General features: G+C 46.2%; 1 protein-coding gene across 1 annotated transcript; it reads left to right on the forward strand.

Moving 5' to 3' along the window:
* Nucleotides 1–20,693: 20,693 nt before the first annotated feature.
* PRDM8 (PR/SET domain 8) lies at nt 20,694–33,146 on the forward strand. The gene is made up of 4 exons (XM_028744411.2): nt 20,694–21,086; nt 24,231–24,451; nt 26,315–26,546; nt 28,299–33,146. Exons 2-4 carry the CDS (start codon nt 24,233–24,235, stop codon nt 29,789–29,791), a joined length of 1,944 nt encoding a protein of 647 aa, XP_028600244.2. The 5' UTR covers nt 20,694–21,086; nt 24,231–24,232; the 3' UTR covers nt 29,792–33,146.
* Nucleotides 33,147–62,091: the final 28,945 nt, after the last annotated feature.

The raw sequence follows: 62,091 nt of genomic DNA on the forward strand, positions 1-62,091 counted from the left end.
GGAGCCGCGGCAAAGGTGTAAAAGAGCCACATGTGGCTCCGGAGCCGCGGGTTGCAGACCCCTGGTCTAGAACATAGGAAGCTGCCTTATACAGAGTCAGACTATTGGCCCATCTAGCTCAGTATTGTCTACACAGGCTGGCAGCAGTTCTCTGGGATTTCAGGCAAGTGTCTCTCCGAAACCTAGCAGGAGATGCCAGGGATTGAACTTGGGCCATTCTGCATGCAAAGCAGATGCTCTCCCAGTGTGTGTGTGTGTGTGTGTGTGTGTGTGTGAGAGAGAGAGAGAGAGAGAGAGAGAGAGAGAGAGTACATCCATCTTCCCTAAATGGAGCTCCTGAAGCTAGTTCACTAGTTTTTCATCCCCCACCCCCCAAATCCTCCAGTAAACATTAATCAAAATGGATAGTGAATACAAAATATGTCCTTTGCTATATCTGCTTCTTAATCCCAAGAGTAATTCTGAAAAGCAGCATTATACAATGCCTCCATTAATCCCTTACACGAGCAAATGCCTTTTTCTGACCTACTACATTTATGTTAGCAGGTCTTTAAAGTCTGCCCAGTTGTTAGGGAAATGTCCATATGCAAAATAAGAAGGGGGAGGGGAAGCAAAGGAGGACCATTAACATAATCTGATGCTCTGTGTTTTCTACCAAAACCCCTTTCCCTCTTATGGAAATGGATAGCTCAACACTTAATCCTGTATAATTACACTAGAGCGAAATTGAGAGTATGGCTTGCATTGTCTTTGGGAGGGTGTCTTTGTGTGCCTTGGGTTGTTGGGTATTGTCAGGGCTGCCTCAGGTCCCAGCTCACAAGAGACCAACGCCTAGTCCAGTTTATATACAAAGATCTTTATTGAAGTGCATTGAACGCTCCACAGCCGAGGCGCGCAGCCCCACGTCTGTTACGCTTAGACCGCTGAAGTCCCCTCTGAGTCAGTCCCTCCTCTGCACCAGTTTAAGAGGGCTGTGCTGCTCCACCTCTTCCTTTCTTTCCTTTTCCGCAGGGTCTTCCTGCCCCCTGGGGTTTCGCCCCTCCTGGATTCCCCTGACGCGGAATCCCCAGACAGCTCTTCCCCCCTCCTGCGTGCTTTGGGACCTGGCTCCTCCCCCGGGCTCCCTGTACTTCCGCGCGCCTCCACATTTGAACTTGGCGCGCATTCGCAGCCTCTAACTTTCCTCTTGACAGTTACACTACTCCCTGCACTACTCCCCTCCCCTTCCGGGAGGATGTCTTGCTCCAATCTCCCCTCCCTCTCTGCTTTCGGACCTGTTTCTCCTGTCACTCTGGAATCTCCACCCCCTTCACTGCGCTCTGGCGGAGAAGCCGGTCCCGACTCCCAGCTCCCACTCTGGGTTCCCCCGCTGGTCCCCTGCTCCTGACGAGTCCCCCCTGTGACTCCCCTTGGCCTGACCACAGGCGCCCCCTTCTGGGAATCCTCCGATTCACTTGAAAGACTCATGGAATCCCTCAAGTCATTGTCATCCTCTTCCTCGCTGCCCTGGGATTCTTCCCCCTCGCTCTCCGTCTCCTCCCTCACCTGTGCCTCTGTCCCTGAACCCCTGACAGGTATGGTGGTCATGGAAAGTTTGTGTCAGCCTGGTGCCCTCAAGAGGTGCCGGACAACACTTGTCTTGGCTCAAACTGATGGGAGTTGTAGTCCAACGGACTTTTGGAGGGACCCAGATTGGCAGAGGCTGCTTTGGAGTGAAAGTAGGGTGGCCTCTGGGTTTTGAATAGTGGTGGAGAGGAAGGAATATGAAATCATTGGGCTTCTTTGCAAGGGGATCTGGACATACAAACTGAGTGGGCACCCAAGAGATTTTCACCAAGTTGGCTTCATGCAAGCGAGCCAACTCACATGGCTAACTCAGGACGGACAAGAGAAAATACAAATGCACACAACAAATATTGATTAGTAATAGTTTACTTATTAATTAGTAATGATTAACGCTAGAACTCATGGGCATCCAATGAACCAGAATGTCTCTTCCAACTCTATTATTCTAATAAGCCCATCCACAAACTCTCCTAAAAATAAACCAGATTTCCCCGGTTTGCATATATTATCTTTATATATTGTTTTAGCCTGAGCATCTGACACGAAGTGTTAACGGTACTTTCACCAGCTGCTCATCACTTTGTGGTTAGGAGCAAGCAAACTGGCATCCACAAGTGACTACAGGATATCCTCAGGATGCCATCTCACGTGGTTCAAGTTTTGGTTCTGGTGTGTAAGCACAGGAAAGCGCAGCCTGCTCATCATGCTGAATTCTTCCAGGCCGAGAATCTGTTCCCAACCCAGCAGCTCTCATTCCATTCCAAGACTGGTCCTTTCCCAGCAGATACCCAGGGTCCCAGCTAGGATGGGGTGGGATCTGGGAGTACCTCTATCTCCAAATAGCCCTCTGGTAGCCCTCATTCAACCCTTGCCTCTTGTTAACTTCAATTGATTGATTCACGTAGAGCAGGCATGTCCAACTCTATACAGACTGTGATCTACTCCCAGTATAATCAAACTGGCAGTGATTTACCCATTGTCATTGCCCATAGTTGTTGAGCTTTTTTTAGGGGGCAGTGACCAGAGTTATTGCACCTTTTTTAGGGGAAAAGACCAGAGTTGTTGAGCCTTTTTTAGGAAGAGAAACGTTTTGTAGGGAGAGAAAACGGAAAAATGCAGGCACACCAGTGGAGGAAATGGGGCAGAGCATTGGGGCATGTCAAGATCACTCAGGAAGTAGTGGGCAAACTCTTTCTTTACTCCCATGATCGACCTGGAGAACCCTGGAGATCTTCCAGGAGATCACGATCGACCGGTTGGACATTGCTGTCATAGACCATAGGTAGCCAATGTGATGACCTCCAGATCTTGTTGACCTTTGACTCCTATTAGACACAGCGTGACCAGTGTCCAGGGATGGTGGGATGCCATGCTGGTTACCCTTGATGTAGAGCATCCCTTCCTTCAGGATGTGCTGCTCTTTCTTTTAACCTCACCTTTTAGAACAGACTTCCACCTCCCATGTGCTTTCTCTCTATCTTCCTATATACATAAAAATGTAAGGCTGTCGCTGTGCAGCCCCCATTGGAGGATTTTAGTACTGCACCACAGTGCTGGATTTACATGGACTCAGGGTGGGATAGGGGAGCAAAAGAGAAGAGCAGCTGCACAACACCAGTGACCATGACCTGGGAGTGAGGAGGGAGAAAGGTGGTGGTTTAAACTAATGGTAGAATCTGGGAGATAGAGGGAACTGAGAGTTATGATTGTTATTAAATAAATATACCACTTACAGGCACAAAATTGGCTTCCAAGTGGTTTACAAGTATAAAATCAAGTCTAAAATATCCACATGTCATAAAGGTGTACAATGAAACAACTCCATCGCAACATTAAAAACATCCGCAATTGAAACGTGATGAAGCAAGCCTGTTAAAAAGCATAAGAATGAAAACAGCTAAAAGAACAACTAAAACAATTAGATCAGAAAGTTCAGGTTCAGGAGAATGCTTGTCTGAAGAGGTATGAAAAAGCCCTTCAATTGAATTTGCTCATGCACTGCCTGACTTTAGCTCTGTGGTCCAGCCAGTCAAAACTTCCTGTTCCTCCTGGCCTGGAGCATCCTTCCTCTTGCATGTGACCACAGGTGGGCGTGACCTTACCTGCCCAGGTAACAAAAGGATGAGTCACACAGCACGCCCTCCCTTTTTTCCTCTTTCTCCTTTTGCCTGCTTCCAGCTAGGACTGCTCTGTTGGCTTTTAGCCAACAGTAGCACTTGGATTGCCCCCCATATTTGTAACTTTAAGTTTTTAAGCCTGCCTTCAGGATTGATACTGTGTACTGCCTGAATGTGAATAAACTTACTTTTTGTTGACTATGAATAAGATTGTGGTGTCTTTATTCTTTTAAGAAGGATTCAGGGGAACTTACCAGGAATGTAATGAGGCAGATTGAATTGCCTAATAGTAATGGGACGCTGTGGTCCAAACCACTGAGCCTTGGGCTTGCCAATCAAAAGGTTGGTGGTTCGAATCCCCGCTACGGGGTGAGCTCCCATTGCGCAGTCCCTGCTCCTGCCAACCTAGCAGTTCAAAAGCACTCCAAAAAGTGCAAGTAGGTACCGCTCCGGAGGGAAGGTAAACGACATTTCTGTGCACTGCTCTGGTGTCGGTGCTCTGTTGTGCCAGAAGCGGCTTAGTCATGTTGACCACATGACCCGGAAAAACTGTCTGCGGAGTGGACAAGCGCCAGCTCCCTCGGCCTGTAAAGCAAGATGAGCATCGCAACCCCAGAGTCATTCACAACTGAACTGTCAGGGTTCCCTTTACCCCTTACCTTTAAGAGGTTGTAACGAGCATGCAACCAGCTTTCTGCTGTGTTTAAGAAGGGAAATGCACTCTGCTAAGTGAACAAACTTGCCAGCGCAAGTTAGGAAGGATATTAATAAACAATATATCCTCTCCTGCCACCCTCAACATTCTCACAGCCATATTTATATGGCCCATTTTTAATGGCAGTTTTGAACAATGGGAGAGGTTTGAGTACAGAAGCTCTAGGGCAGTGGTTCTCAAAGGGGGTGATGCCCCTCACTGGTGTGGCAGGACAGCATGGCAACTATGGTGGGAAGGTTTAAGAACAATCAAGGAAACATTTAAACATTTCAGTGTAGTATGGATATACAACCAGAAACAGTATCCATGCCTCTCTTCAAGAGCATTGGCTGTTCTTCTACAGTTCTCCATGACATTGTTGTGAAGAGGGATTTTCAACTCTGACAAACCTGAAAGATCAGAAAAGAGAAAGGCTAATATTTGTGTTGATGTGGAGATGAGAGGTCTTTTGTGGGTCAAATTAGACCTAACATAAATGAGATTACCCAGCAAAAACAATTCTGGGAATGATTCGTGTTCTTATGTAGCTGCATCATTTTATACTTCTGGGATGTCTCGTGATCATATTATAAAGTAGTTGTGTTCTGTGTTATAAATCAAGCACTGCTACATGTTGTCCCCCCTCCCAATATATTTCTTATACAGTCATACCTTGGGTTACAGCTGCTTCAGGTTGCGTTTTTTCGGGTTGCGGACTGCTGAAACCCGGAAGTACCAGAACGGGTTACTTCTGGGTTTCGGCGGTCACACATGTGCAGAAGTGCTAAATTGAGCTTTGCGCATGCGCAGAAGTGCCGAATCACAACCCGCGTGTGCGCAGATGCGCCGTGGCGGGTTGTGAACATGCATCCTGCACGGATCACATTCGCAACCCAAGCGTCCACTGTACATAAAAAAAATCTGGTGTGGCACATGTAAATTATTATTCTGAAAGTGTGGCCCAATGAAAAAAAGTTTGAGAACTACTGGGGGGGGGGGTTATAATGTAAGGGAAATGGCAAGTGGAGCAAGCAGGGGTCCAGCCCTTAATGTATACATACATACATTCAAGACCTTTGCATTCCAGTTTGTGCATCTCACAAAGTAGACTATTGCTTGATGAACTTCATTGCCACACAAGACATGTATTAGTCTCCCAGGTAGCATCAAGCTCTTGGTTTCTTTCTTCTTCTGTTTCATATCCTCTTGGAACTTGTGTAAATTTTGGATGACAGAGATTGGGGTGGAGAGAATGGGAGCCCCACTCCAAACCAGACAAGGGGCACTTAGTGACAAAAAAAAAAAAAAAGGAAGGAAGGAGGGAGGGAGAGAAATTACTGGCTGCCGCTTGAATGGAGCTCGCACTGGGCTGACGAATGTGAAACATTTTGCCACTCTCCTCTGTTTTGCTTCAACCTCTTTATCTTGCGATTGAAAACCAATTAAAGGTTTCTATAAATCTGTTAGCCCCCCCTTTCACGCGGGGACCTCTGATGCGCGCTCCCCTTGCCCTTTCGATGCCTCGTCCCTTTTTGTTTTTTTGTTTTACAATTGTTGTATCAATATAATGCTTCCTTTCTTCCTCTGTCTCTATAGATACAGATTTACAAGGAAATCTAAAGGGCTTCCACCGCTATTCAGAGCTTCCTCGTTTGTGTGTGTCCCCCCTCCCAGCCCCAAACACAGTAGTGTCCTTTCTCTCTGGGCTCCTTTCCCCCTCCTGCTTTGGGAGCTGCTGTTACGGTAGAAGCAGATGGCTCCTGATTGGGTGAGCTTTGTGGCTTTAATACTGAATACTTTATGGAAAAGGACTTTATCATGCTTCGTTGGGCAGAGGAACAAAGAGACAAGATTTACGACTGGAGAAAATAAATCCTTCTCCTCTTTTTTTAAGGAAAAGAAGTTTCAAGCAAGCGCCTTCCACTTTTCCCTAGCAAGGCCACATCTCAAATCCTCTTCCTTCTGTCCTCCTCTCCCTTGCTCCTTCCTTCACCACCTTCCCCTTCTCTTTCTAACATGGGGAGGGAAAGGTCTGGACATTTTTAGGGCTTGCCAACAAGCTTCCTCTACTTGCAGCTGTCTGGGCCCTCCGGGCTGCTGTGGGGAGGCCATGCCAGCAACATAAGCTGCTCTGTCATGGTGAAAAGCAAGGGAAAACTACAGAATTTTGGGGTTTGAGTTTAGAGGAGTGGACGGGGGGAGAAGACCAAATGGAGGCAGGAAAGTGGTTTGTAAAATGATGCGTAGTACATACCCTCCAACATTTCTCCCATGAAAAGAGGGTCATTTCTGTTCCATAATAACAGTAATTTTATTATTTATACTCTACCCATCTGGATGAGTTGAGCCAGCCACTCAGGGCAGCTTCCAAGATATATAAAAACATAATAAAACATTAAACTTATAAAAAAAACCCCTTCCCTATACAGGGTTCCCTTGAGATGTCTTCTAAAGGTTATATAGTTACTTATCTCCTTGGCTCAAAAATTGCATAACTCCATACCCTCCGATGAAAATAGGGATGTCCTAAGGAAAAGTGCCTGTTGTCTTTGCCCTGCCAAGAAAAACGGAGTTTTCTTGGCAGGGATACTGATACTTGGCCGGTTCCTGCTCCAGGTGGATCACGTTTGGTCAAAACTCTCCACTATGACCTGTCCATCTTGGGTGGCCCTGCACGGCATAGCTCATAGCTTCTCTGAGTTATTCAAGCCCCTTTGCCATGGCAAGCCAGTGATCCATGATGTATGGAAGTGAGAGCTGGACCATAAAGAAGGCTGATTGCCGAAGAATCGATGCTTTTGAATGATGGCGCTGGAGGAGACTCTTCAGAGTCCCATGGACTGCAAGAAGATCAAACCTCTCCATTCTGAAGGATATCAGCCCTGAGTGCTCACTGGAAGGACAGATCCTGAAGCTGAGGCTCCAAGACTTTGGCCACCTCATGAGAAGAGAAGACTCCCTGGAAAAGATCCTGATGCAGGGAAAGATGGAGGGCACAAGGAGAAGGGGACGACAGAGGACGAGATGGGTGGACAGTGTTCTTGAAGCTACCAGCATGAGTTTGACCAAAATGCAGGAGGCAGTGGAAGACAGGAGTGCCTGGCGTGCTCTGGTCCATGGGGTCACGAAGAGTGGGAAACAACTAAACGACTAAACAACAACAAGGAAAAGTGGGGCTTTCCAGGATCAAATCAGAAACTGGGACCGCTTCTGTAAATCTGGGACTGTCTCTGGGAAATGTGGACCCTTGGAATGTCTGATAGTATGGTATAGGTTTTTTCGTACATTATAGTTTATATACCACTTTTGGAGCCCTAAGACTTCCAAAGCAGTGAATAGCATGTACTGCAAAAGAAATATGCTGGCGATGGTGGTTAAGATTTAGTAGTGGCTTCACTCACAAATGCTACCCAAAGCAACTTACTGAGTATACAAAAATAAAACTAAATTCAAGCAGTAAAAACCTAAATATATACAGTAGAAATGTAATATGTACAACACACCAATCAAAACAATGGGCTGTGTCCAACCAGCTAAGTGTTATTCAAAGCAGAAATCAATGGACCTAGGTTAGACATGTCCTATAGAACTTATGAAGCTACCATATCCTGATTCAGCTCTGTGGGAATGTTCAGGGAGGCAGGAGAGGATATATTGTTTAATAATATCCTTCCTAACTTGTGCTAGCAAGTTCTATAACTTAGCAGAGTTTTAACATCCCCCTCTTAAATGCACAGCGGTTTGCTTGTTGCAAGCTAGTTTTAGCCTTTCAATATAAGATTCCTGGTATTTCCCTTTTGTCCCTCTTTAAAAAGAATAGACACGACAATCTTATTTAAAGTCAGTAAAAAGAAGTTTACTCACAGTATCATCAGTTCACAATTGAATCCCTGAAGGCAGACTTAGGTTACAAAAGTATATACATGTGGAATCTATCTCATAAGGGAGATAGTTCCTCTGTCGCTTGTTGGCTGATAGCCAACAGGGCATCTCTTAGCTGAAGAGCTGTTGCTTCTTCGACGAAATCAAGATGGAGAAGGGGAGGTGTGCTGCCTTGCCTTGCTGCTTTTGTTACCTGGGCAGGTAAGGTCACACCCACCGCTGGTCACTTGTAGAGGAAGTTTGTCCCAGCCCAGGAGGAAACAGGAAGTTTATCTACTGGCTGGTGCAAACATCCCTCTTTATGTCCACTCTAGGAATGTTGTACTTGACTGCTATGTGTTTCACATTCCACAAGCTCATTGGTCCATTTAGCTCAATACTGTCTTGACGTTTTTATCCCCAAAAATCTTTTTGATTGAGTTTCCACTGAAATGAGGCTGCATTTTAATGTTTTAATGTTGTATTTTAATCTTGTTTTTTAAGCTGTATTTCAATCAATTGTTTTTATATTTGGTGTTAGCCATCCTGAGCCCAGTCTTGGCTGGGGAGGGCGGGGTATAAATAAAAAATTTATTATTATTATTATTATTATTATTATTATTATTATTATTATTATTACCCTGCCTATCTGGCTGGGTTGCCCCAGTTAATCTGATGAGCTTCCAACACAATAGAAAAACACATCAAGCATTGAAAACTTCCTGACACAAGGCCCTCTGCCTGCTTTCCTGTATCTTCACTTCTCGCAGTGTAGGAACCACCAGAAGGCCCTCAGAGCTGGACCTTAGCATCTGGGCTGAATGATGGGGGTGGAGACGCTCCTTCAGATATACAGAGCCAAAATGGAAAACACAAGAATTACCAACGGTAGAAGAATGGCAGATGAAGATGATGGATTACATGGAGCTGGCGGACCTCACCGGGAGAATCCGCGACCAGAAAGAAGAGGACTACCAAGAAGATTGGAAGAAATTTAAAGACTATTTGAATAAATATTCTAACATTAAAGATATGTAACCACTTGAAAGAACCAACTAGGCCTAGGACAAAATTAGATTTATATGTATAATTAAGAAAATGCACAATAAGAAAGGTAAAGATAGTGGAATATAACTGTAATATTGTTTTATGAAATAATGATATTGGAAACTGATACATTCAATTTAAGAGGAAATTCAGATGAAGGAGATTGTTGTTGTTGTTGTTGTTGTTGTTTAGTTGTTTAGTCGTGTCCAACTCTTCGTGACCCCATGGACCAGAGCACGCCAGGTACTTCTGTCCTCCACTGCCTCCCGCAGTTTGATCAAATTCATGCTGGTATTGGAGCCTCAGCTTCAGGATCTGTCCTTCCAGTGAGCACTCAGGGCTGATTTCCTTAAGAATGGATACGTATGATCTTCTTGCAGTCCATGGGACTCTCAAGAGTCTCCTCCAGCACCATAATTCAAAAATGAAGGAGATTAGAGGAAGTCAACTAAAATGTTTATGAAAATGGATCTTAATTAATTGATTGATTCTTTTTTTCTGTTTAGGTATGTCAAGACTGTTATTCTTTTTTCTTTTTTTCTATACTGTTGTTATGTTGTTGTATATTCTTTTTTGTTTGTTTGTTTTCTTTTTTCTTTTTTTCTTTTTTCTATACTGTTGTTATGTTGTTGTGTTGTTGTATATTTTTTTTGTTTGTTTGTTATGTTTATTGAAAACTAATAAATATTATTGTAAAAAAAACAAAAACAGATATACAGAGCCAAGGCCTTTGAGGGCTTTAAACATCAGCACAAACACCCGGCATCTCCAGGTAAGTCTGGGCCCGTCAATAAGGCAATGACCCATCTAGTCCAGAAACCTGTTTTTACATTGGCCAGTCTGCAAGCAGGACCCAGGTACCAGAACACTTTCCCCTCCTGCACTTCCAGCAGCTGATACTCAGAAGCAGCATCACTGCCTCCGGCAGTGGAGAGAGAGCTTTTATTATTATTATTCCTGCGTTGCTGGGGGTTGGACTAGATGACCCTTGGTGTACCAACTCTACGATTCTGTGATTCTATAGCCATCATAGCCAGTAGCCATTGATAACCACATCTGCCATGGATTTTTCCAACCCTCCTTGGAAGCCATCCAAGCGGGTGGCAGAGACTTTCATAGTCTAGCTTTGTGCTGTGCAGAGAACCACTTTAGTAGTTCTCTCTCTGCAATCCCAGGAAGCCTCTGTCAGTCAGTATAGTGGGCTATCCTGATCTAGATAGGCCAAGGGTCTGTCTCGGTATGCTTCCTATATTCCTCTATCCCTCTGCACAGAAGTATTTGTTCTGGCAGTCCTGGTGCGCCTGTGCGCGCGTCATCAGCCAGCCACACACATCCCACCCATTCCCAGCGCGTGCCGAGAGGTTGGATTAAATGCTCAGGGCAATTAGCTCCGGCCATAATGAGCCAGTGCTGGTTCCAGCAGCTCCCCGGCCATCCACGTGGCCCCGGCTCGCTCTCCCTCCCCCGGGACTGCGTTTCCTTTCTGCTCTCTCCAGCAAATCAGCTCTTCTCCACGCAGAAAGAGGGGCGCGCAGAGAGCACCCCCCAAGGGATGGAGATCAGCTCCAGGCTGCGCCATCCTTTCCCCCCTCTCCTGCTGAACTCCAGGACCAGCCGGATCCGGCCCCTCCCTCCTCCGAAGCGTTGCTAATGGCGCTTCCCCGGGAAGCGTCGCCTCTCCCACAATCCGGAACAAAGTTCCCATTAAGGAATTCGCCTCGCTCTGGGCTCTCCCTGGTCGAGGGTGGGGGCAGGGATGGGCGCCTAGCCAAACAGCTGCTAGGGCGGAAATGCCAGCATTCAGGCCATCCCCGGTGGCAGAGGGGTTTGAATGAATCAGGGGCTGGGTGCTGCCAGCTTTCAGAGACCCCTCTTTCCATGTGCAGCAAGGGAGGCGGCGGTGTCTCTGAGCATGTGCAGGGTACTTTTCTCCCGCTGCGCTGCATACCAAATACCTGATTTTAGGCACACGCCAGCCTGCCTAACTATAAACAACTTTTATGCAACTATATAAAAACAACATTTATCCAGGGAAGAAGTAGCCAAAGGCCTTTACATACAAAGCCTTAAGAGTGCTTCCATTGTAGAATCATGGAATTTCAGAAGAGTCGGACACGACTAAATGACGAAACAACAACAAAGAGCTGGAAGAGTTGATCCCTAGAATCATCTAGTCCAGCCCCCAGCAATTCAGGAATCTCATCTAAAGCATCCATGACAGATAGCCATCCAACCCCTGCTTAAAAACCTCCAAGAAAGGGGAGTCCACAACCTCCTTTCATAAGTTACTCCTCATAAAATGTTACATGGGGGAGGGGGGAATATACGAGAGAGAGACATTGCACACACTTTTGTAAATCAAGAAAATCTTTATTAATAAAAAGAAAAAAACTGAGGGAAGGATCTGGTGCTCCTGGGGGCAAATGAGATGAACCATGAACTTCCCTTTTGCAGTTATCTCCCTAAATATCCTCTAGTGCCTTTTTTGCTTATCTTAACTGCTATTTAGTGTTAAGTCTTTGCTTATTGTAAGTCTTTACAATGGTACCTCGGTTCTGGAGGTCTGTTCTTAACCTGAAACTGTTCTTAACCTGAAGTACCACTTTAGCTAATGGGGCCTCCTGCTGCCGCTGCGCCGCCGGAGCATGATTTCTGTTCTCATCCTGAAGCAAAGTTCTTAACCCGAGGTACTATTTCTGGGTTAGCAGAGTCTGTGCGTATGTAACCTGAAGCGTATGTTACCCGAGGTACCACTGTATGTTGTAGAGCTTATTAGACTCTATTTTGTATTATCATTATGTCTTACTGCTAATAACTGTCAGTCAATAAACCATTTTCTTATTCAAAAAACAAAACAAAAAAGTTATTCCATCATGGCAACTCTTTTCCCAGTTGCGTACCAGCTTTCCTTAAAGACCAGGGGTGGAGAATGCTTTTCAGCCCCTAGGGCCACATTCCATTCTTGGCCCCCCCTGTGCGAGTGGGGTCCAAGGCAGAAGAGGCTTGAACAACAACTGTACAATTTTAGCTGGGCTCATTTCTACATACACTGACCCCTCTCCATAGGAGCCAACTCCTAGGAGGTGAGGTCCCTTTTGCCACCCCAATAAAATATTGGAGGGGGGCCTGGTTCTCCCAAAGTGAATGGGCCTACAGCAGGGGCCAGGAATCTCTGGTCCTGGGAGACAAATGCAGGCCCAAAGGCCTCTCTGTCTGATCATCAATGCTCTCCCCAGGCTACAGTCCTCATGGGTCTTTCTTTGCACCCCAAAGAAAATGTCCTTGAACTGTGATGATGCTCTTTGCTTGTCTGGATGGAGGATAGGAGAGGGACAGGGGTGCCAACTTGAATAAAATATTGAGGAGGCCCAGGTAAATCCTGCCCTGAATAATAAACCGCAAGACAAGGTGCATGCATGTTGGATGTGAAACACAAGAGCAGTCAAGTACAACATTCCTAGAGTGAACATGTTTACACATGGGGAGGAATGTTTGTCCAGCCATCAGGTAAACTTCCTGTTTCCTTCTGGGCTGGGACAGACTTCCTCTGCATGTGACTAGAGATGGGTGTGGCCTCACCTGTACAGGTAATGGCAAAAGCACAGGGCAGGGCAGCCACCTCTCTCTCTATGGCTCTTTCATTAAAAAAGCAACATCTGCTTAGTCAAAGATGCTCTCTTGGCCTCCAGCCAAGAGAGGACAAAGGGACTGTCTCCTTATGAGATACTAGTTTCCAGGTGTATGTTACTTTTCTAAGCTAAGTCTGCCTTCTGGGATCCGATTGTGAACAGAATGTGAGTAAACTCTTTTATACTTTTATAGAAGACTATGTCGTGCTGTACTTTTGTACTGTTTTATTGTTGTTAGCCGCCCTGAGCCCGGCTTCAGCTGGGGAGGGTGGGATATAAATAAAATTTATTATTATTATTATTATTATTATTATTATTATTATTATTATTATTATCTTTTATGAGGGAATGAGGGGGAAATACCAGAACAGTTCGAAGCTACCAGCATGAGTTTGACCAAACTGCGGGAGGCAGTGGGAGACAGGAGTGCTCTGGTCCATGGGGTCACGAAGAGTCGGACACGACTAAACAACAACAACAACTGGAGACCACAGGAGGGGAGAGGGCTTGTGTGGTCAGATCTTGCTTGAGGCATCTGGGTGACCACTGTGAGAACAGGATGCTGGACCAGATAGGACTTGGTTATGATCCAGCAGGCCCTTCTTATGTTCTTATCTCAGCGTCTCCTCCCTCAACCCACCTGGCTGTCTGTACTGCTGAGTGCTCATTTGGCCTTCTTTCACCCTAGCCTCCTTTCCTGCTATTCCCCACACTGCACACCTCAACCCCCTGGCATGGCTGCACAGGAGCTCTCCATGGTCCTGCCTCCATAACCTTACTGGTGCTTTCCAATCTCCATGTGCTTCAAGGTCAACGCTGAAACAGCTGTTCCGACAGAAGCTTAGGACCAATTCAAGGCCAACCCTACATTAGGCAGAGGGAAGAAGCTGCTTCAGGTGGCAAACTCAGGAGTGGCCATGCTGTGTGGTGTTGGAGGACAGAACTGTGTGTGCCATGCAGCCTGCCCTGTGCCCCTTAAGCTAGCCTGCTGCCAATGACATTGCCCCATTGCCAATGTTGGAGTAAGATTCAAATGCCCATCCAATCAGCTTTTGAAGATAGCATTGTGGGTAGCCCCACATATAGCACATTGCAGCAATCTAACTGGGAGGTTACGAGAGCATGAAACACCAGACTATTTCTGTCCAGAAGCAGCCACAGCTGATGAACTAGAGATAGCTGGTAAAAAGCACCCCATGGGCCTCTAGCAACAATGCTGGATCTACAGGCACCCCAAGAAGTGAGCCTGTGCTCTGATGGAAATTGCAACCCGATCCAGAATAGGTTGAAGACCATCTCTCTGGGATCAACAACCAAATACCCACATCATCTCCACCTTGTTTGGCTTCATCATCAGTTTATTGGCCCTCATCTGAACTGGCCCATTACTGAACCAAGACACCAGTTCAGACTTCCACAGCCTCACCTGATGCAGAAGGCACAGAAGGAAAGAATCTGATGGTGATAAACTCCAAATCCCCAGATGACTGGATAAGTCATCTAACATCCTGTTTCCCTCAGCAACCAAATGTGTGCCTCTGAGAAGCTCACAAGTGGGATATGAAGTCCACACTCCACCTTTGTTGGTCCCTATGAGCCTGAGATATACTGCCCTTGCACATGGAGGTTCTGTTACACACCATGCCTAATAACCAAGTTTGTCTAATACTTTAAAACTTCACTTAAGCCAGTAGCCAACACCACAACTCCTAACAGTGAATTCCATGGTGTGAGTTAGTTATGTGACTGGTGAATAAACACTTCCTTGCATCAGCCCCAAATCTCAGAACAATTTAATATAATTGGGTGGTCCCAAGTTTCTAGTGGTCATCTATCCCATTTTTATCCCACCCTTCTTGCAAGGAGATCAGGGCAATATGCATTGTTTTCCTTTCCTACCTCCCTCCTCCCCCCCCCCCATCCTCAGAACAACCCTCTGAGGTAGGTCTGGCTGAGACAGAGCTCCTGATTGGCTCACCCAGTCAGCAGCCTGGCTGATGTAAGATTTGAACACAGAACTCCACGTTTGTCCTCTGACACTCCATCCAGTATAGGATACTTTTTCTCTGGTACATGGTGATACAGATCTATGTCCCCACCAAAAAATCTGGTTTCTTGTCGTTCATTGATTTCAATAAGAGGGAGTCAGCTTGATCTGCAGCTTTGCTTAAAAGGCAAGACTCACCTAAGCGTGTCTATTACCGACCTGTTGCTACTTTTAATCGCCTGCTTAATCCTCCCGTTGAAAGTCACGTAGGGTTTGCCAGTGCTAAACTTTGACTGAATCACTCACCTGTAGAAATGAAACGATTAGCCTCTCGAGGCAGCCAGAGAAAAAAATGTGTCTTTTTCTGCCCGCTTCTGAGACTAAACGCAATGGATAGAAATAGTCTCAGCAGTACAGTGGTGCTTAGGGATTTGGGGTGCCAACGCTCTCCAAAGCAGTTGCGTCTAAAATCTGGGCGGATGTAATTGCTATGGAGAAGCTCCCGCATCGCTCTCCTCCAGCAAGATTTACCTGTGCGTAATATTTATTTTCCGGACTTTTCTCACAGTCACAACAGCCCTCTGAGGGAGCTTAGGCTAAGGGAGAGTGACTGTACTAATGTTATCCAGTGAACTGGGTGAGTGGGGATTTGTACCTAGGTAACTACACACCATGTGAATTCATTGGGTGCGAGTAACAAATCTCGCATCATTAAACATACCAGGAAAATAAAGGCAGGAGTTATTTGGAGCGCGCGCGCGCGCGCGCGCGCGTGTGTGTGTGTGTGTGTAAACAGACATGAACATACCTTTCTCTTAACAAAATTAAAAGACAATGGGTTTTGTGCATTTAATGAGATAAATGCTGATAGCATATTATGGGGTCCTTAATCCTAATGCAGGGAGGGAATCGCATTTATAGGGAAAGATGAGTGGTTTTTGAAATCCTTCCAGAATTCCCTGAGTGCAGACTAAATTAAAACAGCAGTAGTATTTTACAGCACAACCGTAACCATGTCTACTCTGAAGTCCTACGGAATGCAACGAGGCTTACTCCCAAGTAACTGGGGTTAGGAATGTATGTTTTAATGCTGTAAATCGCTTTGATATTTTTTTTGTTTTGAACAAGTAGCATTTAGGCACATTCCCCCAGGAAGTTCTTTAGTTCTCTTCCCCACCCTCAATGAGGCTTGCGCAAGAGAACTTCCACGAGGCTTGTCCCTTTGCTGTCTTGCAGAGAATACACCAAGACCTCCGATGAAAGAAAAGGGAAAGTGAGAACTTAGTGACTGTTCTCCCCCACCCCAGAAAGTCACCGCCCCTTTTAAGGATGCGTGCGTAAAGCTGAACTGTTTGTTGCCAAGGATCCTGGCTAGGTCCTGGCCTTCACCCATCACCCCTGCTCAAAGGTCACCCTCCATCTGTGCTGCAGCAGGCCCGCTTGGCCAACCCAATGCCTTCCAGATGTTTTAGACTACACCTCCCGCGTCAACGTCGGGGAAGGGACGCGCCAATGGCAGCCCCGCCAGCCAGCTTGCGGTCGCCTGTATAGAGACTAGCTGCTTGGGGAAGTCTCCTCCGGCTTTCATCCATTCTGCTGCTGCAGAACTCGAATCTAGATTCCAGAATCTCTTCTTCCCAATCCCATCACCTCTCCCTCTTTCGTCATCCCCGTCTAACGCCAGAGATTCCAGCCTGCCCCTGTTGAGATGGAGGTCTCTGCTGGGAGTCCGCCCTTTCCGCCCCATCTTTCTTTCCACCGGGAAAGTCTCGCTAGCCTTGAAGGGGGAGGTCTGAAGGAAAGCTCTGTGACAGAGCAACTGCTTTCCATGAAGAAGATCTCAGGTTCAACCCCCCCCCCCGAATCTCCAAATGTGGGAACGCGACTCCTGTCTACACCCCTGCAGAGCTGTTACTAGTCCATTAGACAATTCTGAACTAGCTGGACCAATGGTCTGACTCAGTATAACATGCCCAACCAACATGATTGCAGCATATAATACACTCATACAGTTGTGGGTCCTATTGTAGGTTGTACAGGCCATATAGGGACCCACGTTGCACACTGTACTGCCTCGGTATAGGGCAGCTTCCTGTGGTGCTAGGAGAGAGAGAGAGACAGGAGAGATGCTCAACAGGTGAAGCTTCTCCCAGCATATCTGACCATCAGAAGAGCCTGTTGGATCAGGCCGGTGCCGGATTTACGTATAAACTAAGCAAGCTATAGCGTAGGGCGCCACTCTTTTGCCCCCCCCCCCCATTTCACTATTAATATACTTCTTCTTAATTGTATTTCAGTTCCACAATTACTTTGATAAAATACATATTTTGTTATGTGCAAATGGCTCTAGATACCTATGAGGTCCATAAATGACCATATAGCATATATTCAACACACAAAAAACAGGGACAATTTGTTGTTGACAAAGGACAGATGGACATATAAAGGGCCCCATTACCTTCAGTAGCTTAGGGCCCCATCAAACCTAAATCCGGCCATGGATCAGGCCAGTAATGGTCCACCATCCAGCTCTCAAAGTGGCAAAACCTCAGGCAAGACCGGAGCACCAGAGCACTTCTGGGTTCCTGTGGTTTCCAGCAACTGGCGTTCAGAAGCATTCTTGCCTCCAAAGGTGGAGACAGAGAGCATAGCCCTTGTGGCCATTCATAGCCTTCTCCCACATGGATTTGCCTTGCTTTGCTAAAGCGGTTAATTCCCGCCTGCCAGCAGGCTGCCAAGGTGCCCAGAATAAATAATGACTGTTCAAGTCGACATGCCCAGCGCTGTCTCACAGAGAGGACTCCAGCGTCTTAGATTCATTCCTCTTACATGGAAGTTCCGCAAGGCGTGGAACTGATAAAGGAAGCGCCTCGCCCAAGAGGACTTCAGAGTCTCAGAACTTCTGTAAGTTGCAATCCTATGCATGCTAACCCAGGAGAAAGCCCCATTGATTCAAAGGGATTTACTCCTGAGTAGTAACTACGTCTACTCAGAAGTATGTCCTGTTGAGTTCAATGGCGTTTACTGCGGGGTGTGTGTGTTAGGATTGGAGTTAAGCTCCATTCTTCTTTGGGAATAATTCCTACTGCACGCGGTGGGACTTACTCCCGAGGAAACATGCCTAGGTTCGATCTATAGCTTTCCGTTCAGCTCCATGCGTGTTTTCAAAGAGTCGGCGTCCTCGTAGCCTAATAAGGCGAGTGCTGAGCGGCTGGTCAACTTTATTTCGGACAGAGACGTTTTGCAAAGTTTTGCGAAGACACCTTGGAGGACGCGGGGAGATGCCCTTGGCCCGGAAGGAGCCGCAGAGGCCTTGAAGAGGACCACCAGGTTCTTTAGACGTCCTGGGGGTCCTCCATGCTTCGACAGAGAAAAGCTAAATATTGTAAACTGTAAGTATTGTAATGAAAGGGGGGGTGAATATAAAGTATGCAATTAAACCCCGAAGGTAGTGTCGATTCGCGGTGAAATCCCAAGGATCCCTAAAAAGATAAGAGAGCTAATTTTAGAAAGGGGAGTGGATAAAGTATTCAGGGGACCTTAACCAGTGCAAAGTGCATCAGCAGATAAAATGAAACCAACTTTAAAATGCTGTGTATTCAAAATGGGAGTGATTATTTATACGGTAATCATTTAATGAATTTAAGGTAGGGGGTTATGTAGTATTAATTGTAGTATTAAATGTGCTGCTCCATCTGGTTCCATTGTTGCCACGAGCTTCAGCTACACTTGCAGAGAGAGCCAGTGCGTGTCTGCTCAGAAGTAAATCCCAGTGGACGCAATGGTGCAGACGTCTCACGTTAACCTAAACACATTTGCTTGGAAGCGAGTTCCATCGCTGGGACGCAGGAAGCTGTTTTATATCGAGTCAGTCCATTGACCCTCCTGGATTAGTACTGTCTACACGGGCTGGCAGTGGCTCTCCGGGGTTTCAGACAGGAGAAACTCCCAGTCCTGCCTGGGGAGGCCGGGGATCGAACCTGGGACGTTTTGCGCGCGGAGGCGGATGCTCTAGCACCGACCTTCCCGGTGGATTTGAATGGAAATCAATTTCAAGTCATTGGCCCCGGTTTAGAGAAAGTTAATTACCCATAAGGTTCCAGTCCTGTGCACATTTGCAGTACTTGGAAATAAACCCTTTTGAATACAATACGGGGCTCAGGTGCATAGGATGGGTCAGTGCGTCTGGCTGTTTACCAGAAGGTTGGTGGTTGGAGCCCACCGACACGGTTCTTGGATTGCGGGGGGTTGGACTAGATGACCCTCGGGGACCCTTCCAACTCTACAATTCTATGAATTCAGCAGTCATAACTTTCAGTGGGCCCAGCTTTCTCAGGGCCGGAGTTCAAGGACTCCAGGACCAGAATCTGCAAGGGGACACGCAATGTCTGCATGCTTTATAACATGGCGAGGGTTGCAGAAGCAATGGACGCGTTGCAGAAGCGACCGTGCAATGGGAAAGCAATAGACGGCGCAGGTCAGGTGAGTAGTAGAGAACATGCTGCGAGCGCCGGAGGCCTCCAGTTCCACAGCTGGCACCTCCAGTTAAAAAGGATAACTGGGAAAAGACTCAGGCCGCTCCAGATATCTGCTGACAGTCAGAACAGAGACCCAAAACAGATCAGAGATAGAGCTTTTGGTGTGAAGGGGCTTCATGAGTCAAGAGGCCCCATGAGAACATGCTTCGAGGACCACACAGAGAAGAAACATGTGCGCCCCTCAATTCATGACAGCTCCCGCCCATTTGAGTCCCGTTTTCGTAGTAGACCAACCCTTCTTTCCCAGGAGTAATTCTATCGTATAGAGAGAGATTTGTCCCAGCTCAGCTGTGTGGGTGATGATAGCAGACAGTACAAACTCTCTGTGTGCGATTCAAACAGAATATATTTGCTCGTGTTAAACAGCATTGCTTTCTATATTTTCTCAGCTAATGCAAATCAAGAGCAAAGCCTCTGCTCCTTGCTTCGCTTCCCTTTCCCTTGGAAATCGCAATAACGCTGCAATCCCGTAAGTTCGAGGGTGAGCCGCCTCCTCGAACTTACTTCGGATCAAGCGGATTTGAGAATGAGGCTGTGCAGCGCGAAAGGCAGATTCCACCGAGAAAGTCTCCTGCGCAAATGTTTACAGGGAGTTTTAAGAGAGAAGGGCATTAAAAAAATCAAAAGAATTTTCACTGAACACCTATGGAGAAATGAATGGTTGCAATAGGCCATTTCTACCAGGAAGGAGTCCTCAGAAGTCCACAGAAATGAATCCGGAGTTTCCCAAGAGCAGGGCAGGACACAGCTCTTGGGTGACTCCTATTCATTTACATGGCAGGGACTCCCGCGTGATCCTGGCCAAAGTCAGCCTCCTCTTAGATCCCCCCCAATTCCAACGGAGCGGTTTACGCACCTCCAGTGACCTCATTCATTTCTCTCCCATTGTCCTCAATGGGGTTCCTCTCTGCCTGGGATCGCGCCCTCTCCCCCCCTCCTTTTCCTTTGGCGCGCTTATTTTTACGCACACCCTACAAGCAGGGCTCCGCAGGACCTGCTTTTGAGGCGTGGGGAGCGAGGGAGCCAAAGCTCGGAGGCGAGCGGAGGGCGAGGGCTGAAGAGAGAGGGGGAAGACCTCTCCAAAATGTGCTCGGCGTGAGTAAGCGGGTGGGGGGAGAGAGAGAGAGAGAAGAAAGCAGGCGAGGCTGGCGGCGAGAGGAGCAGCCGCTGGCGGAGCCCAGGAAAGAGTTAAAAGGGAAGGGAGGTGGGGCTGTCACGCGTCATTGGGCAGATTATGTGCAGCAAACAAAAACGGTGTGTCTGGGTGCCAGTCAGTCACTGCATCGGGTCCATCTGCACAAGTCTCTCTGCCTGCCTCCCTCTCCCTTCCTCCTCCTCCTCCTCCGAGCTCTTTTTTTTTTCTTCCACCAAGCCCACCAGAGACACGGACCGCTCCCAGCATCTTCTTCCCCACTGCCATGGAAAATATACACTGATACAATAGATCTGGGTGCTTCTCCCTTTCCCCCTCACCCCACTTCTCCCCAAAAAAAAAAGAACAAGGGGATCTCTCAACTCGTCATTTTTTCCTCTTTTTTTGCCACTTTGTGCTGGGGATTATCAATTTTTGGTTTTGTTTTTTCGCTTTTGCTTTTCAATCCCCTTCCCCCTTCTGCCTTTAGGATTATAATCCTGACCTTATTCCTGGTAAGTAAAGATGCATGCGTCCTATTACAGCGCGGGGAAAAAATGTTTTGGGGTTATTTCTTCCCTCTCTTTCCCCACCGTCCGTCCCCCGACAAAAAAACAACCCACCCCTTCTCTCTCTTCCCCTTCCTCCTTTCGGTTTTATTTCATGGCACCAAAAGGGGGGGAAAGGTGGTGGATGAAAGGAAGATGCCACGCCAGGCGGATCAATACAAAGGGTAGAGTTATAGGATGTGTTTGGGTTATTATTTTGGTGGACAAGGCAGGCGGGCAATGACTAGAAGTCGCGGTTGCGTGTGTCCTTTTTTTGTTCTGTTTTGTTTTAGCAAACATCCCTTCCTTTCCCCCCCGCAACCCACCCAAAAAAGAAAGAAAGATCGGAGCGCAGAGAGAGGCAGCAACAGAGGGGATGAATTTGGTGGCTGCAGATACGGTCCTTTTTGAGGTTGTGAGTTCGTAGATTTCAGAGAGACAGAATGGGTTGATTACAGTTTCTTTCTTTCTTTCTTTCTTTCTTTCTTTCTTTCTTTCTTTCTTTCTTTCTTTCCTTGAGTTGCGTCCACCGGCTTCTTTTCCCCTCCAGGATGGCTCTCTCGTATTGTTAGACCGAATTGCATTTTAATGACCGTGTCCCCGCTGCTGCGCGTTGTAACGCGACGACCTCCAGCACAATTATTTAAAAAGGGATCCTGTAGAAAAAAGGGAAGCGTGTGTGTGTGTGTGTGTGTGTGTGTGTGTGTGTGTGTAGGATACATATAATTATTCACACACACATACACACATACTGGCGTGAGGGGGTGCAGATTATCTCAGCTAAATGAAAAGCAGGCGAAAATAAATACACAAGTCTATTCCGCAGATGGATTTGTTTCTTCTCTCAGTGCTTGATTTTTGGTTTTAAACTGGGGCGGGGTGGGAGGACGCCACCCAGAAACTATGACCTTTCAGCCGGGTAATTAATGGATGAACTTGGCACCAGCCGAGAGAAACTTCCCCCCACACCCCCCATCGCCTTCGGAAGACTGTAAATGTGGGGTGGAGGAGCGGGTAGTAACAGTTACATTGGAGCCCAGAAAGGATGGAGTATATTATTATTATTATTATTATTAATTAAAAATCCAGTTGATTTGCCTGTTTGATCACAAATAACGAGAGGGCAACAAGCAAGCCACCATGATGATATTGTTATGCAATCACCCATTTTCGGTAAATTATGGGGAATATGCTGTTTCCTTCTTCCTCCGCCACTCCGAGCCAGTTTGCAAAGCAGCCGGGAGAACAGTTCCTGGTTACACTGGTCATGAAGGGAAGAATCAAAGACTTGATCCCTGTAAAATAAAAAAGTAAATTAAAGGTTTCGCGTGCAGTCCGAGTTGTGGGGGGGGGGGAGTTTTCTTTTAAGCGCAGGGCCATCCCCGCTCGCCTTCCTAATAATGCACATAGGCCCCCTGTGAATGGGGCGACCCCATTCTCCGCCTGGTGGCCACGATCCGGGGGAGGGGGGGTAGTCTCCTGCGCACGCCCCGCCGAAGTGAACGCCACCTCTCAGTCCTTGCCGCCGCGGGCCTCGCGCAGGAGAGCTTCAGGTGTAGCGCTCCCTGGAACAGCTTCTTTAAAACGGATCTATTTCCTACTATCCAAGTTTCCTTTTAACCCCGGGCAGATTTGGGGACAGCCCTACATTATTCATTTTCTATCCGATATCTTTTTCTTAAAAAAAAAAGACAAGAAACTTATTTTATTTTTAAGGTTAAATTGGAAGCGGTTGTCGTTGCTATTCGCATTGGCCACAAATGCGTCCCCGCTTACCAGTTCCTAAGCCCCGCTGGCGTCGGGCTTGGACGCGTCCCCGTGTACGACAAGGGAGCTGGGATTCGCCCGCCTCCCATAAATAAGCGTGCCGAGGTAAGAAATAATTACCTCTGCTCGCTGCTTTTAATTAAAGTCTCCGAGGGAAAGTGCGGGATTATGGTAATGAGCAGACATACGTTCCCTCTTGTAGACTCCGGCGAAAGGTTAGCTGACATCAAATCAGCGACACTGACAAGGCACTCCAAATCCATTTGCCACGCCGGCCCGTCACCAGCCTCGCGCGGGGCGGGGAAAGGGAGCCCGGACCTTCCCAGGGGCTGCTAGGGCGAAGGAGGCCCAAACGGACCTCTGCACTATTCTGGGACGCGAGCTTTCGAGGCGGGCGGAGGGGGGGGAGGGGACGCGGGGACGAGGCCCTCCTGCTGCGAAGTTCCAAGAAATGCGTGCTGAATCAAAAGGAAGGGAGCTGAGAAGCGTCCGGGGAGTTTTGCCGCTGACTTTCAGTGGCAAAAGGCCGGGTGTGGATTTTATCTACATAACACAGGGCTGAAAGAGCTGCGTTAGATAGCGAGCCTGCGCTTCTGTCTGTCTGTCTGTCTGTCTGTCTTTGCCTGTGCTTCATTCTGTCTCGATAAGACATCTCCATTCAGTCGCTAGGATCCCTCGCGTTTTGGTTTTCCCCTTTCCTTCTTTACTTTGCATCACCTAACCATTTCCTTCGCGTGAAATGATATACCGACCCTGTTTTACTTCACCTTTCAGCCGACGCTTCTTTTGAAAGACGGGAACGTTACTTTCAAGTGACAGAGTTTAGTATAGGGCTTCAAATAAGTTCTCTTTGGGATTATTGTTATTAATGCTGCTGCTTTGACATTGTTTATCCGGTCAAAGTTATGCTCTTTTAAGTCCTACTGATTTGAGTGAGAGAAGCCCAGTTGCATCACCCATTACTAGGAAAAAGTAAATCTTATTCTGTCCAGCGAGGCTTCCTTCCGAGTAAGCTTCCACAGGATCGCAGGTTTAAGCATACGATTAAATGAAATACATGGGACTTCAGAGGACATATCTGGGTGAATTACGTGTTGTTGTTGTTCATACGATGCAATTCAATATGAAGTTCCTAACTGCGCCTTCCTTCCAAACGAGAGTGTTATTGTGTATGCGCGTCTAGATCTTTTGTCTCTTGGACATATTAGCTTAGGACAGACTTCCTTCCAGATAGTACCATCCTTCGGGAATGTCCCTCGGAGCCACCGAGGGCGCCCCTACCAGTTGACTGAGCTCTTTTTCCTTCCTTCTTTCCTCCCTTCCTTCCTATCCCCCCGTTTCCAGTGATGGAGGACAGCGGGATGCACAGAGGGATATGGGATGGAGACGCCAAAGCGGTCCAGCAGTGTCTGACGGACATTTTCACCAGCGTTTACACCACTTGTGACATCCCGGAAAACGCCATCTTCGGCCCTTGCGTGCTCAGCCATACCTCGCTCTACGACAGCATCGCTTTCGTCGCGCTCAAGTCCACCGACAAGAGGACCGTGCCCTATATATTCAGGGTAAGGGGGTGGTGAGGGGAGGATTGCTCTCTTGCCGACGCGAAAAGCACCGAGATCCACCAGCCCGCTAACCTTGGCTTTAAGGCAGCAGCTAGTCCTCCAGTCCAGAACATTATCTCCAAGTCAGGGGAATTAATAGGATCGCGAATCAGCATCCCTTTATAATCCTAATGCACATTAATTCGGAAGTAAATCAAATTGCATCTAAGGGAGGTGGGGTTTATTCTGAACATCCCAATCCTACATTTCTTATGTGGAAGTTTAATTGAAACGAACGAGTTACTTCGGAGCTACTGTGCTTAAGGACACCGGGGTCAAGGTGGCTTAAAACTGATGCGAAGCCAAACCGATAGGCTTTGCTTCGAATAAAATCTTTAGGATCCAGGCTGCCAATCAACTTAATCCAAGGATTGTGTCTTCATTGGGCTGCGGATCGAGAACTGTATGCTTTCCCCCCGCTTAGGGACACAGAAGCGATTTTTTTAAAATAATAATAATAATATTAATATTAAATCATTTTAGCAAATGCCCGGGTGTGAATTTGAAATATTGTAAGGAATGGAGGATTCGGAGTGAACATTTCACCTGTTTAAACAGGACGTTTCCTTCCAACCCAAAACACCTTTCAGCTCTTGCGAGGGGGGTGGGGTGGGGAGAATAAGGGAGGGGAATGAGGGGAAAGACAGGGTCGAATCCTGCTGGCGTTTGCTCCGTGCGCCACCTGCCATGGAATAGTTCAAAGGAAAGGATCCGTAGGATTATTAAATCCCGAGGGACTTTGGTCTCCCTGTCAGCTGCTCCTTCATGCGCGCACACAATTCATCGGGAAAATTAGGTGAAGACCAGTCGCATCCAGCCTCTAAATTAATCCAAAGTGCCTGGATTTCATTCAAGCCTATTTTAGGCTGCGACCTTAGGCGGGGGGTTCCTTCTTAGTGCGCTTCATGCAGGAATAAATGGGGACCAGAAGTGCAAATGGTATTGACTTCGTGATTATAGAGAGTTCCCATTCATTTCAGGGACGATTTCTGAGTGATCTGTTTAGGGTGTGCGTATGCGTGTGAACTGGACAAATGTCCGAGCTGTGCTTGGCGAATACAGTGCGCGTTTCTCCTCATAATCGCTTTACCCTTAATGCCCAGACTTAAGCTCATTCAACAACTTTTTGGTTTTTTTTAAAAGAGTATAGACTAGGAGGAACTGATTCGCATCCGCATCTGCACTGCTATGCCAATGATGATTTAGCAGGCGTTGAGGGGAGCCGCCCCGTTTTAAATCAATATACTTGTTAATGAGTCGAGATGGTTGTAAGCGATCCTTTTGAATACCTGTCTTTCAGGCTGCTTCACCGCAGCGCGTTTATGAGCGCAGAGAGGAATCATCAGGGCTTTGATTTCGCCTGCGAAACGCAGTTAAATGCAGTATCATTTTCATCTTATTAGCTCGATTTATTCACCACCACCCCACCTCAACCGATCTCAGGGCACATCCGCCTCCTGAGCCCACGAAATAGGTCTAATAATGAACCAAAGTTGTCACATTACTTTTTTCCTCCATGCCTAGACGTCACGTAGTTTACCTGAGTTTTTTATGTATAGGGACGTCGCCAGTGTGCTCAGGATTGCAGCCTAAGACTGAAACTCAGAGGGTCGTGCGCAGGTTTGGGCCGAAGCAGAACTCCCGTTCGCTGAAAGGCGGCAGGATTGGACCTTTTGGTTTTTAAGTCCATCACTCTGGAAAAGCTGGGGCTGCCGATCCAAGCGCTTTCTTCATGGGGGGAGGGACACCTCTGCGTCTGGATTTGAGGAGGCTGGTGGGCGGAGAGTGTGCTGTTTTAATCGCGTCGCCGTTCCTCCCTTCCAGGTAGACACCTCGGCAGCCAACGGCTCCTCGGAAGGCTTAATGTGGCTGCGGCTGGTCCAGTCTGCCAGAGACAAAGAGGAGCAAAACCTCGAAGCCTACATAAAAAATGGACAATTGTTTTACCGCTCCCTCCGACGGATTGCCAAAGACGAGGAATTATTGGTTTGGTACGGGAAGGAGCTGACCGAGTTACTGCTGCTGAGCACCGCCAGGACGCACAGCAAAATGAATGGTAGGTCAAGGCTTGTTCCTGTGGGGTCTGTCGGGGGACGGGGAACGAGGGACGGGGGTTAATGGTTCTAGGTTTGCCTAGAACAGAGGACAGGGAGAAACCCCAAAACCAGCCACAAAATGGGGCCGAGCCAACTTAGCAGGGGCAAATAAAGGTTAGTTCCTTGCACTCTATCGCGTCCAACTTTGCACCATTTGGAAACACCAGATTAGCTGGAAGACTGTTAATACCCTTAAATTCCCACAGCATTAAAAAGGATAAAGGGAACTAGGGAGGGGGGGCAACCCCCCCCTAAAGCTTCCTCAAACTTTGGGTGCTGAAAGGTTTTAGCAATATTATCCACAACTCTGAAGAGAGAAAGGGAAACCTGATGTTTCTTTCCCTTCTGCTGTTCATTATAGTTACACTGGCCTCTCCTTCCCCGTCTCCTTGGAAATGCAGTTTGTAAGCTCCTCGGGACAGGGCCTTCCTGTTGGTTGGACATTCCAAACACACTGTCTGAGAGGAAGTCCCATTTAGCACAGTGGAACTGAGTAGACAGTGGCTTCAATATTCTTTCATGTGCCACTGTGCCTTGATACTGCTGGATTAACAACAGCCAGTTAGGGGAAAAAGTTGATCCTGGTGAAGGACTAGCTGCCTGCATGTTGCTGGAAATCTTGCAATGCTGGAGCAGGCAAGCCTTGATGTGTCCTGCAAGACAGTACATACCTCCTTCCCTAAGGAAGCCGACTCAGGATCCCTTCACACAGATGGGTTGTGTTGGAAGCCCTGTGGCTTGAAGTATTTGATTCTGAGCATGTCCTGTATAAATACGAAAACATCTGTAGACCTCGGAAATTCCTGCAAAAAATGTAGGTCAAAAGGATGAAGCCATCTCTCTATTAATTAATAGTAATAATAGTCCAGGTCTATTCCTGTTTGTTGGGTGGAACTAATGCCCCAAATAGGAATGCTCACCATCTCAGGAACTCATTCAATCTACATTCCTACTCAGATGGACACTTGTGTTACTCAACTGATCTCTTGATGGATTGAGATAAGTAATAAACCAGGCTGTTGGGGTTTTGGCACTGTAGAACTTAAAAGAGGTTCTATTAGTCAGCCAATGCTAGCCCTTGCACTGTTCTTAAAAACAACTCCTAAAGACTGGTTGGCCTCCTAAATTGCCTTAATTTAGTGCGACGCAGCAATTGGCTTGGCAATAGAAAATAGTGTCCAGTCCCTGCAAGAGCAAGCCACAACCTTGCAGGGTGGGGCTTTGTGAGAGTAAAAAAGGCTCTGAGCTCCTTGAAGTTCAAGGTAGCTTGCATTTTCACATATGGAAGTAGCTGTGTTATAGCCAATGATTTTTATTTTTTTAGTTGAACAATTGACCATGGGCATTTTGTAGACTTCAAGGTCTATAAAATCCTTCGCAAGAGATTATCATGGCAAATGTTGTAGAGTCTTAAACATAACTCAGAAGACCCTCTGAGTCTGTTTCCACAGATGCTAGGTTTTCTGTGGATGCAAAAAGTTTCCTGCAAGGCACTGCTATCTCTGAGAGGTTATAATTCTAGGAGGATCCTAAAGGTGTGTGGATCCTAAACGGAGGTTTTAGATCAGTCGCTTGGTGGGGTCGCCCTTAGGTGAAAGTGAGCGTTGCGCGCTATCTCCCTGCAAGGGACTATTTGGCGAGTGGACTTGCTGGAGCAGATGACTAACGGACTCTTTTCCTGTACGTCTGTGTTGCTTCCTCCGTCGCTCCAGAGTCGCCCCCTTATACCTGCATCGAGTGCAGCCAGCGCTTCCAGTTCGAGTTCCCGTATGTGGCGCACCTGCGCTTTCGCTGCCCCAAGCGACTGCACGGCGCAGACAGCAGCCCGGCCGACGACTCCAGCACCAAGGACAGCAACACCAAGGAGCAGGAGGGCGCCTTGGGGCCGGGAGCAACCAAGTTCCACAGCAAGCCCACCGGGGGCGCCACGCCTCAGCACCCGCCGCCCCAGCACCATCGCCACCACTACCACGGCGCTCAGGACAGCAACGGCAACGCGGGCGTGACCAAGCCTTCCACGGACTTCCACAACTTGGCGCGCGAGCTGGAGAACTCGCGGCACAACAGCAGCTCCCCCAGCAGCCGGGAGCAGCTGGAGGGCAGCCCGGACGCCAGCCAGAGCCACGGCAGCAGAGCCAAGAGGAAATACCCGGCCGGGGAGCAGCTGGCGGAGGAGAGAGGAGCGGCGGCGGCAGCGGCTAGGGGGCGCTTGGAGAGGCCGGTGCCTTCTTCGCCGAAGGAGGAGCTCGTGTGCACCCCGCAGCAGCAATACCGGCCGGCGGGGAGCTATTTCGGCCTGGAGGAGAGCAGCCGTCTGTTCGGCCCACCCAGCCCGGAGACTGGAGAAGCCAAGCGGAGCGCCTTCGTGGAAGTGAAGAAGGCCTCCCGAGGGCTGGAAGCAGGCGACGAGGAGAAAGAGCGAGGCTCCCCGGGCAGCGCGCAAGCGGGCGGCGCGGCGGACAAGGCGCCCGGGCACCTGCTGGGCGCGCGCTCCGGAGCCAGCGCCTTCTCCACAGTGCCCTCCTCGCAGCCTTCCAGCGTGGGCAGCCCCGAGGAGAGGAAGAGCGCGTTCTCGCAGCCCGCGAGATCCACTTTCTCCACTTCGTCGGCCTCTTCGTCGGCCCACGTTACGCAGCTGGTGCTGGGCCAGAAGCTGAGCGCGCTGGTGGAAGCCGGCTGTCACGCGGGCGCGGAAGGAAGCGCACGCCTTTACGCGCCGGACCCGCTGGCGGTCAAGCTGCAGGGCGCGCCCGGGGAACTGAACGGCGGCGGCGGCGGAGCAGGAGGGGCAGCCGGGGCTGGAGGAGCAGGAGGAGTTGGGGTCACCGCAGGAGGGGGCGGGCTTCCCAAGCAAAGCCCCTTCCTCTACGCCACCACCTTTTGGCCCAAGAGCTCGGCGGCGGCCGTGGCGGCGGCAGCGGCGGCAGCTGGTCCCCTCCAGCTGCAGCTGCCCTCGGCCCTCACGCTGCTGCCGCCGTCCTTCACTTCGCTGTGCCTGCCGGCGCAGAACTGGTGCGCCAAGTGCAACGCCTCCTTCCGCATGACCTCCGACTTGGTTTACCACATGCGCTCCCACCACAAAAAGGAGTACGCGCTCGAGCCGTTGGTCAAGAGGCGGCGCGAGGAGAAGCTCAAGTGCCCCATATGCAACGAGTCCTTCCGGGAGCGCCACCACCTCTCCAGGCACATGACTTCGCACAACTGAGGCTGACCTGGCTCTGCGTGCCGAAACCCCAAGCGCAGCGCAACTTTCAGGGCCTCCTTCCCAACCCACTGCCACTCCTCTTCCTCCTCCTCCAAGGAATTCTGGGAATTGTAGGGTCTGGGAAATCTCTCTCTCTGGTGGAGAGTTTCCCGGAACTGGGACAAGCGTTCAACTTCCCAGAATTCTTTTGGGTATGCTGTGAAGGCGAAACCGGTCTCAAGCTGGTCTGCATTTGTAGTGTCCAGGTTTCCAAAGAAAGGGGGAGCGCAATGCGGCATATCCATGTGCACACACACCTATAGGCCTGCATCCCTGGGGTGAGAGACACACTCACGGGCACTTAAAATGTAAAGTAGCATCGCAGCATCAGCAAGGAGAGGAGCAGGGTGATGGAGGCTACGGATCAGGCATCCCAGAATAGTTCTGGAGTAGCCTCCTTGATTCCCACCAGAGCTTCAAGGAAGGCTTTAAAAGGCCCTTAAAATGGAAGTAACTGCAGAGTCTTTGATTTTTTACATGATACCTCCAGAATATTCCACAAAGCATTTCATTCTGGCATAGCTTCATCAACTTCTGATGAATTCACATTCACAACTTGCCTAACCTTACTTCATACCACTTTTTCTGATTTCTTTATTTTGGGGAGCAGTCACAAGATTTCAGATATTATTGTCATCATCATTACTGCTACTACTATTGCTGTTTTGAGTGACTGGGTTGTAACCAGAGGCAATAAACCATTTTCACTGGAATAGCTTTGACTCCAAGTTAAGCTGTTGTGGGATGGGTCTTAAGCATGCCAGAGCCCTAAAATAATCTAATTAATTTTGGAATGTGACCTTCAAACCTAGGGGGACTTAGGACTACATGTGTGCAATCCTATGGAAGTCCCACTGAACTCTGGGAGCCCTTCTTAAACATGCATAGGATGTGACTGTAAAGTAGAATGGTTTTAGAGCAGGGACTGAACACCTTGGGCCTGTGGCCTGAATGCAGCCCCCTAGGCCTCTCTCTGGCCCTCAGGCCCTTCTCTGCAAACCACACCTCCTCACTTGCCCTGCTGTGAATGTTCCTTGAGAACTTTTGCCTGGCTGGGATATGCCATTGAATGGTGATGGTGCTTCTTGTCCACTTACACGGAGAGAGATGTGATGTAGCTTAGCATACAAAGGTGAGCTGCTGTATCTGTTGCTCTGCTCACTATTGCCTCTGGTCCCACACACTTTTGCCTCTCCCCACTCTGGCAATATGGCGTGCCAAAAGCTGGAAGCCTGCCGTGCCAGGATGTGGCTTTAAGGAGGAAAAGGGTTTCCCAACCCTGAGTTGAGAGTGAGCTGTGTGGCTGCTGTGTTCTTTGAAGGCATTCTTAGATAAGAACCGGCAGCACTATGAGCATCTCAACCCTCTCTTGGAGCTGACGGAAATGGAAATGTAATGGAAGATGTAAGCCAAGCTGGACGGGACGTGGGTGGCACTGTGGTCTAAACCATAGAGCCTAGGGCTTGCTGATCAGAAGGTCGGCGGTTCAAATCCCCGCGATGGGGTGAGCTCCCGTTGCTTGGTCCCTGCTCCTGCCAACCTAGCAGTTTGAAAGCACATCAAAGTACAAGTAGATAAATAGGTACCGCTCCAGCAGGAAGGTAAACGGCATTTCTGTGCAGTGCTCTGGTTCACCAGACGCGGCTTAGTCATGCTGGCCACATGACCCGGAAGCTGTACGCCGGCTCCCTTGGCCAGTAAAGTGAGATGAGCGCCGCAACCCCAGAGTCATCCGCGACTGGACTTAACGGTCAGGGGTTCCTTTACCTTTAAGCCAAACTGAGGCATGCATGGCACCTCTCCTTCTCCAGTACAAAACTGGGCATGAATTTTATCACCATATTGACTGGTGTTATGTGGGGTGAGTCCCAAATGCCTGCTTCTGTTCTGATAGCAGTGAAGGTGAACAAAGTGCCAACTGGTCCTCCTAAACAAATAGTTTAGGAGCGGATGATGGAAACAATGGGATATTTCATACAATACAGGTAGAAATGAGAACAGGTTGCAGACCCAGCCAAGAAAATCTGAAGCAAAGAGTCACCTAAGAACCCTTCATTTATTTATCCTTTTTTAAAGGATAGAATAGCTGCAGAACCTTGGAAGTTTTTTTTCCACTTCAAAAAGAAAGGGAGAGCACTCTTGCTAAATCTGAAATAAAATAAAATGGGGAGGAACAGGACGTCGCCTTGATCTCCTTGGAGGAAGGGCAGGATATAATAAATTAAATAAAAGCACTTTCTCATTAGTAATCCCATGGCCATTCCAACAGCTGGAGCATTGCACCACAGCAGCACCAGAAGTTGAACAGTCACAGCTTCTTCTTCTTTTGGCTTATATTTTTTTTGGCCTCCTGTTGCTCTGCACATTTTCATGGTCTCTGCATTACTGCTATTTTATTGGAGTCCCTTGCAAATTTAAGCCTGAAATCTTGTGCATGCTTACTCAGAAGAAAGTCCCATTGGGATGAACTGGGCTTGCCTCAGAGTACACACCTTGGTTTGCTTGTGCATTTAGGGTTATTACGGTCACTCTGTCTCTGCATATAGAGAGCCTTTCTGCTACTCTTGGGCACCGAGGCCAAACACAAATGAAGCAAAACACCCCAAATCACTGTTGAAAATCTTATGCCTGTGCATAATATGTTTACCTTGCATAATTTTTTTTATTAAAAAAATAAAATAAAAGGTGGTGGGTGGGTTTCTTTGTTTTTCCCCTCTCCTTTTGTTTCAAATGCACGCATTTTCACTTTCCAAAAAAAGTAAATAACTTTTAATAGTACATTTTTAAAATGTCATATATTGCAACATATTGATGCATTTGTCATACGTTTCTACTTAAATTATTAAGCACTTATGGTTTAGCTGTAATAATAACTATATGTAAGGGTAAAAATTTTATTTTAGATATAAAGCAAAATTTAAAAAAAAAATACTGAAAGAGGATGCAAAGCTTTTCTTCTTTATTTGATGACAGTCTCTCTCTCTTTTTCTCTCTCCCTCTCTCTCTCTCTGCAAAAATAATAGTAATAAAATCCATACTTGAATTCGTTTTATGTTTCCAATGGGAAGAGTGCATGTTCCACATTAAAAAGATTATGGACTTTGATGCAGAATGTCATCAATTCTGTAAATACGGGATTTCCTTTTAATACAAAGTGTAATTTTGTGCCAGTGAAATGAAGTCTGAATAACTAGTTATGTGTTTCTTTTCTTGAACAACAACCACAACAACAACAACAAAGATTTATTAAACTTTATAGTTTATCTGGGTATGTTGGATGCTTTGACAATAAATGACTTTATTTTCTTCAAAAGCACTTGGATGTGATGAAGGACTTTTTAAGAAAAGGTGGGTGGGAGTGCGGAGGGTCGAATGCTACAAATTCTTTGCAGAGCAGAGGTTGTGAAGAAATATAACTTCAAGTTCAGAATACCAAACAGTCAGGCAGAAGTGGAAATCGCGGTGTGGAGTTTTTCTTTCTTCCCCAAATTCTTGAAGGAAATCTGATCTATAAAGTGGAAGGAGAAGCCCATTTCCGGGGTGTTGCGATGGGCCAGTCAGAGTTTGCAATATTTCTGCTTCCCTGCGGATTCCTCCTCCCCAAACATCAGCGTCCCAGCGGATCTCTGAAGGCAAACGCAAAGCGCAATCTTCGAAGCGACAAGCCACAGAACCGCTGCAGAGTATGGCATTTGATTACTTTAGCTTCGCATTTCTCTAGCTGATGCGCTTGGCACATCCTTGCACAAGCTATTGGCGACTGCACGCGCGCTGACTTCCAGGTCAGCATGCAGAGACTAGGACTGCAATTCCACACGGAAGGCAGATCCCATTCAACCCAGTGGGACTTTTAAATAAGCACGCATAGGATCAGGCTGCGTTCCTAGGTGGTGGAAACACTTCCTGTTGATTAAAACCAGAAGCGGAACTAAGGTCCAAACCACGCGGTAGACAGGGAGGTCTGTGACTGGGTCTTCTCGGCTTTCTGCTGTTACTTTAACGCAGCCGCGATGGGACTTTTGCCTAGAGCTTTTAGATTGCCCTAGTTTGGCTCCTTGCTGCATACTAAGGTACTAGAGGGTAACAGCGCAATCCTAACTGTCTACTATTGAATTCAATGGCGTTAGGAATGCTGAGACCTACTGAAGTCAGTGGGCATTTCATTGGGGTACCTTAGGATCACCTTGCGTGGCCGAAGTCCTATGCATGCTTCCTTGAGAGTAACGGCTCCTGTACGTGTCTACCCAAAAGTAAGCCCCACTGAGTTCAATGGAACTTGCTACTAGGTGTGTATATATGTAGGATTTGTCGCTGGGCACTGTAGGACCTGAAGTCTGATCCTATGCTAAGAAGTAGGCAACTTATTCCTAGGAGAGACTGCATAAGGTTGCAGTCTTTCCAAGCCAGCTTGCATTTGGCTCTGGCTGCCGGGACACATGGCTTCAGAGGGCTAGAGTGCTACAATTCTGGCATTTGGTTGGCAACCCGATCTAAAAATACATTATGTTTGGAATTAGTCCCGTTGGCTTCAAAGCAAGGTTGTATTTTGGGAGTTTAGAAATCTTTGTCACACGACCTTAACTAGGAAGCAATTGCCTCCGGTTGAAACCCTGTGGCACTTCGTCCAAGAAAGTAAGCTTAATAATGATAGCATTATTCTCTGCTATAAAGATCTGCATGGAGGGATCCTATTAAATTCAGAAACACTTAACTAGTTGAAATCCGTATTGGAGCCTTTATCTGAAATAGCCGCAGTGAGGTTACCACATAGCTACGGAATATCACCTATTGTTGCTTGTGTTTTCAGACGTTGCCTTAAACACGCGTGCCCAAGCCATTTATCTCATCCTATGCGAAGTGTAAATGCTGTGAGGTGTAGCCTAAGCCTGTTCATTCGCAAGTAAGTCCACTCATTTGCACCAACAGCTGCAACCCTATTTTTACTTACTGGGGAATAAACTCCATAGAACTCAATGGAACACTTCGCAGTAAACGCGCAAAGCATCAGACCGCGATTGCGAATCTAAGCACACTGACTTCGGAACAAGCCTCCATTCAGCTCCGAGGGACCTGCTTCCCAGTAAACCCAATAAGCAGGAGGTTTATTATATATTTGTTTATTATATTTATTGTTTATATGTGTGTGCTTGGTGCAAAGAGGCATTGTGAGTTCAGTCTTTGTGTCTGCTGTACAGTATATGTGTAATCAACTGTCAACCCCCAAATCATATCGGTTTGTGTTGGGAATCAATACCGTCCTTCCAAAGCGGCACATACTAATCCCGATTCACAGGTCCAAGCGCTAGTTTGTAAACCGGATTCGTTCTATTAAGCAAGGCAGGAAATGTCAAAACGCCACCCCCGGCACCCAATACGCTAGACTGCGCGCATTGATTCCATTTCATAAACGTCTAAATCTTATGTATATACAGTATATTTTAAAAGCAAGCACAACGTATGCTTTTAAAATACACTAATTTTTAACATATCTAAGAGCGGGGCTTTGACTTTTGCCATCAATTCTTGACTGTCACTTCGACACCTGAAATTGCGCCCCCGGAATGAGCCACGGGTACTGCAAGCTAGGGCGGAAAAAAGAGGCGCAAAGCCCGTATTTATTTGGATCCCAGCGGGGCTGAGGGATGGGTAAATGGGCACTGCATCGCCAGTTAGAGAAGTAATATAAAAGCAAAAGAAAAGGAAAAAAAGAACTGGGGTGGGAGACCAAAGTAAACCTTACACCGAGTCACACCGTTGCTTCATCTAGCTCAGGGACTGAACCTCGTACCTTTGAGCTTCGTGCTTTCACCCACAGAATCCTGCACTGAATGTGGATCCTGGTGCAAAACTGAAAAAATTAATCAGTCCAGTTAGCAATAGGAAACGGTAGGTTCCTTCTGGTGACGGTTTTAGGCTGCATACAAACTATATACCTTTAGAGCACAACTCGAAGCAAACTCTTCCCCACCGAGAATTCTGGTCATTGTAGTTTACCCCTCGCGGAGTTACAACCCTTAATAAATTACAGTAATTTCTGTAATTTATGAATTGGGTTGTAACTCTGCGGCTTGACAGTGCAATCCCAGAATCTCTACTTAGAAGTTAGTCTCCTTGAGCTCAATGGGGCATGGACCCCGGTAACTGGATCTAGGTTCTTACACCAATTTGGGAGCAAGCCTCGTTGAGTTCGGAGGGTTTCACGGATGGATATTTACTCAGGAGTAGGTACGAAGGGATGCAATGAGACTTTCTTTCTAAGGGAATGTGCGTTGGGCTGCAGTCAGGCGGTTCAATCCTACTCGTGTTTACTTGGAAGTAACTGTCCCACGGTGTACAGTGCGATTGAAAAGGAAGCGTGATTAAGACAGTCCTCGAAGAAACGTGCGCAATGCGGGTTGCGTGACTTGCAGCTCCGTAGAAAGCTCAGAGTCCTTAGACTTTAAGTTCAAAGTATTAGAAAACGTTAATGGGAAAATCCAAATGGCTAAAGGGCTTGTGGATTTATGCGTTGTGTGGATCGGACGCCTTCTCAGTAGTGCAATGATTCCCTGGACGATTTTTAAAGTCCTGACTTGTTTTTGCATGAATTGGAGTCATCTGGTTCTTCAACTCCATTTATTGAACTTTATTTCCCCCAATACAAACCGGAACAAGGTGGAGATGCGGGAGGAAGGCCCTCATCCATCTAGCATCAAAGAAAGGGGGGAGGAAGAAGCACGTGCTCCAAAGAGGATTCCAGCGCCCAGGAACCTTCAGTTCGAAGGTTCCATTTGGGGTGTTCGCGACGTTCCATTTGGAACCTTGGCAGCAGGGTTCGAACGTCCCGCGTCGCTCTTTGCCCTCCCTCCCTTTTCGAATGAATGAGATGAATCGCAACAGTGCAAGGCTGCGAGCCGGCGCTTGCAACGACGGTGCCTTTTCAGGCAGGCAGCTGCGGGATTCGAGTCTACAACGCACCTCCGTCGAGCCCTGTTCGTTTTGCCAACCCGGTTGAAGCTAATGGAAGAAGTTGCATTGATGGCAACTCCAGTTACCAGTCAATACTCCATATAAAGAGCAAGTGAGGGAGTATCTTCACAAAAACATTCCCAGCGCGCGCATACACTACACACATGAAAACAGGTCACGTTTAAAGTTCTCTCTTCTTCTGGATTTCTTCCTTTGCTTCTCACGTAAATGCATTGGAATTTCTGCATTTCTGAAAGGAACATACTGTATTCTCGTGATTAGGCTCTGCATGCCTAGCACAATCCAGACGCCTGTCATGGCTAGGGCTACAGAACCGAAGCAGCAGCTGTGAAATCTTGACATCCCGGAGGAAGGGGAGGTGCACAAAGCATTATCCCCCTTCCGCCAATTTCCCATCCTTCTCCCTGCTTCAGACAGAAGTTCCCGTCCTCCAAAAATTACTAGTATAGAAGGGGTTTGCACCCGAGGAAGGGAGTGCCAACTGCAGCCAGCTTTCCCATTCACCTCTATCGAGCGAAGGTGTAAGCGGAGGTGGAGGGGCAACCTGTAGCTTTCCAGATGTTGCTGAACTAAAGCTCCCTCCCTCCCTCCGTGCCCCTGGCCAAGCTGGCTGGGGGATGATGGGAGTTGTAGTTCAGCAAGCCAGCGTAGTGCTGTGGTTAGAGAGGGTCAGACTAGGACCAGGGTTCCAATCCCTACTGGGCCATGAAGTACACTGGGTGACCTGGGAGGGGGCAGTCATCACCAGTGTGGTGTAGTGATTCAGAGCGATGGACTTGTAATCTGGGGAACCGGGTTCGCTTCCCCGCTCCTCCACATTCAACTGCTGGGTGACCTTGGGCTAGTCACACTTCTCTGAAGTCTCTCAGCCTAACGCACCTCACAGAGTGTCTGTTGTGGGGGAGGAAGGGAAAGGAGAATGTTAGCCGCTTTGAGACTCCTTAGGGTAGTGATAAAGCGGGATATCAAATCCAAACTCCTCCTCCTCCTCTTCTTTTTCTTCTTCTTCTAGTCTAACCTACTTCACAGGGTTATTGTGGAGCTTATATGGGGGGGGGGGGGTTTGAACCATGTATGCCGCCTTGAGGTCCATGAACAAAAAAAGGTGATATATAAATGCAATAAAATAAGGAAAGAAACCAGTGGAGAAGGGCACCCCGTTGGCTTCGCTGCTTAAATTTTACTGAGAAGAAAAGGCTCCTCCCTCCAATGATATGCGCAGGAGAAGGAAAGACAGCAATAATTTCGGCCTAGGGCGGTAAAAAGCTGAATACACATGAACCCAAATACAAGGGGAGTGAAAATAAGGTGTTTGGGGGTTTATTGTTAAAGAGCACTTGGCAGTCTTGGCTGAACTTGGAAATCAAATCGAAGCTGGTCGTCTACCAACGGTGCTGAAACTGTATTCTCATGTATGCTCATGTTAAGGGACTTGAACCCATTTCGACAATAAGAATTGTATTTATGCTTGTTTTTTGACAGACCAGTTCACAAGTCCCTTAAACATGAGCTATGAAGATCGCAGCCTTTTTACAGGTCACACGGTCTATAAAACCGCCAGAGAAGGCAGCAGCGCATCCCTCAAACAAATACTTCTTCACCTTTTCCCCACAGGAGGCTGATGCCTCTTTCCAGCTCCTCCTTTCTAAGAAAAATCCAGAGCAGAGGCTGAATGAGCAGTCCCGAGAATGGATGGGAGTTGAGATGTCCCCGCGCAGCAGCAGATGCTTCAGGAAGCACCCCGGTGTATATTTTCATGACTGGGTAGGTGGGCGTTGTTCCCATCTAGTCCCATCGCAATTCTCTCCCACCCAAACTCTTGTTTTTGCGCAAATGCGCTTTAGGTGACAGTTACCGCTCAGGAACTGGGGGCCGCCTTCTGTAGGCGATTTTGCGCACCGTCATGCGGAACCTCTTGAGTTCAATGGGGTTAGATTCCCAAGGGTGTCTGGGGCCCTTGTCATGATTGCACCTGCTTTAGGGAAATGCTTTCCTTATGGGAGTTTGGGGGCGGAATGCCGGACCAAAACTCCTCCGAGGTTAATTGTGAATAGCATTTTTAAGGCGGATGTGTTCATTGATTTGATGAATGACTTGCCCAGGCTTTATTGGAAAAACGTGTGTGTGTGTAGACAGACAGAGAATCAGCCGATCTTGTCTTCCAGCGCTCAGCTAGGGTAAAAAATGAGTATACTATTTTGCGCAAACGCTTCTTTCGCTCCATTCAGGTGAAACAATTCAAAGCAGCCACCACGCCCAGTTTCACACAAAGGCACTTTTCACAATGAACCTGGGCTACCTCCTCCCACCCCACCCCCCACCCGCTTCCAGAACCTGTCAATCAGCTGCCGCCCATCCACCACCCAGATTATGGCCACTGCAGTGGAGGCCAAGGAGCGTTCATTCCGGTAAAGTAGCGGACGGGCCGCCAACTCAGCGGGAGAGCAGCTGCCTTGCAAAACTGCCAAAGGCCTCAGGTTCGAATCTCCGGAGAGCCGTTGCCAGCCAGTGAAAGCAAGACTGAGAAGGGTGGTCCGTTTGATCTGACTCTGCATTAGGTATTTTCCTAATTCTCTCCTCCCCCGCGCCCGTTCCAAGTGCAATTTCCGCATCTTAGACTCCTACTTTCCCCTAAGCAACTTCAAACTCCATCCCAGGTGAAATTGGGGGGGGGGGGCAGAAGCTGCCTTCGGGAACCAACTTTTCCTTTTGCAAGACTTCAGAAAAGTCCCGCGGTGTCAACTGGTTTTGGGTCGCAACAGCTGCCACCCGTAGGTCACACCTGAAACTCATTCCTGGGCTGTACCTGAGCCCCGTTTGCCTTCCTTGCTCAACGTTTGAGCGATTGTAGATCGCCTTGCTGCGATTCCCAGCACGCTTAACAAACTACAGTTCCCAGATTTTTTAGGGGGGGGGAGATATGCTTTAAATGTATGGTGCGCACCTGTCTGTCTTGTTTAAGGGGGAACCATTCACAGGCGCTTGTCCAATGACTTATTTCCCCTCGGAGTAGGGCAGCTAAGCTGTCCTGAAAGTGTGTGCGCAGGGAGAATAACAAGGGGAAACTCCAGGAAAACGGAGGGGTTAGGAACTAAATCCTGGCTATAAAAGAAAACTCCGGAAGAGACCTCATATTTCATTTACAGGCGCAGCGACTAATGGCGCTTGGTTGGATTTCTTAACTTTGCACAGCTAAACGTGAAATCCCGCAGGTCATCTAGTGCTAGGAAGGTTACAGCGCCCTCTTGTGCCCGCTAAGCATATCCTGAGGCTGAATTCATCCTTGGGGGAAAAACACAACAGGAACATTGTGAGAAAAGGTGTTTCAGTTTCAGACCTTGTCTCTTACACATCACGGACTGAAACCAGCTATTTCCTTTCAGACTGGGGACGGACAATACTTCCATTGGGGAAGTGGGGTTGGGTTGGGTTGGAGTGGCTAAGGGCTCTCTAACAGAGATATCAACATCCTCACCAAATTATCTGTATTTTCATCTATTTATTAAATATGTATACTGCCCTTCAACCGAAGATCTCAGGGCAGAGCCTCCCCAGGATTTACAGAAGCTGTCCCGCATTCTGATTTGATCCCGGAATGTAACACTTTTCTTTACGTCGTCTCTGTTTTCATCAGAGAACTGTTGGAGGGTACGGAGTTATAAGACACCCCGAGCCATCTGAGGGCAACCCTATAAAGGATCATAACCAGCACTTTGAATTGTACCTAGAAACAGATCAGGAGCCACTGGAGGTGTTGTAACATTTATCATAATGTAGTAGTATTATTATTGTGCAAAATGTGTAGTCCACTTAACATGAAAATCCCAAATCGGTGCACAGAGAAGTGGGGAAATACGTAAAACAATAACATTACTGTGGGATGTGAAACACAGAGCAGTCAAATACAACATCCCTAGAGTGGACATAAAAGGGGATGTCTGGACCAGCCAGTCGGAACTTCCTATTCCTCCTGGGCTGGGACAGACTTCCTCTGCATGTGACCAGAGGTGGGTGTGATCTCACCTATGCAGGTAACAAAATTCCTCAGGGGAGGCAGCCCCCCCTCTCTTTGACTCCATTCCTCGAAGAAGCAACATCTTCTTAGTCTGAGATGCTCTCTCCTTATGGGATAGATTCCAGGCGTATATGTTTTGTAACTTAAGTCTGCCTTCTGGGATCCATTTGTGAACAGAATGTGAGTAAACTATTTTATATACTTTTATACAAGACTGTGTCATGTCTATCTTTTTATGAGGGAATAAAGGAGAAATTATCAGGAAACTTATTTTAGAGGCTTATACAAGCCTGGCAAACGTTATCCGCTGTACAAGTTTAAAAAGGGGGATATTACTCTGTTAAATTATAGAACTTGTTAACACAAGTTGGGAAGGATATAATGTAATGGTATATCCTCTCCTGCTTCCCTGAACATTCCCACAAGTACAATATCAGATAGAGAGATAGGATGAAATTCACATGATCACAATGCTAGTTGTGGACAGAAGTTAGCAATACTAATACAGTACAAAGGTGGGGAAGCCTGAGTGAAAATAAAAGTTTTTAGCACACACCTGTTCCTACTAGTTTTGGCTTAGCCTTAGTGCACCATCAAAACCTGTGCACCATTACTCTGAAGTAGGCTCCTATGTCTGAATAGGATGAACAAGAGCAATGCTTTGCACACCCTGGTTTAAATAAGGCTGCAGTCCTATGTACACTTAAAGGTAAAGGGACCCCTGACCATTAGTCCAGTCGTGGCCGACTCTGGGGTTGCGGCGCTCATCTCGCTTTATTGGCTGAGGGAGCCGGCATGCAGCTTCCAGGTCATGTGGCCAGCATGACTAAGCCGCTTCTGGCGAACCAGAGCAGTGCACGGAAACGCCGTTTACCTTCCCACCAGAGTGGTACCTATTTATGTACTTGCACTTTGACGTGCTTTCGAACTGCTAGGTTGGCAGGAGCAGGGACCGAGCCACGGGCGCTCACCCCGTGACAGAGTTTTGAACCGCCAACCTCCTGATCGGCAAGTCCTAGGCTCTGTGGTTTAACCCACAGAGCCACCCGCGTCCCATATCCTATGTACACTTGCTTGGGAGCAAATCAATCAAAACTCAGCAGGGCACATGCCTGAGTAAACATTGCTTAGGACAGCACTAAGCATGGCATGACTTGAGCTGACTTTGGTGCAACTTGAATGCAGGATCAGGACCTGAGATGGGTGATAGGGATAGAGAGGGTGAGAATCAAACACAGTGGCCTCCCTTTGCTGAAACAGGTGAGACCCTTAATATAATTTCTTACCACCACGTGGAAATCTTTCTCTTCTCCTTTCCCACTCTTTATTTCCTGGGGTGAAACAACTTGTCTGGCTTTAAGCAGCAAAAGGGGGGGGGGGAGGAACCCTCTAGGGGGAAAGAGAACCAAAAATAGCCAAACAGCGACACCCAGCACAGAAAAATGTGCAGCTCACTCAGCTGGGAAAATCTGCCTGGCTAAATACAAGGGCTTGGCTGTGCTGAGATTGCTAGCTCAACAGTGGCTCCAGTCAGAGTTTTCTGCTGGTTAGGAAACAGAGAAGACAGGACTGCTGAGATCCTTAGTTTATGACCCAGGAGAAAGGCGGAATTGAGTTTCCATTTCCAGCCCTTGTATTTGCAACTAGAAATGATCACCTTTAAGAACATTCTTCAAGGTGAGAAACAGGGCTTGAACCCTGCCATCTCCAACAAAAAGAAACAGGTAATAGATGATGAGAAAGAGCTTAATGCCTTACACCCTACCAATCAGAGTAGATGATTGTCACAGCTGTGCCTAAAGCACATGACTCTCCCCCCAAAGAATCCTGGGAACTATAGTTCATTAAAGGTGCTTAGAATTAAGAACAGCCTGCCAGATTAAGCCAATGAGCTATCTAGTCCAGCATCCTTAAAAATGGCCAGCATTTATAACCAGTTCAGGCCAGACTCATCTCCCTTTGCTTGCAATCTGATCAAGTGACACTTGGTGGACGTTATGGCTTTGGGCAACCAAGGATGAAATGGTCCAGAGAGTCTTTTCTGCTTGCCTCCTGCAGTCTCAGGGCAACTGGTCGGAAAATGGGAGAGAGGTTCTCTGCAGCTGTTGCTGCTGCTTCAGCCAATGGATGAGGCCAGATTGATCTTTTCCTTCCTATGGTGTCCTTCCTAGGAGGCATGGGATATCCCACCCCTCTGGACCTTGGTGCCCTGGCTGGTGGCAGAAGCCAACATGTGCTGCCTTTCAGCTCTCCAGCCCCAGAACCACTGGAAGTGCCTGTTCTGTCATGGAGGGAAAGGATGCTATTCTGATGGTGATATATATAGAGAGAGGATAACTAGCCCTGCTGTACATCGGGGAGGGCTGTGTGGAGAGAGTCTCTTCCTTTAAATTCCTAGGTGTTTATCTCAGTGAAGACCTTACTTGGAAAATCAATGCAACCCAGGTGGTTAAGAAAGCCCAACAGAGACTCCATCTCCTCAGAGTATTGCGAAAGAACGATGTCAGCCAACATTTGATGATCTTCTACCGGTCCACAATAGAAAGTGTCCTTTCATACTGCATCACGGTGTGGTCCGCTGGTTTGACATCAACTGATAGGAAGTGCCTACAGAGGGTGGTGAATACAGCACAAGATATTATGGGCTGTCCCGTGAATCCGCTGGATGAAATAGCGGAAAAACATTGCCTCAGGAGAGTGAGGAGAATTCTCAGGGATGATTCGCACCCTGGCCGGCACTTTCTTGATCTCCTGCCCTCAGGCAGAAGATATTAGTCGCACCAACAGGGTAAAGAACAGCTTCTGTCTGTGGGCTGTTAGGCTGCTGAATGAAAAGATAACAACAAGGCAACTGACTTTTGGGTTTGGTGGGTATGTGTCAGTAAACAAGGGGAATTAAGACTAAGAGAGCTGAGTTGGGGGGGGGGCTCGTGTAATCTCACTGTATACAAGTTGAACAAGTGGCAATAAAGTATTTCAATTTCAATATATTGCCTACAGCTGAGATGGTGTGTTCTAGAGAAGAGGGCAGTCACTATTACATAGCTTTGGAGTGCTTTTTAAAAAAAACAGTTTTGGGTTGGTTTGCCATCACCACCCTCTCTTGAGGACTACTGATTCCAGGTCAAACCAGACGTGTTTGCATTTTACCCAGAAGTTTTTAAAGATGGAAATGACAACAGCTGGAGTGTGCTTCGTTATGAGGATCACAGCAGATGTGGAGTGGCGATTGAGCTCACCCCTCCCCCATCTCAATCTGGAGGGAAATGCCCTCCCATTTGCATTGAGAGGAAATTCCATATTACCCCTGGAATCTGGCACCACTCAGGTGACGGGTATTTTCCCCCCCAGCAGTAGGATCATAGAATTGTAGAGTTTGAGCAGCCAGAAGGAAGGGCTCCATCAAAACCTCCATTATGTTGGGAGATGGAAGGATAAATGGCCCCACGGCTGGTGAGAAGCTGTTTCTTCAGGAGCAAATCAGTAGGCAAAACACATGCTGTTGACCAGGCCTAGGCAAACTCTGGCCCTCCAGATGTTTGGGACTACAATTCCCTTCACCCCTAGCTAACAAGACCAGTGGTTAGGGATGATGGGAACTGTAGTCCCAAACACCTGGAGGGCCGGAGTTTGTCTATGCCTGCTGCTGACTCTTCTTAGAATTATGGAAATGTAGAGTTGGAAGGGGCCACAAGGGTCATCTAGTCCAACCCCTGCAATTTAGGAATCTTTGGCCGAACGTGGGGCTCAAACCCACAGCCCTAAGATGGAGAGTCTCATGCTCTGCCGACTGAGCTATCCCAGCACTGCTCAGAATAGACCCTGGCAGGGGTGGGACATTTGTCAAAGGATTTTAAGAAGTGTGGATGTAGATTATGAACTGGGCAAGCCTGAGCTTCATCAAAACAACATTAATTTCCTTCCTTAGGAACAGAGGAAGCTGCCTTATACTGATTTAGACCATTGACCTATCTAGCTCCATATTGTTTACACGGACTGGCAGCAACACTCTATCCTCTGCCCTACCTGGCGATACTAGAGACTGAACCTGAGGCCTTCAGCCCAGTGAGCAGATGTGCTTCCACTGAGTATCCTTCCTTCCCTATGTTAGAGTTAGCAGCATAGCACTTTAGCTATTCACTGGTCTTAAAGAGTCTCTACATTGAAGAGACAGAACAAAACAGTTAATTGTGTCTTCCTGTCTCTCCCCGCCCGCCCCCCTTTCCTCTTTTCCCTTTGGTCAGAAATTGTAGTATGAATGAAGACATCAGTCTTTTCTGGTAACATTCCGTTTCCTGATACATGTGAAAAATTATATGCCGCCCTAAAAATAGCTCACTCATGTGCTTATAAGCTCAGTGTCACACGCACATATATCATAATATAAATAGTCTTCAGTCTTCCTGCGTGTGAAGTCACCCTAGCCAGGAAAAATCCGGGCATGCAAAAGGTTTCTAAGTTTACCTTTTTGTTTTCCCAGCCTGTTCAGAGAATTTTATTCCCTGATGAAATTGGTTTTCGTGCCTCTTTTAACCTGTTGTCTTCATCTGCTGTTCATTTTATATAGCTGCGTTTCTCGCTATTAGATGCATCCTTTCCTTTGATTGCTTTGTAAAGATGTCCTGGATCGCTTCTTTTTGAAGGGCTGGATAAAAACAAACAAGCAACAGGTCCTTAATTAATTAATTAATTAATGCAAATGAGGTAAAAGAAAGGAGGAGGATTGCTTCAGTTTAGGACTGACATTTGGCCAATTCACGATTTGTAAACTAAAGAGAGACATTCCATATATGCACTATATACTAATATTGCCTATACTGTAGTATATATTATAATATCAAACTTTTTTAAAAAAATGTATTTTTATTAAAGATTTTCTTGGTTTACAAAAGTATGTGTAATCTCTCTCTCTCTCTCTCTCTCTCTCTCTCTCTCTCTCTCTCTTTTCCCAAGTAACATTTTTTTACAGATCGGTTTTGTTTGTTGAGACATTAGGAAGAAAAGGGGGAAAGAGGTGGAGGCGGGGAAGATGGGTGGGGGTGGGGGGTCAGGTGGCGATGTTTCTATTTTACTTAATATATGTGGGGTTTTGTGTCGGCATCGCTTGTGCAGGTTCTCTGCTATTCACTTGTGTTCCTTTGGTGGTGAGAAAGGTTTGGGTTGGCCTAGGGTGTGGTTGTTCATTTGTGGCTGGCTGTGGTGATCTTTGTTTTGATGTGTGAGTGGGGTGGGTGATAATAACAAACTTATTCTAAGCGTAGATCCTTATCGGTGCCAGATTTATGTATAAGTTTAATAATAATAATAATAATAATAATAATAATAATAATAATAATAATTTATTTATTACCCCCCATCTGGCTGGGTTTCCCCAGCCACACTCTGGGTGGCTTCCAACAGAATATTAAAATATAATAGTCTATGCTTATGGTGTTGGAGGAGACTCTTGAGAGTCCCATGGACTGCAAGAAGGTCAAACCTCTCCATTCTGAAGGAAATCAGCCCTGAGTGCTCACTGGAAGGACAGATCCTGAAGCTGAGGCTCCAATACTTTGGCCACCTCATGAGAAGAGAAGACTCCCTGGAAAAGACCCTGATGTTGGGAAAGATGGAGGGCACAAGGAGAAGGGGACAACAGAGGATGAGGTGGTTGGACAGTGTTCTCGAAGCTACCAGCATGAGTTTGACCAAACTGCGGGAGGCAGTGGAGGACAGGAGTACCTGGCGTGCTCTGGTCCATGGGGAGTCGGACACGACTAAACAACAACAAAAATTAAGCATTAAAAACTTCCCTAAACAGGGCTGCCTTCAGATCTCTTCTAAAAGTCTGGTAGTTGTTTTTCTCTTTGACATCTGGTGGGAGGGCGTTCCACAGGGCAGGTGCCACTACCGAGAAGGCCCTCTGCCTGGTTCCCTGTAACTTGGCTTCTCACAGTGAGGGAACCGGCAAAAGGCCCTCAGCGCTGGACCTCAGTGTCCGGGCAGAACGATGGGGGTGGAGATGCTCCTTCAGGTATACTGGACTGAGGCTGTTTAGGGTTTAAACAAGCTATAGCATAGGGGGCCCCAAAAAAATTTAAATAAAAAAACCCTGGATGTGCATTTCCAAAATATAAGATAAAAATGAAATAAAAATAAAACCTACATACAGCAACAGTGTTTTGTGTTGTGTAGGCTCCAATGATGTAAGTAATGGGCCCCCGACCATTTTAAGTTAGAGCTTAATAATTATTTCACTATTAATATGCGTCTTCTTAACTGTATCTCAGTTCAACAATTACTTTGATAAAATACATATTTCGTTATGTGCAAATGGCTTTAGATACCTATTAGGTCCATAAATTACCATAAATGACCATATAGCAATATAGCATATATTCAACGCAAAAAACAGCGACAATTTGTTGTTGACAAAGGACAGCTGAACATATAAAGGGCCCTATTACCTTCAGTAGCTTAGGGCCTCATCAAACCTAAATCTGGCCCTGATCCTTATGCATGCGAAGGGTGCAATCCATCAGCGCTCTCAGGGAAATCCCACAGCTTTCAGAAGCACAGACTTATTTAGATGGGAGCAGTGGCGTAGCGTGGGGGGTGCAGGGGGGGCCGGCCGCACCGGGCGCAACATCTGGGGGTTAGGGTTAGGGGGCGCGAATCCACGGGTTAGGGGGCGCAAATCCACGGGTTAGGGGGCACAAATTACTTGCCTTGCCCCGGGTGCTGACAACCCACGCTACGCCACTGGATGGGAGGACCCCGCAAAAGGTAATGAGGACTGCACATGCTCAGTGAGTGTGGAATGCTTAATGACATTTCTGCAGGGAGGAATCTGAAAACCAGGGAGGAAAGAATGCTGTACTGTATCTTGGAAAAAGGCATCACTGGCTGGCTGGAACCTTGCACAGGAGCCCTTCACGCTGCAACAGTTTGTTGCAAGTTTCATTCATTAATCCTCTGTTCTTTAAGGATCTTTATATAGGTGAGAATTCAGCTCTTCATTCCTCACTTAAGAAGTTCACTATGGACCTGAAAAGAGCCAGCATGTGGTTTGGGGCAACTCCTACCTTAGGGAATAATATAATTCAGTCAACCAATGTTCACACTGTTGTTTATGGCACTGTTTTTTTTAGCAAACGCAGATACTGCTCATTGAGAGAGCGGGGAGGGAGAATACACACAGAGACACACACAAATGCTCAATAAAGACCAGAAACAGGCCCCTTCTGAATGGTGCCTTTAAAGCAGTGTCCTGCCACTTTAAGCACCCGTGGTTTCCCCCCAAAGAATCCTGGGAATTGTAGTTTGCTGAGGATGCTGAGAGTTGTTAGAGGAGCCCAATTCCCCACACAGAACTACAATTTTCAGAGAGGCTTAGCAATCAATCCTGCTTCCTCCAAGAACTTGTCTAACCAACTTGTCTAATCCAGACTGGTGACCACTCAGTTTCACTTGCAATACTCGAAACTTATTTCCCGTGATGAAAGCGAACTTTCGATACGAATTTCAAACTCAATTCTCCATCACCGAAAGAAATTGCCGATCAAATACTAAACTTTAATTTGGAAAACGTTTTTCCAAATCATCTAATTGCATTACGCATTTTCTTATCATTACCAGCTACAGTGGCCTCCAATGAGAGAAGTTTCAATATATTAAAACAAATTAAGTCTTTCTTTCGATCAACAATGGCTCAAGAATGCCTAAATGGTTTAGCAATGATAAACATAAACCACGATAAGATGGAGTTGCTTGATTTTTCCTGCGTAATTCAAGAATTCACAGAAAAGAAAACTAGAAGGCATTTTTAAATGTAAATACTTAAAATAATCCTTTCCCCTATGTATTTTTAAAAAGCAGTATTGTATATCTATATTTTCCATTTTGTCTTTATATGCAGATACGGTTCAAGCCTTGAAATAAAATTGTCAGCATAACTTTTGTGAAAATTATTTATAAGACTTCAGTTATCCCCAGGGTAAAAAAGGGGGGGGCACATTATCTACCTGGCCCAGGCCTCTGCCTGGCTCTGCAAGGCCCTGGTGACCACATCTTGTGGCCACATCTTGTGGCAGTAAATTCCCTAATTTAACAACGTGCTATGTGATAAAGTAGCTCCTTTTGACTGCCCTGAATCTCCTGACATTCTGCTTCATAGAAAACCCCCAGCTTCTTGCACGTTAAGAGATGGAGAGAGACCACATTTTCTGCATTATGCATAATGACATGTACATGCATATATACATGTCATTGTGCATATATATCTCCAGAATCTTATCTTCCTTCACAGGGGAGTTGCTTTTGCACCTTAATGATCATGGCCACTCTTTTCTGTAACTGAGTAAATGAAGGACATTACCACATTTCCTGTGCCTTCTGTTCCTCTGAAAGGGGATGGGGAATGGGGAGAGTCAGCATAAAGTAAGCCACTGGATTTGAAAATAAATTGATGCAGCACCACCTTGTGGAAAGCAACCGACATTTCGTCCTCTTCCCCCTCCGTTGTCAATTTGTTAAATCAGCATGTGCTTCTCCTTAAAGCTCTCGCATTGGAAAAAGGTTGTGGCTGCATCTGTTGGCCGGCACCAAACGTGCTGGCATATTTGTGCAGCAAATTCTGAGCATCGATATCAAACCTTGGCGGAAAAAAATTCAGTGCACCTAGTGTTTTGCACTTTTGCCTCCTTCCAATCTTCAGCACTTCCAGTGACAGGCTTGTGCTCAGGCTAGTCATAATGCACTGGATGTGTGCGTGTCACAAAATATTCAGCAAAGAAACAGTGGGAATGTTCAGGGATGCAGAATTCTCCCACTGAGCAAACACATTTGCTGTGAGTTTAAAAGCGGGAATGTTACTCTGCTAAATTGTGAACTTGTTAACACATGTTGGAAAGGCTATACAGTGGTGCCCCGCAAGACGAATGCCTCGCAAGATGAAAAACTCGCAAGATGAAAGAGTTTTCCATTTTTTGAGTCGTTCCGCAAGACGAATTTCCCTATGGGCTTGCTTCGCAAGACGAAACGTCTTGCGAGTTCTTGCAAGTTCATTTCCTTTTTCTTTAAGCCGCTAAGCCGTTAATAGCCGCTAAGACGCTAATAGCCGCTAAGCCGCTAATAGCCATGCTTCGCAAGACGAAAAAACCGCAAGACGAAGAGACTCGCGGAACGGATTAATTTCGTCTTGCGAGGCACCACTGTAATCAAACAATATATCCTCTCCTGCATCCCCAAACATTCCCACAGAAACCTCCTGGTTTCAATACCTGAGAAAGTCTGGAATAAACAGGGGACTGTACAGTGCAGGGTGGGCTAAGACATTTTGGCACCTGAGGCAAATCATGAAATTATGCCTCCCCACACACCCCAGTCTTGTGTGAGGGAGGGGATAGTGTGGAATAAGTTTTGCTTCATTTGAAAAAAAAGTACTGTACCGAAGCAGACATCTAAACACAGTGCTTTTAAGAATTCAGAGCACATCACATATAATAAATAACATGGTATTTGAAGAATCAGTAGTAGATGCAGAAAACTCCACTATATACAGCATGCAATGAAGTCAAACTCTGTGTATATTCTGTGAAACACTCACGTCGTGCAAGTACCAGATCTGGTATTTGGCAGAGAACCCAGCATCCTGAAAATATCTTGAAAATACTGACTTTTATTATTATTATTTTTTTAAAAAAACAAGATTCCAGTCCTCATTGGCCTTAGTGCTCTTCACAGCCATCAACCAACAAGGCAAGTTGAGTTTCTTAAGCAAAACAATTTCCTGCCTCACCACGTTGACCGTAGGGAGGAAAGGAAGAAACAAACTTGAAAACGTGGGTGGTATTTGCTGAAACCGCAGAGATTGGCTAGGAAAGAGCTGGAGTGATTTGAGGGCAAGGCGCTCCTGTATGGTAGTCGAAGTCAAGTGAAAACCTTTTCAAATTTAAGTAGGTGATTTGCATCACAGAAATGGGACTACCTTGTCTTAGCATGAAATGTAGGGTTGATTGATTGATTGATTGATTGATTGATTTTTTGCATGCCTCTCAGTGTATGATGATATCTGGAGCACTAGTGACTGATACTAGTTTGGACCAAGGCTTTGTGTGCTGCTGCTGTTGCTTTTCTCCCAATGGAACATGCTGTGTTTGTATACAGTGAAACGGCCATTACCACTGACAAAATTGTAACTGACAGGTCTGCAGGCTGCGAAGGAAGTGGGGATTATCAGAGCATCCCTTGCCTATTTCCTTGGCTGAACTTAACTCTGGGGTGATTCATGTTGCAGAGTACAGTTTCTGATTACACTCCCCAGACCTAAATATACCGACTGCATAAAAATATCCGCCGTACATGTGCAACTAGATTTGCCGAGCCTTGTTATTTATAATGGCAAAGGTAAGAGAAACTGGTCTTGAGCAGGCGAGATGGCTATTTTGAGCCAGAGTTGTGACCTCTAAAGGTACACACAATTTAGCCATCAGCTTTTCCTTCGGACCTGAAGAACTGCACTCTTAAAAATTATCCCTAAGATTCTTTCTGGTATGATCCTGAACATTTGCTGGCTATTCTGTTAGCGTTTGCTAAAGATTCCCACTAGTGATCTCCAATTAGATTTGGTTTCAACGCTTTTTATATTTGTATCTGATAGCTTGCATGCAACATATTTTATCTTTGACAGTAGTCATGTAGCAGCATTTAATAATTAACCGCATTTGCTTGTATGGATGCAGTTTTATTTAGTATCTATTTCCCGGCAGCTTACAATGGCTCACATTTTACATCACGTATTGTTTTCAAAAGCTCCAATAATCCCCACGTCCTTGGATTTTATTTTTTATAATATTTTTATTCATTTTCAAATACAAATTTATATAACCAATATCAGAATTTATCACATAATCTTCTTTTTTTTTACTTCCCCCAGTTTCTTTGCCAATCTTCCATTTTGTTTATTTATTCACACATTTTCTAATTTTAATATTGCCTTTAAAATATAACCTCCCCAATCTTATTCCCTTTTTTACAGTATTCCTCATATTTTCACAGAACATCTTGAAAGCCTACAAGCGTTGTCTGTTCATCACATATACTTTTCAGATAATCTGTAAATTTTCCCCAGTCCTCGATGAACTTCTGGTCTCGCAAATATCAAATCTTCCCCGTTAGTTTATCCAGTTCTGCAAAGTCCGTCAATTTCAATCTCCATTCTTCATTCTTCCTTGGATTTTCTTGGGGTTTTTTGTACACTGTTTTGAGGTTCTGCTCTTTCTTTCTTTCTTTCTTTCTTTCTTTCTTTCTTTCTTTCTTTCCAATCAAGCGGTGTATAAATTTTATGAAATAAATAAATAAATAAATAAATAATATTGTTTCCGAAAATGCAAATCAGATACCTTTGCATTTAAATGCAAATGGAATCAATTGTTTCCTGCATCGCTACAGATCACATTTGCTCATCAGATCAGTATGAAAGGATACCAGGGTTTGCTTCCCGAAGCTTGTGCAGTAGAAAATAGAGTCAAGGGCTGCAGATTCTCAGACATTTCACTGGTTTAATTGTTTGTGTTTGTTTTTCTTCTTTGTAGGTGGTTTTTAGCCACAAGGATGCCTAATTAAGCATTCCTGGATGCCTTCCGGTCCAGATCATTCTCTTTGTCTCTTTGTCTCCACCTGGCTGAATAGAATTAATACATGACAACTGGGCTCTTGAGAATGACAACAGATGAAGCTTGCTCAGGGGTCCCAGAGAAGTCCCAGCAAGTTGCTTTCTGACTGACTAATCGGAGATAAAATGAAATCAGTTCCAATACACCTAATGCATTCTGATGCAAAGCTGGGGTTCATCGGCATTCTAAACACATCATGTTTAGAGTGGGACACCAGAAATTATCTATCCAAGATTTTGACCTCTTACACCTGACAAGGCACAAAGGTATGTTAGTGGTTTGGGAGAGTAGAATAAATCCACAGAGCTGGTGTTCAATGTGTTTACAAATAAAACTGGAATTGTGGGCCAAGGTGTGAGCAAATTCTGCACCAGAACAAGCCAGTTCTGAACTTAATCACTAACTTTCTCAATTACACTGGTCAACAACAAATTTGTTGTCTGCGTTTTTTCAGTTGATTTAGGACGAGTCTGATGCGCTGAATCCAAAAATCACATTGGTTTTGCTCAATCCGGTCAAGTTTTTGAGCTATGTCTTTTTTTACGAAGTTGGTGGGGGTAAAATGCCATGTCGAATAATTGTTTTGATTGGAAATGATTATTTTAATGACAAGAAGTATTCTGGTCCGATAGTTCTGGGTGATTATGTCGAAAAGGGATCAGTTTGAAGTCATAAAACCTCGAAATCTTCCATAAATTGGTGCGGCAAAGCATAAAGTTGGGGGCTCAAAACTAAGTTAATGGGGCAGCCGCCCCATGAAGTATCCTGATCTTCAGTCAGCACGTCGTCCTGTAGCTCATTGTGATGAAATTCCAGTGCCTATCTTCGGAGAACTTCCTGACATTAGTGACGAAGATGCCTCCAGTGTTGAAGGACATGAAGAAGAAGAAGTGGTTCTTGAAGATGATGCTCCATATCCATTTTCCCAAAAGGAGTTGAATGATCTAGTTCGCGACCTCAGCTTGTCAAAGGATTCTGCCGAACTGTTGGCATCCAGATTGAAGGAAAAAAACCTCCTCTCTGACAGTGCTCACATCAGCTTCTTCCGCAACAGGCATCAAGAGTACCTCCATTTTTTCTCGGAAGAGAAGGACTTGGTGTACTGTGCAGATATTGCGCAGCTTCTGCTCAAGCTTGGAGTGCCACAGTACGAACCCAAAGATTGGAGACTGTTCATTGACAGCAGCAAGCAATCACTGAAATGTGTTCTGCTACACAATGGCAACCAGTTTGCCTCTATACCCCGGCTCACTCGAGTACACTGAAGGAGAACTATGAAGCGGTGAAGTATGTGCTAGAGAAAATTGGTTATGATCAGCATAAGTGGTTTATTTGTGTTGACCTGAAGATGGTGAACTTTTTGTTGGCAGAACAGTCTGGCTTCACCAAGTACCCATGTTTTCTGTGCATGTGGGATAGTAGGGACCGTGCTCAGCATTACACAAAGAAGGACTGGCCTGTGCGGGAGGAATTGGTGCCTTCCAAAGAAAGGAACGTCATCAATGACCCTCTGGTGGACAGAGACAGAATACTCTTCCCACCGCTGCAGATCAAGCTCAGCTTAATCAAGCAGTTCACCAAGGCTCTGGACAAGGATGGTGACTGCTTCACTTACTTGTGCCAGACTTTTCCAGGATTGACCATGGAGAAGTTGAAAGCTGGCATCTTTGACTGTCCTCAGATCCGTCAGCTCATCAGAGATCCAGAGTTCGGAAATTCAATGAACGAAGTGGAACTGGAAGCGTGGAATGCATTTGTTCTGGTAGTGAAGAACTTTCTTGGCAACAATAAGGCCAGAAACTACGCAGAACTTGTCAACAACATGCTGGCTGCTTTCAGAAACCTGGGCTGCAACATGAGCATCAAGATGCACTACCTATTTTCACATATGGACCGGTTTCCTGAGAACCTGGGTTCAATGAGTGACGAGCAGGGGGAGAGATTCCATCAGGACATGAAAGAGATGGAGACCAGGTATCAGGGTCGCTGGGACGCAGTCATGATGGCTGACTACTGTTGGACTCTGAAGAGAGACCTCCCTGCCACTGAGCATTCCAGGAGTTCCAAGAAACGGAAGTTCAAGCCCTGAAGTTTGAAAAATAGTGAAGCAACATGCAATTTACGTGTACTTACCTTTATCAATGCCCACCATTCAGTTTACAGTAAACCTGACCTGATGGAGAGAAACGGATGCCATTTCCTGATTCAGCAGTGCAAAAATACCCTAAATCAGTTGTAGAAATCTAGACAACATTCAAAAAGTAAAAAATTGTTGCCCAGTGTTATCAATGGAAAAACAAGACTACATTCTGTGGAATGTTCAACTACACGATAGAATCTGATAAATCACATGCCAAGGTACAGAGTTTGCTACTTCTGTAATAATTTTGATAATAGTCTATCATCAAAACAAAATACTTTTAGCAACTTAGAATTGCAGGGAGTTAGACTAGAGCAGGGGTCAGCAAACTTTTTCAGCAGTGGGGCTGGGCCACTGTCCCTCAGACCTTGTGGGGGGCCGGACTATATTTTGAAGAAGAAAAAAAAGAACGAATTCCTATGCCCCACAAATAACCCAGAGATGCGTTTTAAATAAAAGGACACATTCTACTCATGTAAGAACACACTGATTCCAGGACCATCCGCAGGCCAGATTTAGAAGGCAATTGGGCCGGATCTGGTCCCCAGGCCTTAGTTTGCCTACCCATGGACTAGAGCCTGTGTTTCTCAACCTTGGGACCCCAGATGTTGTTGGACTACAACTCCCATTATCTGAGCTCTGGCCTTGCTAGCTAGGGATGATGGGAGTTGTAGTTCAACAACATCTGGGGACCCAAGGTTGAGAAGGGCTGCCAGATCCTTAGGTCTCGTCCAACTCCACGATTCTATGTTAAATCGAGTGTGTGAGGAACCTGTGGTCCTCCAGATGTTGCTGGACCACAACTTCCATCGTCAGTGGCCCTTGGTCCAGTATACCTGAAAGAGCGTCTCCACCCCCATTGTTAAGTCCAGACACTGAGGTCCAGCTCTGAGGGCCTTCTGGTGGTTCCTTCACTGCAAGAAGCCAAGTTACAGGCAACCAGGCAGAGGGCCTTCTTGGTAGTGGCACCCGCCCTGTGGAACGCCTTCCCACCAGATGTCAAAGAGAAGAACAACTACCAGACTTTTAGAAGACATCTGAAGGCAGCCCTGTTTAGGGAAGCTTTTAATGTTTGACAGACCACTGTATTTTAATACTTTGTTGGAAGCTGCCCAGAGTGGCTGGGGAAACCCAGCCAGATGGGCGGGGTATAAATAACTTCTTCTTCTTCTTCTTCTTCTTCTTCTTCTTCTTCTTCTTCTTCTTCTTCTTCTTCTTCTTCTTCTTATTATTATTATTATTATTATTTATTAGTTTATTGGCTATGGTGACTAAGGCTGATGGGAGTTGGAATCCCACAATGTCTGGAGGACCACAGATTCCTCACCCTGTTTTACAAGTAAATAAATGCATAAGCTTGGATCTGTGGAATGTGTCACCTGGTACAGCTTAGAACAGGACTTTTAACATCTTGGCCAAGGAAAATTCCATTGGTTTCAACTGCAGGTCATGGCCAATTAAACAATTTATGGCCTTTTAAATGTGTTTGTGGGTTATTGGTTTTTGTTGTTGTTATGCATTTTGTGTTTTCATTTTCTGCTTTTATCTTGTAAACTGCCCTGTGAACTTTTGGATAAAGGGTGGTATTCAAATTTAATAGTAATAGTAATAGTTTTCAAGCCCACCATAGAAAAACAAGCCGGGAAGGAGGAATTAGAGAAACCAGTTTCAAATCCTCACCTTCAAAGAAAATGAATGGGGTTATAAGTTCTGGTTGAATTAAAATGCACACCTGTTTCTATAGCAACTATTAATTATCCTTACGTAAGTTTCACTTCAAGATAAAAAAAAACCTGAAAAACTTAAAAATGATAATGTGTGTTCTTGACAAAAGTATACCATTCTATTTCGGCAATTAGCAGCCTGCTGTGAGAAATTTCAGTGGAAACTGAATACATTTTGTGGCATTGATGTGATTGCTCTCCACCGCTTTTAATAGGAAGCACTGAGCCTTTCAGCTGAGGGAAGTTCCACCTGCAGTACTTGTACTTAATTAAAGGCAAATTACAGCTGATAAATAGCAGCCCCTCTGGCAAGAAGTCTGTGATAATGTTCTACAGTTCATTATTTTTTTTTAAAGATATTTATTAAAGTTTTCAAATTTGTTACAATAAAAAAGAATCAAAAAGAAAAAAGCAAAAAAGTTTAAAAACACATAAGGTTCACAATACCTATTTTTCAATAACATATTTCACTGACTTCCTCATACCTCCCCTTCTTGTATTCCAATTCCAATTGTTAGTTCAGCAAATCCTTATCCATAAATTTAACCTGTTTCTATACCCTTCCCCCCCATATCACATTACAGCTATGAACCCCTTAATTTCTATCCAACATCATTCAACACTCATTAATTTTGCAATATTTCCGTAAATAGTCCTTGAATTTCTTCCAATCTTCTTCCGCCAACTCTTCTCCCTGGTCTCGGATCCTGCCAATCATTTCTGCCAATCCCATACAGTCGATCATCTTCATCTGCCATTCTTCCAGAGTGGGTAAATCTTGCACCTTCCAGTACTTTGCGATAAGTATTCTTGCAGCTGTTGTAGCATACATAAAGAAAGTTCTATCCTTCTTTGACACCAATTGGCCGACCATGCCCAAGAGAAAGGCCTCTGGTTTCTTCAGGAAGGTATATTTAAATACCTTTTTCAGTTCATTATAGATCATTTCCCAGAAAGCCTTAATCTTAGGGCACGTCCACCAAAGGTGAAAGAATGTAGTTCAAGTTCAGATTTTGTCTCTATATTGCATCCACAATCAGGAGGGCCAACTTGGCCCCACAACTGTGAGTGCCCAGGGTCATGGTTGCCATGCAGTGTGCATGCCCCTGGAGCTTAAATTTAGGGGTGCCCAGCCCCTTCATGGGGAACTTTGTGGGTTCTCAGATACCCAGGGCCCCAGGGAGTTGGCACCTATGCACCATATCAAAGATGGATGCATTTTCAATAGGTCGTTGATTGGCTGCCGGTGGAACTCCATTAAATTGTGGTATGCTACAAGTAATCCGTATATTCTAATCTAGAGGGCCAACCTTACGACATTTTCTTGCCTGAGGCACAACAGCGAATGGTGCTACCTTGCTTGCACAAATGTCATGGTTCACAGAATCCATGTCTGACCAAGTTATCTGGGCACCTGAAGAAGAAAATCCCACATCTTCATTTAGCTGTCTGTGATGTCTCCAAGATTTCATTTGTGACATTAATTTGATGTTGAAGGGATAGCAACAGAGGCCAAACCAGCTACTTCTCCATTTTTCATTAATAATAATAATAAATAACAACAACAACAAATTATTATTTTATTTATTCCCTAAACACTCTGGGCGGCTCCCAACAGAATACTAAAAACATGATAAAACATCAAATATTTAAAACTTCCCCAAACAGGGCTGCCTTCAGATGTCTTCTAAAAGTCAGGTAGTTGTTTATTTCCTTGACATCTGATGGGAGGGCGTTCCACAGGGCGGGCGCTGCTACCAAGATGGTCCTCTGCCTGGTTCCCTGCAACCTCACTTCTCAGAGTGAAGGAACCACCAGAAGACCATCAGAGCTGGACCTCAGTGTCCGGACTGAACGATGGGGGTGGAGATGCTCCTTCAAGTATACTGAACCGAGGCTGTTTAGGGCTTTTTAAAGGTCAGCACCAGCACTTTGAATTGTGCTCGGAAACATACTGGGAGCCAATGTAGGTCTTTCAGGACTGGGTGTTATGTGGTCTCAGCAGCTGCATGTCAGATGAATCCTGAAAACATGGTTCCATGTGGGGCTTTGCCTAGCTTTGTGCACCTTGGAAGTTTATGAGGGGGACGCACAGCCTCCTGTTGCAGCTGCTGGTTGTCATCTGTCCCTCCATGCACCCCTCCTTCCCCATAGCCTAGAGATGTGCAATCCAATCTCTTTCCCCTTCTCCCGAATGCTTTGTTTAGGCTCTACAAAGCCCCGGAGCTTGGACCGCGGCTGATCACTTGTGCGGCAGAGGCTAGACTGATGCATGGACTACAGCGGATGTCCTGTGATGGTAACCTGAATCCAAGACCCAGTTAATTTGTTTGAGAAGAGCAGACAACTTGATGCTGCAAATTTATACGCCCTGAAACCTGCCCCCCTCCCCTTGAGCACCTGTTAGAAGCCACAGAAGATGAAACAGCCTTTCAGTGATTCCTCTTCTCTCTAAATACTCTCAGCAATGTCAGGAATCTCGGGTCAAAGAAAAGCAACGAAAACAACAGACCTGTGGTCTAACATTACAAAGCCAAGCTAGTTGAGGGAAATGAACCTGCTGTCCTGGGGCAGGACTTCTGCAGCCATTTCAACTGTTTAAAGGATTTTTACTTGTCCAAAGAGCAGAGAAATGAGGCTGTAATATGCAGAGTATAAACCAGTCCTCTATCAAGCTGTCCTGCTGCTAGAATCTCAAGACTTCAGTGATGATAAAAGGTAAAGGTAAAGGGACCCCTGACCATTAGGTCCAGTCGTGGCCGACTCTGGGGTTGCGGCGCTCATCTCGCTCTATAGGCTGAGGGAGCCGGCGTACAGCTTCTGGGTCATGTGGCCAGCATGGCTAAGCCGCTTCTGGCAAACCAGAACAGCGCACGGAAATGCCGTTTACCTTCCCGCCGGAGCGGTACCTATTTATTTACTTGCACTTTGATGTGCTTTCGAACTGCTAGGTTGGCAGGAGCAGGGACCGAGCAATGGGAGCTCATCCCGCCATGGGAATTCGAACCACCAGCCTTCTGATCGGCAAGTCCTAAGCTCTGTGGTTTAACCCACAGCGCCACCCACGTCAATGATGAAAAATGGAGGGGTGCAAAATGAGCATGCAATAGTCATTCTTTTCAGTGTGAAATGTTAGTCATACTTTCAGTATGAAAAGTGAGGTGGCAGAGGCTTAGTGAGGGCAGCAGGCCAGGCAGAGAAGTAATTCTGAAGGTTCTCCTTGGCTTTCCACCTACCAGCCTATTACAGTGAAGAAGTTCATCTACTGAACATAACAGTGTGTGGAATTTCCCCCTTTAAAAAAGGTGTTTGTGGCTGGAATCCTAGCCCCATTTACCAGGGAGTAAGTCCAACTGAATTCAATAGGACTTGCTATCCAGTAGGCATGGTTAGGATTTAAAGATGATGAGGTCCTCCTGTACTCCAGAGTCACTCCAGCTAAGCAGCTGCCCATTATTTTCCAGTGAGCTGGTAGAGCTATTAGAAAGCTTCTGGGTTATATATGGAGTTTGCCTGGGCACTAGTACCTCCTTTTCATTGTGCATTTATCATGATTTCTGCTCATGATGCTGCCAGGGCAGTGATGCCTTTTCAAAACCGTTTGCCACAGCAAATGTTTTTGGGGTGCCAGACTGCTTTGTTTCCAACTGGTGACTTTGCAAAGCTGCAGCGGCATCCTGCTGAAATCCCATAACCTTTTATATCACCAATGATCCAGGATTTTCTTCACCCCCCTTTTTTGATTTTGATAATTTATTTATTTCAACAGCTCATAAACCACTTAAATACAATTGTCTCTAAATGTAGCTCAATATACAATGGGGGACAGAATCTGTTAAAGCCATAAAATCAGAATTTGGTTAAAATGTCAATAATAATAATAATAATAATAATAATAATAATAATAATAATATCTTCTTTGTCATGCTGATAGTGAATGTGAATGGTTATTGGGTAATCTGTGTATGGTGAATGATCTAGAGAAGGGGCATTGTTGTATGCATGCAATTGTGCATTCCCAGTGTCAAAGCAATCATTCTTCAAAATCAACTTCATTGGACTGGTCATGTTGTGCAGATGCCTGATTATTGTCTTCCAAAGTAACTACTCTATTCTGAACTTAAGAATGGAAAGCGTAATGCTGGTGGGTCAACAAAAGAGGTTCAAAGACTCTCTCAAGGCAAATCTAAAAGAATGTAGTATAAACACCGACAACTGGGAAACACTGGGCTGCGAGCGCTCCAGTTGGAGAACAGCCTTTACCAAAGGTGTCATGGGCTTTGAAGACGCTCAAACTCAGGATGCAAGGGAGAAACGTGCTATGAGGAAGGCATGTTTGGCAAACCCTCGCCATGATCAGCTCCCACCCGGAAACCTGTGTCCCCACTGTGGAAGGACGTGCGGATCCACAATTGGCCCCCACAGTCACTTACGGAATCACTGTTAAGACCGTGTTTATGGAAGACAATCTTACTTGGCTATGAGTGATCGCCAAAGAATTGTATGTTCCCATTAATCTGCACCAATGGCATAAAAGCACAGAAAACTCCTGAGGCTTGGGATGAGGGTCTGTGGCTAGCCCAGGTTGCTCTGCACTCCCATGCATGATTTTGCAACTGGTTGGAGGCAACAGCCTTTTAGGGCGGTTTCTAAACTACTCCAGGAATATCCTCTAATCTGGGCATGCCTGTTTGGATTGCTTAACTAAAGAGATTCAAACAAATCTGCAAACTAGTTTTCTGCACTCCCTAGCGTGAGTTAGGAAGGATAGAATTTAATCAATATATCCTTTCCTACTATCCACAGCATTCCCACATCTATTGCAGACTGGATTTCCTGGTATTTCCCTCTTTTGTTGTTGCTGTTTAGTCATTTAGTTGTTTCCGACTCTTTGTGACCCCATGGACCAGAGCACGCCAGGCACTTCTGTCTTCCACTGCCTCCCGCAGTTTGGTCAAACTCATGTTTGTAGCTTTGAGAACACTGTCCAACCATCTCATCCTCTGTCGTCCCCTTCTCCTTGTGCCCTCCATCTTTCACAACATCAGGGTCTTTTCCAGGGAGTCTTCTCTTCTCATGAGGTGGCCAGAGTATTGGAGCCTCAGCTTCAGGATCTGTCCTTCCAGTGAGCATCTGTCCTTTCCCCCTTTACTCTCCCTTAAAACAATACACACTAAAAACGGTAAAGATAAATTTACTGCCTCAGTTTCTCAGTAGCAGTCTTGAGGCAGGCTTAAAATGTAGCTACAGACATACCGTACTTTTCCGTGTATAAGACTTTGTTTTTTTTCTTTAAAAATCATGCTAAAAAGTGGGGGTCACCTTATACATGGATAGTGCATAGGGTGAACATTTGAATGGTTGCTGCTGTGGCTTTCAGTGGCTATTGTGTGTGTTTTTGGTTGCTGCGTCAATGGGTGGTGTTGATTGGCTGATGCTCCATCAGTTGGGTGGGCGATTGACAGCTTCTGTCGGCAATGGGACAGACAGGAGGCGGATTTTGCAATGCATGTGGGTGTGTGACTTTTGGCAACCCCCCCTTAAAAAAACTGAACAACCCTGGGTAACCCCCCCAAAAAAGCTCAATAACTCTGGACAATCCTCCACAAGAAAAGCTCAACAACTCTGTGCCATCTCCCCCCATTTTCTTAAATTTGAGCGCCCCAAAATAGGGGGCATTTTATACATGGGGGCATCTTATAGATGGAAAAGTACGGTATATTATAGTTTAGATTAGGATTGGAATCTGAGCTGTGACT

Source organism: Podarcis muralis, chromosome 9, assembly GCF_964188315.1.
Source record: "Podarcis muralis chromosome 9, rPodMur119.hap1.1, whole genome shotgun sequence".
NCBI lineage: Eukaryota > Metazoa > Chordata > Lepidosauria > Squamata > Lacertidae > Podarcis > Podarcis muralis.

Excerpts from the sequence above, each read along its gene's own strand:
- PRDM8 (XM_028744411.2), top strand. The coding sequence starts at position 24,233 with ATGGAGGACAGCGGGATGCACAGAGGGATATGGGATGGAGACGCCAAA. Across the intron at positions 24,452-26,314 it reads CCGTGCCCTATATATTCAGG|GTAGACACCTCGGCAGCCAA; the intron begins GTAAGGGGGTGG and ends CCTCCCTTCCAG. Across the intron at positions 26,547-28,298 it reads GACGCACAGCAAAATGAATG|AGTCGCCCCCTTATACCTGC; the intron begins GTAGGTCAAGGC and ends CCGTCGCTCCAG.